The following is a 55,305-nucleotide window of genomic DNA, read 5'->3' as shown; positions in this document are numbered from 1 at the left end:
TTTCAGTCGTAACTGGACAGCGTGAAGCTGGGAAAATCTGGCCACAGGAATTACCACGTGAAATAATTATGAGACCAGCGGTCCGGAGGTCATTAATAATAGGATGGATCACAAATCTGACGGTTACTATCAAGCTTAAACCATAAATGTCCGAAAATCCCCGTGGGTTTTCGATCCGGTTTTTTGCCTGGTTGGGCCCACAGCTGATGGTCGGACGACGGTCACTCCCTGGGCATCATTTTGAAGTATAAGCATTTGGCTTTTTGTGACTTATCGTTCTGTCATTCCGTCGGCAGCGTGCTCGCATGAGAAGTAGATGATGGATCATTATTTTGTGCTTGCTATAGAACGTGTTTTCTGTTTAAAACGATAACGCAAATACCAAGTGCTGAAAAAGGCTTCAAATAAAATGTTTGGAAAATACACTATGAAGGTGGCTGATGACAAAAGACCCCTCTCGAACTCTCAACCGCCTCGTGTTTTTTTAAGCCGATTACATAATTCATTGTATAACTTATTCTAGCGAATACTACTTTCTGGCGTAAATGGAACATTTCAACAGAAGTATCGCCTGTGTTACCGATCGGACATGACTTTGAGTTAAGCGAAATTAGTCCATTCAACAAAGGTTATGACATTGGCTAGTCAGTACCCATTGTTCTTCGAGTTCAAAATCTCACGTTTATAGAGAGGAGTCGGGAGAAATCATTAGCACTGAATGGAAACAACGATAAAGTTAGCACGAAGTCACCATGCAATGAATATTTTAAATCACTGGGTGAGGTAGGACAATGGCGGCCATTTACTGCTCAGATGACCTAAACAATGCCCAGGACTAGGTTACGGTCATGACGTCCCGGCCCTGTGATTATCTGACCCGAGCGGCTGATGAAGCCCTGGGCAAAAACAATCATCCTACAAAGGTACAGGTTTCAGAATCTATTAGTCAATGAGCACTCGTTCTGCTACGATGACTAGCAAATAAAGTGGAGTGTACTAAATTAATCACTAAATGGTTCTTGTGGTACGGGACATTCAATCATTCATATAATAAACGCTTATAACCATCGACACTTAACATTGGTTCCGGTTTGCTGTAGCAAGCCCTTGGGTCCGTGCTTCGCGCTAAACAAGCACTCTATTTTACCCAATCGTCCAGTGTTGTTAACATTTATTCTTTCACCTAGTGATTGCGTGCTATGGGTGATTGCAACTGTCAATATCATATTACCTGAGCGCCCCTATATAAGGTCTCTCTTCCTGGACATTGTACGACACTATATAATATTCATCGAGGTTTTCCGTGTCCTAATCACGTTTATGAAACACAACTTACGTGACATAAAAGCCTTTTGTAGCAGACCTCAAGTAAAAACGAAAGCACGTGAAACGGTCACAGGGCATGAAATTAATATTGGTTTGGTTTCAGTGCACTTAATGGTGATATACTTACAGAAGTCACGTCGGACATTGTCACTGGATGGGGACTATCGAAATGGGTCGCACTCGAAAAGAACCATCATTAACCCACTCAGATATAGTCAATGTTTTAGAAGGAACAAGGGCTAATATAAGGCATTCTAATGACCACGTTTGGTTCGTGTTTGACATTATTTGAGCTAACATTATTAGCTAAAGAGCAAAAATGTTTTTATAGTTGTTATAGAATTTTGTGAATGCTTGTCTTATCTTTTTCACCTTGCACGAATCTTCCGTAGCATGACGCACACGCCTTCCTTCGTAGCAGCAGCACTTCCTCTAAGTTAATTGACTAGCTTTCCATTCCCGACCCCCGCTGCTATCTTCCAATCTCTCAACTAATATTATTTATCCAAAATATTGGTTTAAATATTGGTTTAGGTTCGCGATGGAGAACGTGTCATCATACTCTTGACACTGCCTTTATGAGCTTACCAGGGAAATCATTAAGTTGGACGTTCGGCAGCTCTTCGCCACGCTGCAGATCCGAAGGCCTTCCCGATAGAATAGGCTCTTCCTTCCGAAACTGACAGAATTGAAAAAAGCTGGTCCGTCGTCTGTGATACTGTAGACGTCGGGTTTTCAAACCCTCTTTCGCTGATACGTGATAAATGAATGCAACTACCACAAATTGATATTCATATGTTTATTAAATTAAACAATAGACGTGATTGTGACTGTGACTGTTTCGAAATTATCTATTCCATTGACCACGAAATAAATTAACAAAATAAACGTGGAATGTGTTCTCTTAGTCGCCAACGATAAAGTCTATGGTCGCAACAAAGAATTATGAAAATGAAAAAGTAGGGGAATCTTAAATTGTATTGTTAGATTAACCGTTCCTTTTCCTCCTGTTTCGGAAGCAAATTGCAGCTTGTAACATGAGCAACTTGGTATAATGCAAATTAATTCCCTTTAATTATCTCCAAGTTTTACCCCCATTTTGATCTGTACCCTTCACTGGGGAAAATGTGGTGACGCTCAGTAGACATAAAGTTTATGTCTAATGGACATCACCAAATGATGTCATCTCATTTGACAGCAATCCAACAAAGTCACTTGGTTGATGTTCAACTGACATTCATTTTATGTCTAATGGACATCACCAAATGATGTTCATTAGATATCTTTATGGGTGATCCCTCATGAAACAAATGTACTGGAAGTCAGCTTGACGTATAATACAATGATATGTTTTGCAACTGGAATGATGATAATAAATGCAATATGAGTGCCAATCATGGCAAAGTAAAAATATACATTTCATGTAAAGCGAGTATTTGTAAAAAGCTGTTTAGCATGGAATGATTCCAAATGAGTCAAATCTTGAATAACATGAAGAAAGAAGAAGCCGTGAGGAGGTCGAATTGACAAATGAAATGATCCTGAGTAAGGCGAATTCACATCTCATATAGCAAAACAACCATTGCTTGGTAGGGAAAAAACAATTGTTTTAAGGCGAATTTTCTTTGCGATTGTGGATAGCGTTTTTGATCAATTACGAGTTGTATGACATTTAGATGGCGATAAAACCTCGTGACTTCTTCCCTGCATCAAATAGGCATGTATAATATGATGGTTATACCTCAGTCCAACCCCAGGAGTTCTACATCAAAACCACTTCTGGTTTAGTTTTTTAATCCAGCAATATACAGCTATATCAAAGTCTCCACTAAGAAATTGGACAGTGTATACCAGAAATAATACCATTGAATGCGGTAGCTGTGAAAATACTTCTTTTCGACATTTTTACCGAAATATTTACAAATACCATACATTTACACGTATTTGAATTACGCCCTAGGTTAAAACAATTCCAATCTTTAGCACATTTTTATTTACAATCATTAAGAGTTACCAACAACAATTTTTGTACTGAAATTCTGGCAAAACCTGAACGGTTTTTTTCTTTCTCTATTTTGCTTCAATGCAGCTGTTTGAGGTTCCTGGCTAGTGTTGTTACATGAAGTGTTGATTATGAAATACATGTAGCATACATGTATAGTTTTAATTATGATTTAATGAACGCCGAAGTTTTTGTCGAGTTGATCAAGAAAGTTCTAAAATATCTTTCCACAAAATACCATGGAAAATAATAATCGGAATCATGGGGAGATTTAAAGTGCAAAATTACCTTTAGTTTACTCCAGCTCGAAACCGTGTTCCCTTTTTCGGTGAATTTTTTAGATAACGTTAACTTGTCCAAAAACTTGTTCGATCTCTAAGGTCTGCATATAAGTGTGCCAAGTCATTTCAGTCACGTTGTATTAAATTCAACAACCATTCTAAAACGATTTTTGAAATTAAGTGCTAAATGTAGTTAACTGCGAAAATTTGCCAAAAATACTGAGATAGAGACAGTTTTGCACTTTTCCTCACAATACCCTTCGCACATCACCACCATCTCGTCTGCTGCTGCATAAGAGGATGGTTATAGGAAGGTAATACGTTCATATTGTTCATGTTCATGCCTGCCATGCTCATGTTCATAGAGTTCATACTCATGTGGTTCATGGAGTTGATACCACTCATACTGTAGGCAGTATTCATACCGGAACCTAGCGTTGATGCTATACCGTTCATACCAATCGAGTTCATTCCGTTGAGGCCGCCATTCATGGCCGCTAGATTTGACTGCATGGAAATGTCTTGTTGCTTCAAGCTACTGTTCATGGTGGGCTGGCACGGCTTGCCGTCCCTGACCAACACGGGTACAGCCACCCGCCGCGGAGATGGCAACGGGTTCATCTCCAGCCCTTTCTCCTGTCGCGCCCGCTTCATCTTATACCGATGGTTCTGGAACCATATTTTAACCTGCGTCGGAGAAAGGCGGATGATGCTGGCAAGGTGCTCGCGCTCGGGAGCAGACAGGTACCGCTGCTGGCGAAACCGCCGTTCGAGTTCGTACGTTTGCGCTTTCGAAAACAACACCCGTCTTTTCCGCTTCTTTGGCTGATCGCCCGAACCAGTGTTATCATCGTCTTTCTTTTCTGAATCTGACTTATCGTCATCAGCATCGTCTAAATCGTCATTGTCACTATCCTCGGATTTGATTCGAGTAACTTCAAGGTCATTCACGTTAGGCTTTCTTTCGACGGGACTGCTAGAAAGTTCCCTATTTGCACAACTTGGCGTCGAAGCACCCGATGCAAGCGCACCCATGTTAGCACACGTACTGGAGGTGTCAGAATGAGGCGAGGTAAGATGAGAACGAGGCGAGGTCAGGTGTAACGGATGTGACGTATGATGTTGATGTGGATGATGCTGTTGCTGTTGATGTTGTTGCTGGACTGCCAATCGGTGTTGCAATTCTGAAAATAGAAGATGATCCAGAATTATAGTTCTGCAGAAATTACCAAAAAACATTTCAATCTGTTTGGGTAACCTGAAAATCGAAATAGGATGATAGGCGAACAAATCTAGAGACAACTGAATGTCCGATGTGTGCTGTAGGTCTTTCAACACGACCATCTGGAATACAATGTCTCTGGAATGCACTGCCTCCTGGAATACAAAATGGAAGGGTTCCTCGAATGCGCAGAATATAACATTTGAAGTTGCAGAGATAAAATACCCAAAGCGACCCATATAAGGTTTAATCGAGGTACCGAGTGTACATGTACTTAAAAAAATCACAACACTACATGATATAGAAACACGTTCTTTTTCGTCAGAAAGTTTCCCATATCAATTGACAAAGCAACTGTTAGCTTAGCATAAAGATAAAAGGCCTACACGCGAGTTGTTACAAAAGTTGAGACAGTTTCTCGCGAAGGGAGCGTTCCGTTCCTTTGACGAACAACCACCGTAACAGATTTTAAGTTAATTCCTGGCTGGGGCACGCCCCTTGGTTACAGTATCCCCGAACAATGCAGCTTGTCAATTCACGAGATTTGAGAACAGAAGACCCGATACCCGGAACGAATTCCCTTTTTACGCTGATGGGATAAACTTCAAAATGTGATGGCTAGCGATTGTCAACCTGGGTGTGAAACTGTGTAAACAGGTTTAGCACTGCATGATACCCTCTCATTGAGAGTAAATGCAGCCTGACCGCAGGTGGGCACCCAAACTCCGAGGTGACCGCTACCTGAAAGAGTCGGGCTGTTTCCATGCGGTACCGTATGGACCACATTAAGCCTATGGCCACTCAGATTCGCAGACACAATGCAAAAATATGGAAATCTCCCCGTATCATGAACACTTTGTCCTTTTTGATCACTTAATGCACTCGGCATTTAATGAGAGATATGAGTTTTAATCGGCGTGTCCAATAACGCGAAGCGTCGCGGTTAAGGGTTTAAACTTGATGTATGCGTTTTTGACAAGGTATCACTGATTTCTAAAGACCGGAACATAATTGGTTATTAATGTGTTGTAGTTTTAAACTTCCACCTTAAAGGTCAGATCACATTGGCTTTGTTCACCAATTAGGTGATGGTACGGTTCCATTGTGTGGGGATGCCGAGGAATGCGTTCCTGGTGAGACCTTGGCACGGCATACATCAACAATAATTCAGCAACCCAGGTTTCTGGACCGTGAAATATCTGACTAAATCATGAAATATTCCGCCTACTTGTGATGTTTTAGCTGTTCTAGGTTTTCATGAAAGACTTCCGTTCAGGCAAATGAACAAATTCCCTGTGATGACGCGGTTTATTCGAGAAAGGTGGCCAGGTCAGGAGGATAATCTCCCTGCAAAACGTTACAAGCTGGGTGAAGAACTCCCTGATATACATGTAATATCGTTTAAAGTAACGTGCAAATTTCAGACGGTTTTCGTGGAAAAAGTCTCATCCTTTAAAAGGTGATAATGTAGATTAGGAGTCATTTTGAAATTCTCACAGGTCGTCAAAAAATTATTCATAACCGTAGAAAAAAACGGGATGTATGTTTATTTCACACCTAAAGTTAGACTGACTGCGTTTAATGATCTATGACGGGTAAACTGTGTAATTTTGTCATAAATGATATGTCATTTGCCACCAACAAAGCCACAGTATGGTTTTCCCTTGGCTGGACATTGATATCAAAATGCCTTCTCGCCTCCAACAATGGTCTGAAGATTTACTCCGCGATATCTTAACAAGTTATGAACGGTTTGTCACAATGGGCGCATCCCCATGTCCTGCTTCGGTGATCGCATCACACGCTTGGGACACCTCGTACAATGGCTTGGTGAGAATCGCCGTGCATCGCTATGCACAAGCATAACAATGATAGCCTGGAGACTTTGAACGTGTTTTCATTGCCTGTGACTCCACAACACCTACAGGGCTTTCACTGCTGGGATATGATGAACTTTCTCCTCTCTAAGTGACCTTCAGTCAAATCCAAGCACTGACAGAGATACAAATAGGAAACATGTTTCCACTAGTTTCATTATGACATAATTCATTACATTTGAATAAAGATATCAAATCTATCTCAATTTAGGAAACCCCTGATACGGCAATCAAAAGCCACCTGAAACAACAAAAATATTTATATCAACTCGTTCTTTACACACTTTAGTATAGTAAAGGTACGATTAAATGGTGCCTTAATGGTTAGCATTATAGAAGTAACTTTATGGAACGGAAATGGGCACGGCACTAACATGCGCCGATAGGAAACGCATTCTGTTCACGAATTCTTGAGAGCCGGAGAATGTTCGCCTTTGATGTGTTCCCAACAACCAATGGGTAAGATCAGTACGTTATCCGGTATCCGAGTTTCGGGAAACTTACCACGATTGGGAAGAAAATGGTGACTGCTGCAACACTGGCAGATAACATACCATATACATTCAACACACGCTTTCCAATCAACCAATGAATCAATAGCTGCCACTGAACTGTTACAACTCATCTCAAAAAATTGGTAACCGGCCAAAAAACGATCACATACATGTATCTTATTGATGTCCAATTTCAAACCACTATCCAGCTGTCAAAGATTTGCGTAGTGAATTGTTTTAGACTGGGAACTGGAGTCTCAGCTGATAGTTATTGCAATGAATATGCAATCATGTCGGGATGGGAATATCGCTTTTTCACCGTCATTCTGTTGAATATAATTGTTGAGTACCACCATTGCAGACCGGCTCACGCTATACCAGTCCTGTATTTCCGATCTCTCGGGGCTCCTTTGCGAACTCGCACTCGTGTCTCATCAACCGCCTATGTTGCAAATGATAACCAGGATGCGGGGGCTATAGGATGGTTCTCCTGCTCCCGGTGTGGGCGTCGGCCATCTCACCCCACAGCTTGGCCCATTAAGGACATGACACAAGAAGAAAGCTATTGGCATGATCTATGCACCAATGTGATTGATTCGATACGTGTTACAAGAGACAACGTTCCATTTCTTTCAAGCCATAATTGAAGTCATTGTGGGCTGAGTCTATTTGCAGAAGACAAAGCACATCTTCTGAAGACCAGTTTCTGCCTGGTTGTGAGGGGCATGGAGCACCCTCCAAGTAAGGAAGGTCATGGTAATTCCTTTAAATGCAAATGTAGCAAACTCTTATGTTTCATTTGCCAAGCCTGATTGTGGTGTTTGAAACTAGAAGCCTCCTTTATCCTTCTTTCAAGTGATATTTGCTCCATTCTAACCCATTTGTAACATCTATTTGCCGAGTGATTTTGTGCATTGCGATTTGTGAAGGGGACAAAGCTGTTGGATTGAGAACAAGGACACCTCAAGAATAGCTGTGGATTGTTTTCGCACCTTGTTTCTTAAATGCCAGCAATGCACACTCGGGATGCTTTAAATTCTATAAATTGGTTAACAGTGCCCGTTCTTTCTGCATGGGATTTGAAGAAATGAAGTCCAGATGACCTTGAGTGGATTATGTGATGGCTAACAACTGGGATTCGACATCTTTCCCGACTTCATTTAGATGCAGGCATAATATAGTTGCAGTACAACTTAGACACATCTGGTCTCATAATAGGCTAAGAAATTCCTCATAACTGAAACTCAGCTGCACCTTGTCCTTTTTTTATACATGGCTGTCATAATTCAATTCACAGTATTTCAAATACATGTAGATATGATGTTTTATAAGATCTATTGTGATTATTGTACTGAATAAATTCTCTGTTACCTTTCAATTCTCTTGTTATTCTGTTCATGCTTTTAGGAACAAAATCAAAAAAGTATCTATTTAGAAGAATTATACATTAACAATATAGAAGAAAATGAAATACAGGGTCTGAAGTGCATCCTCAAAACAGTTAAAGGATGTCCTTTAGACACTTTACTTCAGCAGATTATCTTTCTCAAACTTTTAGCTGATAGCCAATTTATTCCACGTCAAGAACCCAGAGAATCACCACAAGACGCCAACCTACGAAATTTCCAGCATTGACTGTCAATGATTTATCCTCACGGCATGCAATCACTAGCTAATCAAGGTACCCACTCAATAAGCAGAGACAACTAACAGCGTAAAGCTATGTATTTCCTCCCTGCGATTATCGCCATCTTAACTCCCTATTTCTCTGGAGTATCTGTAATCGAGTTCGCGCAGGGACGTTGAGAAGCATGTATTACGCTTGTTAACTGGTGATAGGGGCAGCTGTTTTCACGCTGATTTTTCCCATTTGGGCCCATTGAGAAAACCGTGGTGCAAAATTGAATGCCTATTCTTCCTATATCATTGGGATCATGAAGACAGAAGGGGCCAGATAGGTTGATTTCACGACTTGAGCCGTGTTTCGCGAACACGTTCGCCTGGCGTGGGCCCCATCATCAGCCAGGACTGTGCAGTGTAATGATGATATTCCAAGCTCCGTCCCAACCCATGCTGGGCGCCAAAGACCTTCGCCGTATTGCCTTTTTATCCACTCGGTTATCAAGCCCGAATATTTTTGGATTTTTTCTGAAGTCTTAAGACAAGTTACCTGGCATCGTCACACCATGCGGCGACATATAATGGTGTATTTACAAAATAAGGACGAAATTTTGTTTGCGAGTTATCATTGTATCCTTTTTGCAAATTGGATGGCTGCATGTCTGCAATGTCTACATGTATTTGGTGGCTGTTGTTGTTTCTATCTGCAAGCAGATGTATGCACCCTGTAAATGCCCAAACATAACCACACTGGAATGAACTTATACTCGGCAACGAACGACCTATACCCTTCTTGGAATGGTGTACATTTGGCAATGTCGCTCGCAGCAGTTTAGTAGCCAAACATGCTGGCCTTCTGTATTCGAAATGGCCGCCATGACGATCCATGCTTGCTGTGTGTGCATCGTTGTACGCAAATATACCATGACGTACAATGTATTGCTTCAAATTCAACGTTTTCACGGACGTTTTTCTCAACGAATGTTAGCAATTGGAAGGCAAGTTTACGGTGTAACACTCGATTTGCATAGTTGTTTATTTGACGATTCTGGGTTAAAGTGGTGCATCTTTTCTCATTGGGCGAAACTAGCCCATTATTCCTTTCCATGAGTGCTCAGTGTGCTTCAACAAACATGTTATCGCAAACTAAGAGTCATTAATAAGCCCTTTCCAAATGATACTCCTTGGGTAACCGTCATACGACAGTTGGTAACATCACGTAAGTGACGTATCAGCATACATCGCGGCATCATGATGAGCTTTTACTGAGTCTATATCACTAATGCGGTGATCGTTAGCCCACGATAGCAAATGACCACTGTGTCATTAATATGCTCTCTCGCGATGAATGCTGCCATAACTACAAATCAATTACACGGATGACTCAATTAAGCAAAATGATTGATAATACGACGAAGCAATTTGGTTGAAGCTGTTAATCTCTTCTGTATTTACTAGGTGATGTTTAGTGGATAAACAAGGCGAGTCCGCCTTAAATGATTAGCCCCAGAGAGCATTGGTTAGGTCGCCATTGCCGGTTGTGATGTTAGGGAACAAACATGACCTGGGCTTTCGCGTTGAATATTTAATTGCTGGAGTGGTGTACTTATGGCTCGGGTTAAAGGACCCTAGGGATGTCCTCATGATTTTTCATCTTCACCTGATTGATTTGTGGCATGTATTTGTTGAGCACTTTAACCTTTTTGCGCTTCAATCTGGTTTGATTTTGTTTGATTTCCAGTTTCATTGGCGATAACCATGTTACCGTGCTAAAGTTACTGCCGAAAGTGGCTTAGATTTGCGGAGTGTTTTAAACTTTAAGTTCTTGTAACGGATCTGATTTTTGTTGGTTGTGGTTTGAGCTGTTTGAGCGTAAATATCATGATTTTTTTATACAAAATTTGTATAAAAATGAAAAATTGGTATTTTGTTAAGGCTTATTGAACGTTAGAGACTCTAAGGTGAAAATATTCTCGCGATATATGATCGCACTTGGCATAGGTTGATGAAAGTGAACACCAATACCATTAAATCAACTACTTTTCCATACAAGTTCCCGTAATGATAGTTAAGAACTAAAACGATTTGTTAATCTTGCGTCCGGCCTGGTGTGGACTGTGACTACCTCTGGCTGGTTATCTTGCCCGAGCGCTGCTGCTCAGTGTAAATGACAACGATAGAGATATATACCACAATTCTATCCAAAATTTAATAATAATATTTTATTACCGTACTGTTGAATGACAACAGTTACAATACATGTATTTACCACATCTCTATCTAAAAGTTCATTAATTATTCTTTTATTCTTTGTACCAATAAACGAATTGATAAAGCGCCCATTTGTCCTAATTATTAATTTGTTTTGATGGCAATTCATCAATTTGTTCTTTTTTAACGCGTCAAACATAGTATTTCGTAATGTTTTAAAAATAATGCGACAATAAAAATTCATAAATCTTTGTTCCATTCTTTAAAAAATATTGTTCGGCATCCGTCATATTTGGTGCGAATGTTGCAATCCCATTGCCCCGGGCAATCCCTGGAGCTATCACCCTCCCACAACTCGGCACATAAGCCGCCAGCGTAAAGCGAAACGCACATGCACTGCTGGTGGTACAAGTGATTTTAAATGCTGCATTTTTTTGTTTCAAATTGTATCGTACACCAAAAGTAAGTTGGTACGACATGACCATTACCGGATTGGCCCGGTCATCAGTTCACAGCTGGTGGTGAGATAGCGTTTCTTACAACTTGAACTTTCAAGGCAAGTTGGAGAACTTGCATGTCATCAGTCAACAGAAATTCTTTCAAATTTTCTCATAACGATATCTTTAGGCTGGTCGCACATACAAGGGGATTCAGTTTCCTGTAATTTTTTCTTGAAACAAATTAAAAACATGCCACCCAAGTTTTCATAATAAATTCCATTATTAGGTATCCAAATTAAAGTTTTGCCCGGCCGGGGTTTGCAAAAAATATAACTTCTTGTATTCGATTGACAACTGATTTTACACCAATGTTAGTTTCACTATATACATACATGTGAACGGTGATCGAAGAAATCATCATATCATGTTATCACATAAATCATCATTGCATCCCCAGCGGAAATCCATTATATCAGAAGACCAAATAAAAACGTCCGCTCCTTAAATTTGTATGTAATTCAAATCATGGTAGTTAAACTATGCCTGCAATGCTGTTTGGTAATACCGTATAGGTGAAGCGTTGGTGATAGGAATTACATGTAATTCACTTTGTTTATACTGTAATGAAAACAAAATTGCTGTCAAAAATATCAATATCCTCATAGATTTGCCAATCTCTCTTCGATTGTGACTCGATAAAATTCGTGGTAAAATATTCCTGAACCAAAAAATAAACAAACGAAATTGACATTTATTTTATTACTACATGTAGATGACTAGCCACATCTGCTGAATGGTAACCGCATCATGATCATCTTGAGCATGAAAGTCGATTATGATGCCCTCATGGAGCTTCGAATTCTGCTCCGAAAAAAGGTACATGTACATGCTAAAGCCAATACCAAAACCTGCATTCGAAAGTTATTTCCGTCGAAGTTAAATATTATCATAATTCAATGTCTGATGTTCAGTCAACTTGTGCTTCTACATGCAGATATCATGCAAAAACTCTTGGCAGGAACAATCACGGACTTGGCATGGTTGTGAAGTCAAATTAAATGGGAAGCCAAATAAGATGGGAAGCCAAATTAAATGTGATTGTGTTGTGAAGCTTTTGCCGATATGGAGATTCAGAAAGTAACCAAAGAGGCAAGAGAGTAGATTGCGATGTTATCTGTATTACAGGAATGCTTACATTGTATTGTACCACAATTTTCAGCATCATCCCTTGTGTATTGGTGCAACCACATTGACATATGAAAACCAGTAATTCTCGAGTTGGGACAAAATGCTCAGCAGGATAATAATGATATGAAAATAGAGCAGATGGATCAAGATATTTGAGCAGCAATTTCTCAATTAAGAAATTCAATTTGGAATACAGAAGAAACTATCGTTAACAACAAATAAATTTTATTCTGACCTTTGCTCTTACTATTGAAAAAAAACAGAAATCAATACTTCAAAACTGCAATCACGGTTAATTGCATATTCAAAATTATGATAACTTTTGAGAGTTATGTATTTATGAATATAAGATACATGTACGACTGTATGTTGTAAAAATAGATGAACACTTAGACAAGAAAAGATTCTAAATAAAATCTTTAAAAGTGTTTCGGTACACCTTAAAAAAAGCTCTAAGAGCTGTACAAGCAGAAATCACCATATGTCATATTAAGTCTCGAGAAGACAAGTCAAAAGGCAATCGTTGAGGAATCTCGGCACGAGAGGCATCCGTCCAAAAACACTTCACGCCTCCAAGAGTGCCGAGATGAGTCCTTCATGGAACTCAAGAGTCCCAAAGTAAATAGGTCGACCAAAGACTGATAAAGGATATTGGTCTTACCTGCATAACGAAATGCTTCACTGTTGGTCTCCGCTAGCCATTTTGCGTACGGGTTTTCAGTATCGTAGTAAGGACCCGTTGGTGGGACTTCGCCTACTTCGGGTATTGAAGTGTTCGTTGGGTTCTGATCCGCGTTGACCGGGCTGCAAGTATCCTTGGGGTCCTGGAGGTCCAAGATATCCTTCACGCTAAAGCTTCCTTTCGTCCCGCTCATGGCGAGGGCAGTGTCCATCTGCAAGTGGAAATTACGGCATGCGTGACGTGTGAATCCAACGAACGGAATATTGAAAATATGCATGTATGTTGTCAAAGATGAGATTTGTAGCTTTCTTGAGATTGTGACAGAGTCCGTAAGTATCCCCACTCAACTCAACCGAGTGTGTCATCTCCCATTGCTAATCTGTTTTATGTCTGAAAGTGTCTCACCAGGGGGCTGGACACCGTCACCGATCTGTCAATTGTGGGAGGAGCGATGAGCGATAGAGTCCCCAACACATTGGCTAGACTGAACAAAGACAATCATTAGCCACTCCACCGTATTACACCCAATTTGTCATCGCAACCGTGATTTCATACGCTGCGTCAATCCGCGGCCAACGGGAGCGCTCGGTCGATAATTATAAGCTAGTATAAAACCAGATTGTGACAATGCTATCGACAGAGAATATCGCGACTTGGGCTGTGCTGTTGCATCCACACAATTGGATTTCCTTTTCACTCTGCAACAACTGATTCAATTGGCCGAGCCATTTTGGGCCGCAGTCGGGCGGCCTCAACACGCTGCTCGCTACCGTTTGCCGCACAGCACCTTAATTTACGATCTTTAAATACCAAATGGTGTTATTGAAGCTCTTATTATTATACAACTATCAACGGATATGATAATTTCCAATCAGCCGCCGGGTCCTGGATTTATCATCTCAAGAATAGACCAGCTATTGGCAAACTGGCGGACAATACCAGCAGTTGAGCCCACCATCTTTTCACCAATTATATAGGCGATAAAGTTATAGAAATCTTCCCCTGAGCTCTTTATGGTGGTCCTGTTTATCTTCCTCGGTCTCTCAGACTCTATAGTCCGATATGGGCGATTTCAAATACCAGAATGTTGATGTTCTTTTTATCATTTTGCTAAGTGTGGGTTTAGAAGCTCTAGCTGGCGAAGACAAACAGAGGCTTTACATAGAATGCAACACCATTCGCTTTGGCACTTGTAAGAGAGGTTTTTTCAAATGTTTTATGGCGAATATAGGAACGATGTTTCTTATGTGTGTTGAAAGGATTTACTGAGAAACTCGATAAATGATAAATTAAACTAATTAGAAAACAATACATCTTCCGATGTCTTGAACTAATATCATTTGGACAGAAAAAAAACATTAGACCAATTTATGTGACCAAGAAATCTTAAATTGTGATCTATCCTATTTCCCTCTTCGTATATAGCGTGAACCTTGGCATCCTGGTATAACATCACCACTGTTTTGGGAAGAAAGAAGGTTCTCATAAGATTTAGGATGTAAACAAGCTCCTCCAGTTCTTTCAGCTTCTTCTTCATTGTCGGCAACCCAAAATTACATTTCGGATTAGCAGTTCAATTGACCAATTTTACAAGGGACACCCACAGCGTAATTGGCCTTAGAAGAGATAGGAAGAAACTTAAGAGTGGTTTAAGCCTCAGGCGTGGCACAGTTTAATCACGAGTCAGAAGTGATAGAAGACAACTAAGCCAACAATATATGCTCACCCTTTGTTCATGTTATCTTTTGAAGTGCGCGCAGGATTTTTCAGAAATTTTCACCATCATTGCGTAATTCCATTGAAACCCGCAAATATCGCCAGATCAATAAACAATTTCAAGTAGTCAGAAACACACCAGATTCATATATATTTTAAAGCATCTACAGTAACTGGTAACTAAAAGAAATATATCTGAAAAGTTGCACGTTTCTGAACTTCTTTGCCTCATGAGTCGAGTTGTCCAAAGAAAAGATTGTTCATCCGACAATCGAAATGTCTGAAATATTATTTTCATCCGACAACCAAACGGTAGCGTATATAGTTAATCATACACCACTGTATTCTGGCGTGAATCAAAGTGTTCACGAAATAACCCGAGGATGAGGATGCGATACCAACTTCAAAAAATTATTCTTGCAACCTGAGGAATTGCCATTTCGGGCAACGCTTTTTGGCCAGGTGAACCGAGGTAATCGCAACGCAATCTGTATAGCCGGGATCCTAGCAGGTGAAACCCGGTGTGTGCCCAAAGGATAACAAACTTTCCAGTTCTCCTTATGTTTGACCATTAAGTTGACACTGGTGACACGAAGACATCGGAGCCAAGACTCTGTCAATATCACCGGCGACTCGCATGGTGAGGACCAGATGGACAAGCAATCATCCCCGCAGGGGAGTTCATTAGCTGCATCCAGGGACGAATAGCTGCATCTCACTTTTATCTTTTTCATGAGCAACAGTTCGGTTGCTTTTAAAAAGCAAGATCGTTGGCTGTTAGTGAGTGTTTGTGAGTGTTTCGAGTGGGTGATGTTTAAAAGACCCATTGGACTTATTTTGCTTGGCCGTGGTGCCGTTGGATTTCAAATCACTTATCTTTTGGAACTGAATCTCGACTATGTTACCTGTGTTAGGTCTAAATTTAATGCTAATCAACTTTAAAAATGAGATGCTGACTGGTTAGGAGAAGATCTTATGTGAATAATTTCACATGCGTTTTGGACGAATTTTTTTATTGTGTACTCATATTCCTTCCGACCGAGCCACTGACATTGGTCATTGACGCTGCCATACCTGCTTCCTCTTTTCCAACAAATCTCGAGAGACACGAAGTCTGACTGGGGTAACCTAAACCCGCGGAGGCAAATATCAAGAAGCGACCACCATTCAGCGCCATCAACAACAAGATAAAGAGCACCAGCCAAGATCATGTCAGCGCACAAAGACGGGAAATCTATCTAAAGGATGTCTTGTTGACCTCTAACAAGGTCCCATGGACAACTTATTAGGCCATTGCTTGGTTCCTCTACAAAGCGGTTACATGAAAGTTGCTCTGTCAATGCACTGTGCATTAGAACGCGTGCATCGCCTGTGTTTACATGTTTCCTTCTTTGGGTTTATCACGAAATCGGTGTGGACCTAAAAGGTTAGCTTCTCGGTGCAAAGGACCGTGTGTTTGCTTCAGGTCACACAGCATCAATGATATTGGTGACTATCTGGCAGCGGTGTACTTGATTATCAGTTCGCTGGGAAAGTTTCATGCAAACTGTAGCTGAACATTTTATTTACAGAAGATGGCTTTCCGAAATGGAAAATATGTAACGCAAAAGTCTACCATGATAGAAATCACCATGTAGTAATAATTGGTTAAATCATACCTTCATAACTGCGAGCGGTAGCCTTGCATCGCCCATCCTACTAGCCGTTAAGAATTGTAATGGAGTCAGCATCAAGTTCAGTATGACTATTACTTGATAAGATTCGGACGAGCTTTTAAAAGGCCTTACTATTACTTTGTATCCAATCATATTCCCCAGAGAAGAACATGACCTCGTCTGGGTTCCTGGACGTGAATGAGCGTGAGATGGACAGTCTTACGGGACCTGGCCTATCACATCTAAGGTATGCACCTTTGATGTCTATGCAAACATATAGATCATGAGTTTCTGAAAAGTTTGCATGGACAAACTTCCGAGTTGACACTGGTAAAGCAAGAGCCTATCACGACGACTTTATCTAACTCTAATCTTTGAAATGACCTGAATGATGTGGCCGAATTCTAAGAACGAAATAACGTTTGCACCTCATGATTCCATCGACAATCGTGTGACTTTTATAAAGAGGACAGCGATTTTATTTTTGCCTTATTGATTAGTCAATCGACTCGACAAGAAAGGAGAACTACCTCCCCCCCCCCCCCCCCCCCAAACACATGCACGCACATAAGCACGGATGTTTTGCACTCCATCCGTGGTTTAAGTGACTGTCGGCCAATGAGCTCGTGCGACTTACCTCGGAAAGTGAACTGGTGGGACTGACTTATCGGCAAATGAGCGTGTGCAACTAGCCTCAGTAAGAGATGTCAAGATACTGGTATTGCGACAAGGATTCACGTGGATGTCCCCGGCTGCGATATATTTTGTACATGGCACTATACCTCCCTTCTCAATCAGTACATCATACCTACCCCTAAATGGGAGGCAGTCAGAAACAAATGACGATAAACTGAAGAGTTTCTCATCGGGTGTTTAGAGTACGGTAATCAATTTTTGAGTGAGCGCACTGCGTGATTTTGCAAGTGTTTACCAAGCTGTTAGGCCGTCCCTGAGGAGATGTGGACGCCGGGTTTACTCTGCACCAGTGACAGATGGAGAAGAGTTTGCAAAGTAATCAGCTAACATTGGCGAACGTATGGCCCGGTGATGGAGCCTAGATCAACTGGTAACAAAGAAACAAGAGACCGGACAGTCTGCGTTAACAATGCGGTAATTTGGGATACATTTGTGTTATAAATGGAATCAATTAAAGGACGTGTAAGTCAAATAACGTGTCATTTGGAGAACTGATAGCGAGTTGGGCTCGGGGATGAAACGGTTATTGAAAGATTGATACGAACGGAATTTAAACATGTTTTAAATTATACGTTCTGGAGAATATTGATTTAAAAACTGTGTTCTTATCACAAAACAAACCAGCTGAGTTATTCAGTCCTAGAGAATGCTTTGCTTCGAATGGCCTGAATCCCGATGATACAGTGCCCGGACCAGTACCATGTGTACTTCAGATAGCATATTGCCCGTGCATACGTTCCTCACGACGACCAATAGCTTTCACCAACCTGATATCTGCGGGCTATGTAAATATCCACTTTTTACAACCATTTTCAATTTCACGGACTTTCAAAACATTTCGGTCCTCAAAATATCTTTGATAATTGAGCACCTGAGGTGAAAGAATTGAACGCTCCTTAAATCTTGCTGCCTTGCCTCTGACTTACTGCTCGCCCTTCTGCCCGATTAAACCCTTTCATCGGGTTACAATAGGCAAAGCAACACGTGCGTTTTCATATCTCAAAAAGGTGCCTCAGGAGAAATAATAGGCAGGAGCACCCATACGGGGTGCTTCGCCCGGAATTGGCAACCGACCACACTGGATCCGGGAAGCAATTTCATGCCACCATGTAATAGAATGGGAAACAAATGTACATTTTTGAAGTGGGTTCGAGTGTTGCCGCTTGTTAACATTTCTTATAGTCGAGGCCCGAAACTCTCATCCCATCTTCTGAAGACACCCATTTAAGTTCCGCAGGCCCCTTTCTTCAAGCCATTGGCCCCTGAATCAGCATTTTTAGAAAAATGTTTTAAATGAATTGAAAGTGTGCCGTGGGCATTGGGAAAGATAATCTTGATGAACTGATCAGTTATTGGCGTTTGGCCTGTGGGCATAATCCTTTTCAGATGAAACCCTTAAATCTGCCTTCCAATATTTTTCAGAACCGGTAGCCTAAAATAAAAGAAACAGCGAACAAAAATTATGATCGACACTTCAAATGTCTTTTTAACAAATACATGTTAATGAACGACCGAAGTGATTATGATCTTTTTTTCTTAATGACGGAGGTTGAAATACAATATTAAATGTATAGTGAAATCGAATGCTTTTGCATCTGGTAATTGCAACTTATTATTAACAAAAAGGCCGTACCAATCATCCATTCGGCCCTTTCTGAAAACTCCTTATGAAAGAGTTCACGTTATCCCATATTCTTCCAAAGGGATATAACGAAAATGTACTTCCATATCTGAAATCGGATACAGATATCAATTTCATATGTGCCTATTTCATAATCCTTATTAGGATTGAAATTGGGAATCTGTACATCCTTTCCATTTGAATTTAAAGCCGGATTGCTTTAAATCTTGAGACTCTATGGACAAGATTGCTAATGGTAAGCCAGCTTCTTTTTTCTCTCTTAATCCCCTCGTCTGGTGCATTTGAATTGAATATCATTGCTTTGGATTGTTTTGTATCTCTGCTTTAGATATTGTTCGACTTCAGTGGACTTTGACATTTCAAAGAAATTCAAATAGTTCCTAAAGCACTTTGGCTAAATATTTCTTTAAAGAAACGAAACGCGTTTCCGATTGGTACATGTATACATAATCCGTTAACGATAAGAACCCTATACAATAGGCTACATTTTGAAATCAAACGCGTGCGGCAACTCAGGTCCTGATTAAACTTTATAGCACTTACCATCATTTAACAAGTTTTTGTTCGAGCTTTTTTTTAAAGTCAAAAAGTATCAAAGACTTTCGGATATTTTGTATGGAGAAAGAATGTAAAGTGTCTGATTTTACAATTAACGCAAGGGGAATTCTGCCTCCCAATCGTCATTGCCAAGCAGAAGCCCTCTGCTCAATCATGGTATTGATACATGTGCTGAACAAGCACAGGCATGACAGGACACGAGGTGTATCTTAAAGGGTTAATAGGGATGAAGAAGAAAGCCTACATTGCTGCTTGAGGAGAATTGAGATTCTAAAGAGTGGCAGTTAGAACTAAACCGGGCCAACATCAGGAACCCCAGCTGTTGTCAAGAGAGGACGGTCTGATGGCTTTTTTGCTCTTTTTACGGCCGACATCTTAATCGAATTTCACGGCTTTACACCTTTTCAACAAATGCAGTCATCTGCCGTTGTGCTGTTCCGGGCAGGTATAGGAATCGTCGCACTAAACGCTGTGGGCATGACAGGGCAAGTGACACAGGCACAACCCATGACATTGTTCCCCGGGCTTCTTGTAGAAAATGTCAAAATTCCGCCCAAAGGGGTCAAGACCTCTTTAGATTAGCTGCGAAAATATGTAAAATTCAATTATATCGCCAGGATGTCAACTGCTTCTGATATTGCCTCAGGGTATATGCATTTCATTGCACAAGTGGTCTAATTTGTCCCAAAAGGCCCAAACCGTGTCAAATAATATTGCGGGGCTTTGCACACACAAGGGCGACCACACCACATAACTTCACGGTAACAGAAATTGCGTGTTAGCTGCTTGAGTACGTCTTCAATTCCTTCTTTCACTTGGTGAAGGACTCTTACTTTTCAAGATGTTGTTTATTAAAGCGTCTGGCCACTTGCTGAAGGGCGGTTGACCAAGTCGAGTAGGTTGGAAAAATGGTTTTGTTGGGAGATGTTTTGACGGTAACGTTGGGTGCTGTTTGTCAATGGCATCTACACTAAACATGTTTCTTTTATCATAAATTTTCATTTCTAGAGTGGAACAATTGAACGAAAGAAGAGCACTTCCGTCTGTATTGAAAAAGCTGTCATCCTCTCCTTGTTCTCCGGAGGTTTATGCACACAGTTTTTGGGCATCAATTTGGCAAGAGATGACACCTTGTTCTTTCGCGAGGGTGTATTGATTGAAATTCAGCGTATACCTTTCGTTTTCACGGCGTACATGTAGCTTACTACTTGATAACAACACGTGTTTTTGAGTCATCCCCGTGTCAATGATATGAACAAAGACTAGCAAATGGTTTTATTTAAATCTCAATGTACATTTACACGTTAGGCCTTTCTGTACAAAACTGATAGAAGTAAAAGCATTTTTTGTTAGTCTTTATTCATATCACCCAATTCTTCTATCCTATCATAAAATCGTTTCAAGGGCCTTCAACAACCATTATATACTATACCTAAATTACCATTAATAAGTGTTTAATATTGCCGATTTGTTCACAGTCAGGTCAACACTCTGAGGGATAAAATTGTTTGTACATACTTCTTCAAAACAAGATTAAGTCTGTTAACAATTTGACACAACACGCGTATCAATAAACTGATAATATTCATTGTCAGCAAGTGTGTATTTTGGGTATCTAAATAATCAAGTCCAGACTACATGTAAAGTACTACTTGGTAGTAGATTCAAGAAGCCCCTTACGGGCCGAAAATTTGAATCAATATATGTTCTTCAGTTATATAATTAGTTATATATTCAAACAAGATAGTTACCTCTGTATTTCTTTTTTTATTTATATTAAAAATGAAAAAACACACCTTAAAACCAAATAAAAATAACCCCACTTGGCGGAAACATTACAAAAATTAGGTATACGTAGATGATGAATATATGCCTTAAAACACATTTGCTTCGACCTGCCATTGACAATCACGTCTGCTGGAGGAAGATGATAATCAGGGAAATAAAAGGACCAGTGGTGACACCTATAAATTAAGCCATCTACTTACCCTCTGGCCATAGGGAGTATTTAACAAACTGTCCAGGTATGACATTTTATCCATTTTCACCAAAATATCGTGAAAAGAAACGTCCCCACAAAATAAAGGTGGTAACAACAAGGCCAGAACAGCCAAAACCGGGGACACAAATATAGAGAGTTTTATCCTCGATGTCTTATCAGAGAATGTGCCCGTCCCAGATCGCATGGGACTTCTTATGACTGGACGTATCGCGAAATGCAAAGTTCACCTGGGCCAGATTGTTGACTCAAGAAATGATAATGATAAAGCGCTGGGCCGTATGGTTTGATAAGAGGTCCATAAAACCATATGATATTACCTCCATAGATCATTTAATGGTCAAAATATATTTCCATTATTCCATCTTGTCATCTGCTGCAGGTACCCCATACATTTATTGGGGGAAACCCGTGTTTGTATTGGCCGGGGGAATTTCGCAGATTTTGGTGTTTCATTCAAATACAGTGGTGAAGCATCGTTTAGTTCTCAGTCAACTACAATACATTCATCACCTCCCCAGTGATGTCCCACTACCATCCATATTGCCAGACGTCCTTTGCAGAACAGCAACCAACGCTTTGCTCAGTGATTTAATTTTGTGCCATCATTATACTAGTACATGAATATGAAAATGTTCTCCATAGATAATGAATAAGACGAAGACGATAGGTTTTTTAAACGCTCGCTCAAAGAAGCTACTAACATACGAAATGTCATAATACAGTGTAATACGAATACTGTATCAGTCTCGGTTTCCCCTTTGAACATGTGTTTTTCTTCTCTTGTCATCTTATGTCATTTACGGGGAACATTAAAAAAACAATTCAACCCGAATACGCACCGACCAGTCACTCACCTTAAGCCTGTCCCGACAAGGTGATTTCATCGATACCCCGATGACCAACTAACATGATTTATTAGTCCTCAAATATTTGTCATAGTCCGTGTCCTAAATTAGTAAATCATGAGGATATTTATCAAATACACATACCAGTTCAAAGTGTGTAGATTATAATTTAAAATTTGGTAATATTGACTTATTTTATTTCTGTCTTTCAGTCACCAATGTTTAATTCCTTTCTCGCTTGGAAACTCTGGGCAATAAAGGCAGACCTATGAGCCAAAAAAATCGACAGCCCAACTTTATACACACTTTTATACATTGCTTCACCAATGCCATAAAATTCTCACGACCACGTCAGAAAAATTTGCGAACATTTGGCTTTAAACTATCACGGTCGACAGTAAGAATTATCAGCTGGTTAACTCAAATTCGACAATGCGCAATAAAACCCCCGGCCTAACGCTGCCAGATTTCATCAATGTTCTGAAGTGTTTATAGGTATAAGTGAAGTTAAGCACGGGGTAAACACCTCAAGGACGTCATTTGGTGATAGTTGTACTAAGTCTATGGAGAAAATGACACCCAATACCTGTCTTTGGAGAAGGTGACACCATATACTTGTCTGTGATTGTATTCAGTCAACTACCTATTACACCACAAGTACCAATAAGTGATTTAATTGATAGAACATTATTTGCCAACCTCCGTTGCCAAAATTATCAGTTCCTCTTATGTTTCACTTGAGTCTCGGTAAATTTGCTATCTTTAAGTTGCTCATTTAGCTGATTTTTATCTGTTTTCTATTCCCATTCTACTGTTAGAGCGTAGTTTCAACTAGAGCTGCTTTTTACAGGTAGAGTGTAGTTTCAGCTGTTTCATTGCTTTCTATCGACAGATATAAATATTTCACAGATTAACTGTTTTGATTTTGTTCTATTGCTATTTCCTAACACGTAAAGTGTAGGATAACTCTTTTAATTTATTTTTTATGAACGTAAAGAATTCCTGATACACGTCGAGTGCAGATTATCAATTTTGATTAGTTTTCTATGGATATGCATCTAAGATAACAATTTCCTATCACACTCAAAATTTAATAAAATTCTTAGAAAACATTGTGACACAGTGCTATTGCGCCAGATTGGGCAGATGTCTCAATCTTCGAGTTTAGAATGGGCAGTCATCATCATTGAACATTTTAAAATGAAGCAAAATATTATTTGCTCCTTTGCTCTCATTCAAATAAAGCTTTAATTCCAGTAAGAGGCACTTGTAAAATCGACAAACATAGAAATTCATGGACTTAAAAGCACTTGACTAAAGCTATTACACTTTTGACACCTTAGGCTACTAAAAATTGAATATATTTAGACCTCTGAAGTGAAGCTTTGAGTGGTTGAAAAATGGATTGAAGTACTCATATACAGTAAGGTCAAGAGTCGACTTTTAGACACCCAAACTCAACTCAATATCCTTTGTAATTCTCAAAAGGCCAATAAAGTAATTCGCAAAACTAGTAATATCACACGCAGTATTGTCAAGCAAATAAAGGAGTATATTTACTGATGGGTTGTCCAAAAGCCGTTGACGGCAAGTTTGACGCCTTTGAATGAGTTTTCAAATGCTATATCACACTTCAAGCCATATTGTAAAGAAATGTGATGAAAGATGAGCATTTGGTGTCTTTCTTGTATGATTATGGTGTATATATGAATATTGCCGTTATAATATGTTCATTTTGAATTCAATGACTGAGGAACTGAACCATGAAAGGCCTGATGTTGATGGTTGAATTGAAATTCCTTTGCTAATTTCTGATCGCTTGACTTGTGTTGCCCTGTGAGATAAATCATTGGAGAGAGGGCGGTGTAACTGGACTTGATGATTGATGGCTTCGGACAAGTTTTGACTTGGTAAGAATATAACGTTCAATGCAATAACTTTAGCCTCTTCTCTAAAAGCATGGGTATACAAACGTGTTCAAAAATGTACGTCATAAAGCATGAGACACTCTATAAATGCCCTTGACTTACATGCAATTTTTTTAGTTAGAATCTACGAGCTATTTCGCTATGGAAAGTATCATATCCCATCGGTTGATGCCAGAATTTTACGTTATATTGGGAACTGTAAACTTATTTGCCCCTGGCTATAATGCAATGGTACTACGCAAAATGGTTGAAAAAAAATGCCATCAAGACATGATAACAAGTCTTTTTCCGTCGGCCTTCCAGTGGCTTACGAACAAGGTTTTATTTTGCGACCAAGATAACAAAAACAGTTATTTTCTGCTGCATCTCCATATCTGTAGAAACCTTATCCAAAAGTATCGAATCTCAAGACGCAATCTAGACGGTCAAACATTTCACTATCTCGATCTCAATCAGTCATAAACGCGATCAAAAGACCAAACAGTCTTTCTACAGAATTCCAGATAACCTTATTGATATTTCTTCGATCGGCAAACGAAACTTATGAATCACGGTACATACGCTCGGTCCGTGGCCCTAATAACTCCAGGCTGGTCGTGATAACAAGGCCATTTATCATAGGACGGGTAAACATGGTTTCATGATAGCCAGTCTGATTTGACACCGGACAAAAGGTAGATTTCCAACCAGATTGCACGTCATAAAGGGAAATTATAAGACATTTTCACACTCGTTACAATTCTTTTGAAAGTTTCTTATAATCATGCTTCTCGATGGTATTTCATATCATGTCTTCTTTTATAACGACTGTATTCAAAACACTGCTTTCCTGTGATGAAAAAATAATTCGTATGATGCCTACTATTTAACCCAGGAACTAACAAAAACTGGAGTAAAACATTTGTGGTATCTTTCTACATTTTGTACTCATTCTGCCATGTCAGATTATCATTGGTTTCACCCGCGTATCACATCATCTGCCTATTTTATACACTTACGGTCTTTTTTCATCCATTATACATACCAGCTAGCTCGTGGTATTTTCTAAGGGCTCTATAACCAGAATGGAGGACTTTTTCAACTTATGCGACATTGCTACTGTTGCGACGGGCGGGAGGGGAACACAAAGGAGACGACGCGCAGCTTTCTCTGGTAGGCCCTTAGGCATAGTAAGCAAACACTGGTAGATGAACGACTTGCATCTTGTATCCCGCGTAAGAAAAGACTGGTGTTTCGTTGCTCGTTTTCAAAAGTCTATTTCAAGCTCAGATGACGAAATCATCCAAGTACACTAATGTACAGTTTGATGTACACGTATCCAGTTAGATTAAGATATGAATTTTACAAATACCGGGGCATCATCATTCAAATAAATGAATTCTTCAGTGAATTCCTTCTGTCATGAATTTCAGTCTTACTAGAAACTACACTTTGTGCATTTTCCAATATACATGTACTAGATTCATAATAAGGTTAAGGCGTCAAATAGTTTAAAATTGGCATTGTTTTGGTGCAAATAATCCTTAAGGATAAGAAGGCACAACATCATACACTTTATCGGCGTTTTAACAGCAACATGGTCGGATATAAAGCCTATGAAAGGCAAGTAGGCCTGGCACTTTTGCTCTTATGTTTGACTTGTGTCGGCAATTTACCGCAAAGAGTCAGATGTGTTAGGTTAAGTTTGCTTTTATTTTTTGACTCCGTGACTAATATTTTTTTAAAGAACTTGCGTATTGTGTGTGAGTCAATATTCTACCATTTGGGAAACTTGGAACCGCGGAACTGATGTTAAAAACAAAGCATTTGCAAAGTTATGTTTCAAATAAGCGGATATAGCCAACGGCTTCTTGAAGAAGAAAACCAATCTCTTATAGTGATTTCCACCTGATATTTATCTTACCGTTAAACAATGATGGAGGAACGCGATTAGGGTGGTATTTAAAACAAAAACATCGAGCAATATTTATTTAATTACTGGAAGTAGTTTTAAAGAAGTTATAGTCTTAGTTGGCTGGTATTATTATTTTATTGTGATAAGCAAATCGATAGAAAAATGCCGTAGATTGCTGAATTTTTAACTAGTCTAAGACAATATTGCAGCACAATATTGTCAAGCAAAGGTGTATTTGCAAAGTGGAAAATAAGAGTCGGGCAATAATCACCAACGTCAGTGTTCCTCCAACAGATATCTGTACAGAAATATATAAAAAGTGGAGATCCCATAAAAAATTTGACGTACTCAGTCTGCCGCTAAAAATTTGTCAGGTTTACGTTTAGGGACTTAATTGGTGCACGGTACTAGTCTGTTCTGAGATTTTCTCGATTTTCTTAGATATTTGGTGTAAGTGTGGAAAAATGATAAGCATAAAAGATCATAATAGTTAGCAAATCTGATCGTGTTGAGGGGGGAGGGGGCGTACCCTCTCTACGCTCCCTCTAGATCCTCGCCTGCTGCAAGTCTGTCTAACATCATCTAAACATCAGTCTTTTGGACTGGCGATTTCAGAGGAAATAAACGTTACTCTGACAGGACAACCGGTAAACACAATTTGCGCAACAGCAGATGACGGATGGCGTTCACGGAGCCCGGATGTTGCTGGTTTGCAGCCGGACCCTAATAGACCTACTCAAGGGTAGAATAAATATCAATTGCTACCGATATTCCTTATCTTACTTCTTGACTGTTGAACGCTGACTTGAATTAATGGACCAGTAGTAAACGAGCTTATTAGACTGACATCTTGATTGTGACAGTTCACATAAAGGCGATGACGGTGATGGTGACTTTCATGTTCGAAAAAATGTAATATTATTCAAATGATATTAGTTTTTGATTATTCTTAAGTATTTAAAGTGACGTGACAACCAAGATAACCTTAGTCACCCATTAACCTTAAGTCTTCGCCGGGAAAACAAATACCGGTTCGGCATCATGTTGACATCATTCTTTTTCGTTCTCCAAAAATTTGGTAAAATAAGTAATTATGATTTCCCTCTAACTATGTTACAGTTCGTCACAAATGAACCATGAGTCTCCCTTTCGCACCCAAAAAAGATAATGGTGGATTGTCGAGGACATTTTTAGGGAGAATATAAATGAGATAATTTTATATTACATATACATTCAGCAACATTAGCTTCATACACCTGTATCTTTTGATAGAGATGACACATTTACCAAGAACGGGAAACAGCCTCCGGCAGACTTCTTCAATAATTGTGAGGAGCAAATGATATCAAGTGATGAACAAGAAGTTGTTCACGAGAAAAACTATAGAATATACACTCAAGAATTTACAAATCAGTGTAAAAATCAAATCTCAACAAATTCTATAGGGTTACATAATTTAAAAGGAAAAAATGATGAATGTACTCACACAATGCAATTCCAGAGATAAGATGATTTCCAAGACCTACTCTCGGCCATTACTGTCAGCCTCTCAGCATCAACCAAAACACAAGTACGTACTCCTGGGCCAACTATTCTAATACAGACATAATTGTTCGAATCAAGTCTGCCGTTTCCCCCTCAACTAACAATTTGCGGAACACCTTTCACTTTCATCCGGCAAATCATTGGCTGAGAATGCTTAATCCGATATTCAGTCGATGGCGTACTCCGATTGGCGGCCACGCCTTTCGCGATGGACACATTGGAGCATTAGCATCACAATATGTTAGCATTTGGTTAATGGTTTTAAGTCAACATTTCAGAAAAGTTTCTGAGTCTTGAACATATGTTGTCTTTTTGCTCACATGCTCTCCTGGGGCAGTGTACCATCGCTTAACCGTCCATTGGATTTTCAATTTACCACTTGACATTGAAAGGTACACAGTGATAATGGCAAAACTTTCATATGAGAGATCTACTTGGTGTATGAAATGCTATTATTCAAATGCTATATTTTCGGAGAATACTCTGAAAGCCAAGTGAATGTTGACATTTGCGTTGATGCTTTCCCCAGTAACAACACTGAATATCTGGAGAGTCTTTAGATTCATTTTTGTCCTGATATTGCAACGACGATGATTAAAACTTTATCAAAAAGATGCAAACTCGGGTAGCAATAGTATTGAAAAAGTAATGCGAGTATGGTGCTTCGTGTAATGATTTTAGTCGCGTGCATTGCATGTACGTCATGTGGACATGTTGACAAAAATCAAGGTATGGATGCTCGTCGTATGCTCCGAAGTATGCCCGTACAGAAAAAAATAGCAAATAGTTATAGAGCTATTGGAAGACAATATTTTTTCTAAAGTGTAGGTCTACTACTACCTTACCTGTAGTTAGCCTGATACTGTGGTTCGTATTACATCACAGGCCGGAGGGCACTTTTAGCCTTAGTTCCAATGTCAAGCCTTGAAGCTAGGAACTCATTTTCGTTACTCTGAGGAACATATCTCGTTACATCAAAAACCGCCTTATGCACAAGCTTGCCCTTTTCTGAATTGATGAAGGGAGCAGAGTATAAAATATTCATGAAAGGTATGATATGGACAGGTGGAGTGGCACTGATGCAACCCTTTTAATGTGATACCCTAGGGCTGAAAGTTACACTTTCTTTGCTTTCTCACACCATTCATCTGCTCTTCCAAAAATTCAACATTTGAGAAAGGTTGGATGTAAGCATCCCCCTCTATGAAACTAAAAAACTTTGGTATTCAATTAAGCTTTATAAGAAAAGGACATTTCCATCGGAGGTACATTCTTCCTCTGAGTATATTACGTTTTGCACTTCTTATTCCCAACGTCCTATCATATTCCCCGGTAGACCAACATTTTTGCACTGCCACGATGAATTAAAGCATCCTACATGTACCTGTGATTAATTCAAGGCTCCGTTGACTCAGAATTGCTTTTATAACAATATATTTCACACAAACGTTAAATCACAAAAAAAACAGTCCAGTGCAGCTTTTGAAAATCAATACTTTTACATTAGGTCGTGTTCATTGTCGTGAAGTAAGTGTACATTTCGTATAATTTTGTTTGAGTCATAGAGTCCTACCTAGCGCTATTTCTTAGTACTCAATTTAAAAAAGTGCATCTAATGTATCATTTTCAGCTTCGAGCAGAAAATAAGGCTATGCTGTAACGATTCTTCTTTTCACTTAACATGTTTTTATCACAGCCTTTCGTGGAGCTATCCAACACACGAGTTTTAAAAATAACCTCTTGATGCCCCACTTATGCTTCCTGTTATTTACAAGAGAAATGACAGGCCTACGTAAGAAAGCCCAGAAGTCTCATATCGAGATTCGAAATTCGAAATTCAAAACGCGACTACCTTGAGGCATATTTCATTCGGTGACTAACTACATGTAACTGGTTGAAACCATTGAAGAAAAGCACTCCCTTCCTTGCAAACTTTCAAGAAAAATATGGTCTGTTTTACTTCTTTAATTTTCTTGGTTCTTTGCTGTATTTTTATTTATTTCTTTGTAAATACCGAATATTCGTAAGACAATCAACGTAAGAAATATGCATTTCCGTTTTTGTTTACATCTTTAAAACGTTGTCGACATTGTAATATATTTAAGTTATATTTGCTTAGAGAACCAGTCCTTTAAAATGGGAAAAATAGATAAACATAAGACGGTACACTGTGAAGTTATGCCAGGCTATTACTAAGCAAAAATCGGATTGTAAACATATATATATATAGGATCCGCTGACGCCTGAAGTTTATTACAAATTGAAAATGAAGACGAACAAGTCGATTTGCAATAGCTGTGTCGTTAAGCGACTCTTAACTCATGGAAATAAAGACAAGCTTTTGCTTAAACGTTTACGGCTTCTTTAATTATTGGCACTTGCCATCTCTATCAGTATAAGTCGTTCTTTCAAGGGGTTTTGTGGTCATTGTAAGTAAGGAATCAAATCTAAGTGTAAAATGGTAGAATAGTAGCCAAGAAGGTTTTGGATAAGAATACCTCGACATTGAAGAGGTTCTTCGACCATAAGCCCAGCTTCCGACAAGACAGATTTTAGACAACCTCAGCTGCTTATTCAAGTCGGCAAATACACTCCATCAGGATCAATAGGATGTTAGAAAACAAAGCATTCGATACTTGGATCTTCTTTGTCGCTGAATCTCTCTATCTTGATTATCCAAGTTACGGCACGTGTTGAGTTCAATCGATGGAAACTAATGGCGTTCGCAGCCGAAAATCTCGCCTGATGAGACGGAGACAACCATTCCGCCATGGGCCCTGTGCGCGCATCGGACGCGCGCCGAATGCTCGATTTTGCGTGCCAGAGCTTAGGACCATCCTGCATGGACCCTCGGCTAAGTGGGCGCACACTCTTTGCCTGAGGGTGGATCCCAACACGCTTCGACGTCATAATACCTGCCCAGATTAGCAACTCCGAATCGGTCAGGGATCCAGGCGAAATGTGTTCTGATGAGAAAAACCTCAGGGTGTGTTATTAGTGCGCCATTAGATTGTGTTTGGCATGGTATTTAATTTTCGTCGACAGTTCTGAGTGTCCTTTGCTATCTACTTAGACAAAGGCTTGGACAATGGGTTGGTTTGGTTTCTGACAATCGATTTGTGACCAGGCGGTGTTGATTAGCTCAATGGTCCCGATCGATGTCCTTATGATCTAGTTAATTAAAGGGGTTGACAGACTCCGACACAACAACATTTCCAGAATAGTTCGTGTGCTTCCCCGGGATAGAGCAGCAAAGGCGGGCTGATGAAACACAAAAGTATCTAGTCTGCCGTTTTACAACGGGTAAAAAATCCCAATGCAGCATGATCCATGCTACGTGACACAGTACTTTGTGATGGAGCATATACACGCTTGCTTGCAACGGTACTGATGATGGCTTCGAAAAGAAATTTTCGTCAAAAACATTTAGCCCGCGGAGGAGAGTCATCTATTCTTAAGCACATTCGGATCAAAGCAAGTCACGGTACTTTGTCTGTTTTCAAGCGGGGCCCTCATTTTCAACTTTTTTAGTATCCAGGACTTATCGAATCAAGATGGCGTAAAAATTTAAATTGTGTGTGGGTTCGATCTCCTTTTTTATCCCATATCTGTTAGAACTCGTGCGCCTTCCGTCTTAACTAAATCTTTTGATCCGGCGAACGCGAAATACGGACCTTCGTTTATTTATTGGAAACAAAGTAACGGTTCCTGGGCTAAGTTGCTTGAATAAAATCTCATTATCGACGTATTGAGTGAGTTTCAGTAGCGGCACTTAGCGTTTTATTTGGCTTTCATCGCTGATCCTGAATCACGGGCGATGAGAATACCCCACGGGTCCAGTGAAATCTAGCGTGAGAGAACAGCGCTATACTAAACTGATTCTAAACTTCGCCATCGGATTACACTAACTTCCAAATCATTGCTTTGTTCATTAGATTCGGTGTTTGCCTGTTTTCATGTAATCCCATATTGAGTTGTCCATTTGTTGTGCTAGACGCCCCCGTGGTGCTTGTTCCTGTGTGTCCGTCCCAGGTCGCGCGGCCCTGAGGATTACTGGGCAGGAAGAGGACCAGCTAGGATCATCTCAAGCGAGAATCTCCCCGCGCTTGGGAACTAGGATGATGCATCTCCATGGAAACGCCTTTACTTCTAGATTGGGAATTTTGAGGTAGATGACAGGTGATAGGTCTCCAACAGGTTAACCATTTATCCACTTGATGATTAAGTCTGTTTGATACATATAAATGTTGTCGTCTTTAAAACAGCGCCACTACTGAGAGAGCTAAACTCGCACTTTACATTTTATATTTATAAGTACAGCCCAATCAGTATATCATGTACATTATTGTGGTAATCATTTTCCTCCTTTGGCATTAAATACTATTTCTGATATGATTTAAATCTGCCTGGAGACAAATGTTAAGATTCAGATTTCTTAATTATTACATTTTTTGGATTGTTTGTATTCTTGAAATAATGTTAGCAGCAATTTCTCACTGGTAAATATCACTTAATTTCAGTATTCAGCGGCATGCATTCACCATCAGATCCCTCGTGAAAATATTTCTAAATGCCTAAAATCAAGCTTATTCCTTGCTTGCGTTATGATATCATAGACCCGATCATGGACCATTTAGAAAGGATTGTTTAATCATGTAGAAGCGTCCACGCTAATGTACATGTATTGAATAACACAATGAATAATAAACGGCATTTGGCCATATTTGATAAAATGTCATTGATCAGATTTACTTCATTCGAGTGTGTTGACTTAACGCGTTTGTACTGAGTCAAGTACCTTTAAAATTATCACCATCTGTTTGTATATTCCTTACCGTTTGTGAAATCTGAATATTTCAAAATGGATCCTAGGTTCAGCTCATTTAAAAAAAACGAAATGAGTTGGACTGTTCATGTGTTGCCGTTCGTGGACACTATAGGTTCAGCGCGTTTTAAGAAGGGAAATATGTTAGAAGATGTACATGTATGTGTTACCTTTCGTCATACTAGGTACATTTTACACAGAGTACTTTTAAAACTGTTAGAAGATACAGATAATACCGTCCGTTGTGAAGCAATATTATGTTTGGTGCAACAGGTTTAAAAAAAGAAAAGCCAAGTGGATGTTACATATTATGTTTGCCATTTATAGAGTTGAGCCACTGGGTTTCGGCGCGTATCCGGCATCTTGAAAGCAAAGGACAGTTGAAAGGCGGGGATATTTGCGCATAAGTCATATTTTCATTTCAAAAGAATTAAAAATGAGCAATTTGAATACAAAGAGCAACGATTTAGTCTGTTTAAAGCCTCAAAAGAACATTGAATCACTGACACATCTTTCTAGTAAATGAAAAAGTCGAAATTTGAAGGTTGTATTACAAATCAAACATGAAAACGCCACTATAAAGAAACCATGATTTTTTTTCAAACGGATTTTGTTCTCACATTCGCTGTGGAGGGGAAGAATATGCAAATCCTATAAATATTATGGCGACACTTCTATCTAATGAAGAACAAAATAACATTTAGATTCTTATCGTGAAGAGTAAAGACTTACAATATCTTCTTGTGTACAAGTGTTTCTGAGAGGAGCAATCATCACGCAAGTAGAAGTCATAGATTGCCGTCCAATTGCCTCATTGACTGGAAAAACATTTTCCAATTACTCCTCCAGTGGTCATTATTACTTCTTACCGGCACCATTCAGGATTGAGGACTCTTGTCCAAACGAAGAGGGTCCTTCTCCAGCCGTCTTCAGCCAAGCGAGCTCTGAATGAGACCTGGAGAACGCGCGACGAGATGCAATTGTGGCGGAGCCCCATGCTCTTGGAGGCTTAGAGCTAGCCACTCCAAGCAACTTACCTTGCTTTCGTCAAGTTCTTCGGAACGTCAATTGCCTTTAGCCGTGCTCTTCTGGAGACCTCACCGTGCGGGTCGAGTGCGCTGCTTAACTGTTCTGGAGAACTGCACCCATTAGGAAAGACAATAAGCTTATATATCGTCACTCGACTTGGCCATTAACTTGTTTACTTGGCTAAAATGCCTCGGTATCCGCAAATTTATTATCGCATTTCCCCATATTTCACCGCCGTACGTTTTGATCATTTGTTTTGGGTCAAAGCAAAGAAAGCCATATGTCACGGAGTTTTCGAGTGGGATCAGGTTCGAGAGTTCTCTTATTGGTTCCTGAGTAAGTTCTATCCCAGTGACGTCAAAGAGAAGCCAAATGGAAAGCACTTGACCAAGAAGTGCAGATTCGCTCATGTAAATTCTCATGCACTTCCTTTCACCGTTTTGCTCTCAAAGCGCCGCTTGGATTAGCTGATCGATAGCAGGAATATGATGTTAAAAGCATAAATAATTTTATGAGATAAAATCTACTCGCGTCTAGGAACTAACCTTTAGATCAAAGAAACCCCTCAATGATCTCTTCCCGTTACCGATCGACGCAACCCGTGCCCGAGTCGAGCGGATTACCCTCCTTCAGCGACTCCGCCTATGAAATTGTCGCGTATCGGTTGTGTCATCGTGACTCATAAAAAAGTTCAACTGTCACTTTTATATTGCATGACTGAAACAAAATCAACTTACTGGTGTTACCTTTGTATCGTGTTTGCCATAGCTTTCAATTTATTCGTGGTAAACTTCTATTATTTCAAATTATACTAAACCTGCGTCAAAGCTTTTAAACCCTGGTTCGGAATTTGCCTGGTTTTGGCACCATTCAATCCAGGACAGATAAAGTCAGTCGAAGATGGACATATGTTAGTAAGCAATGGTAGCGCAACTGAAACATTTGGTTGGATCAGCATGCATTAATTAAACTGAGGCCAGTGTCCAGTCCAGAGATTTTTAAGCAAGATGTTTTTTCACTTAATACTTTTTTCTCATTGGTTGTAGGTGCAAAGTTTCATCAGTTTTTTCCTAAAAATCCACCATCGATGCCTTTAACAAAGATCTCTCAAATACGAGTGGTCAATACCACGCGTCCACTTAACATAAGTACGATCTAGAAAGACATTTTATATACTTCAACCCATTACTATCAAATCGATGAAATCAAAGTGAGTTGTCTCCCTTAAAGAGATCACCAATCTCCATTATCACTTGAGCGTATATATTCATCGTTTTATTTATCATGGACCCACCAAGCAGAGAAATACTTCGATACGGAGACGAACGCAATTAGGAATACTGAACGCTAATGTCGCCGGAGTCCGCACCGGTGAATAAACCAAATACTCCCGACAACGCATATCATAATGGCCATATTAGCTTAATACCCCCAATCGATGCGTTTTACCAGAAATCTCCATTTGCTGACTACTTCCTCCGATAGCGACATAAATCAGCCAGCGTTTTCCTCCAGTGCCCCTAAGTGTTAGTTAAATATACGTTCCCTTTATTTGCGCTGGTCGCGAGGATATCTATTCATCAGAGCGCACGCGCTCAAAAAGCGCTGACTGATTCGCTGTGTCCTAATGAAAAGTAGCCGTGGGTTGAGTTAAGTTGCCTTTTCCATCGGTTTCTGGTGATTTTCACCCGCGTTTGATCTTATCTCCGTGGTATTGATCGCGCGCGCAACTTTTGTTCCAATTAAACGCATCTCTTGCACGAATCACTGGTTTTCTTCACAATATTATTGCCTCCATCGATTAAGTTAGGTCTCCCATGACAGCTAAAACCCTGTTAATTGTTGCCAGTCCATAAACACCTCTATCTCCCTAATTGTTCTTTTCATCCCGCGCTATAGCACGCTGCGAATCCAGTCCTCGCAAACACGATATCGTGTCATTGAGCGAGCCAAGATGCAATTTACTCATTCCGAGGAGCGCTCTCGCCACGAAATAGGCTGATGAATGGTAACCTGTAGGAATTGATCGCGAACTGATATTAAACGTGCGCTGAGCTAGAAGAGAATAGAGACACGTTACACGCCTGTTTGGAGACGAACTCATCCTAGCGAGGCTGACAAAGCGTTTTAGTAATAAACCAAGATATTACTCAGTACCCATACTGACAACGACACATTAAAGGAACATGCAAGTTGGCGGAATCTGTCATTTTTATTAGAATTTGAAATCCCCAACTTAGGTCCCGTATCCGACCCTTTATGAAAAATTACCATTAAGCATAAACAAAAGGCGGTTATCTGGCAATATGCCGTGTTAGATAAGTTACACAATGATCTTAAGACATACTTTTAAAATGCAAGATGTCATGATCTCATGTTCGTGTTTTTTTGTCTGGTAAAATCTGCCTTTAATTGTATCGAAAACCCGATTATAGTCACCTCAGATCGATTGTAAGTTGTCGAGGTGGAGAATGGTAATAAATAAGATGGGAGCGGTTAGCTCCAGAGAGGCTCGGAGGGGTACTTGGTGTTTCTGGAATGGTGTAGGTGAAAGGATTTAGGAATGAGACGAGATGAGGTTGGTCGACTAATTCCCCAGCCTGAGTGTGTGCATGGTGACAAGCAGAGCAAGATAAATTGATGTGACTTCGTAAGCAGCTGTATTTAATTTTCCCTCTTAGACGACTGCTAATCACAAATTCAAAGTTCTGGCAGAAACGACCGGTATGCATACACGTATGGTCTCAATGAAGAAATAAAAAGGCTGTCCTCATGTATTGCGAAAGTCTCCTTCCCTTTGAAGCTGACATTCATATCTTTTTGCTTGGTAAAACGATCGCTCAGTAGTCACACTAATGCATTTTTTCACCAGCGAGTACACCGTACTTAAGGCAAAATGTCTTCTTAAAGATGTTCTTATTGTTCCACAACCTGGCGACCGTCATTAAGAAGACAACTTGCCCAGTATAGGCTTAATAGTTAATCCAGGCTCAGATCCAACCAACGAGGATTCGACTGGCTTTAAGTAGCCCCCGACCCTCCACCATCAAGCTTTAAACAACATCTAAAGCCTCAAAAGGCTTATAGGCATACGATGAGTCGGGAGATGACTTGTCATCGCGGCTTAAGGATCCAGCTAGACAGTTAGCAGCTGATTAAGTTAAAACCCTGTGGGGTATTTAGCCAGTCGTTGGTAAACCACCTCTTTATGTTTGACAGCAGCTTCAAAGACCTCGGGAGAGCAGATGACACGAGATTAGGTACATGAATGTCATTAAAAACTTTTACTGGTGGTTTGCTGTCCAATTCTGCGCATCGATGTGATTGTTCCGTCAAAGTGGAGTGCAAAATCAGCGTTTTTTGCAATCAAAAATCCCCATATCCGTATGAACTCGGAATCGTAAAGGAGAACTGCAGAACTCGTTTTGTGTGCAGCAAATATCTTACCCATTCTGTGTGTAAACGGCTGACCTCATTTTGTGTGACTGCCGACCTTATTTTGTGTGCAGCAAAGATCTTACCCATCATAGCTATAGTAATCAGAATAGACGACCCCAAACTGAGCGCTTCAGTTCCGGCGTACTCATGGCTGATGCAACTCGGCAGGACGGCCCACGATGTCCTCATCAGCAGTTGGTTTACCCGACTAACGCAAACGAGACAGCAGACCTAATTTTACATGCCTCAACTAAACCGTTCGGGCACCCTATTGCCCCTGCCTATTGCTCCTATCCCCTTCTATCTGAGTGCAGCAATAGGCTTACCCGACCGATGCAACCCTAGCTCCTATCCCCTTCCATCCGAAGAGCTTTATAGAAGCCATCCCACTGATCCCAATCCCGGAACTAAACATAATACCAACAAAGCGCCTTTCCAGGAGATATCAGGTCCATTTCTCTTACCGGAGGATGAGGTTAGAACCAAACTGATAAAGCTAAACCTCATGGCTCTCCAGCTTGAAAGAAACCAATATGGGGGTTATTGGTGGCTCATGAAAGGTGCTTTAGCGGCGGCTTCTTTTTGTAGTGTGTTCCCAAAAAAGGAGTGTTAGGTTAGCTGTCTTTTTCGTTTTGATTAAGCTAAACCTTAATAATGCTATCCCAGCTGAACGAAGTTGATGAGGGTTACAGAGGGCTTAATATAAAGAGTTATTTGGCAACGAGTTTCTTTTTAGACTGAACTTCACTTGTTCATTGTTGTCTATTCTATTCAGTGTCCCTGAAAATATATATGTCAGTTGCAGATGGAACTCAGCAAAATAAGTAACAATTGCTTGAAAGGAATTCCTTGGTATGGTGATTTCGAAATATTAGAAAAACAGCGGGAGCGGCCATCGACACGAACTTCAGTACTAATCATTTTGTTATTTCAAATCTGACTAAAAATTCGAATGTGCATGCAAGCCCTTATATATCTATTTATAAGACCAAGCATAAAATGAAAACCAACTTAAAGTCCCCGAAGACAAGACATTAACCTCAGGCATGTTAAATGTGTCAGCTATAAGGCAGCTTGGACTGCTATCGAGTTTCCTCAGTTAAAAGCATCCTGCCGAGCATCTTGTTCGGTTGGTTGAGCAAACACTTGATACAATGGCAACATATGTCAGAGGCTGGAACAATAGACTGGCCCATAATACCGATCAAATCCAATTAGGAATCTACGAGTCAACATCGGCGTGTCTCACCAGTTAAGATGGCCTTTAATAATGTTAATTTAGGCGTGATGTCGGGAAGACAACTATCGGAGCCAAATACTTTCGATGGACCGTTAGAGTGCCGAGCAAACGAGCGATTTAAATCGCTGCAACCCTTATTATACTTATTTCTATTTTCTTGCATTCTCGTTGTTATACATGTATCTCATTAGAATAGTACATCTCGAAAATTTTGTCTGTACGTTTTCGAAAAAAAAGAAATTTTGTCGCTTTCACAGACTAATGGGCCTCACGAAAATCAAAGCTTCGTCGCCACCGAAAAGAAACGGCAAGTGCTTTGTGAATTATATAAGAAAACAATCGCTCTGCGTTGATGGTCTATCGCATAAAAAGCGATTAAAGGAAAATGGCTTAAACGGATTTCATATTTGATATCCTGAATGACTTCAGGCGTAAAACACATCCATTAGAATAAGGTTTAAACATCAAGTTTGAATCAGGTGGAAATGGTAAAATCCCCTCAAGGGCAAGTGAAATGAATTGTACTAGATGTCTAAATAACCATTACACAGATTTTGTCTGCAAGATTTTTTTTTCGCAAAGTGGGGTAACGAGAAGTGACTCTTATACAAAACTCATTGCATGGGCTAGGTGGGCTAGATAGTCGTTTGTTGAGTCGTTTGATTTCGTCTTCTCCATCTGCAAACTGAAATTGAGAAATTTGCACTTTGCTGTAATTTAGTTAAGTTGAATTCGCCAGGGTTTTTTCATCAAAGTTTGAACAAATATATCTTATCAATTTCACAATGACTTGATTTGGTCTGAGGAATATAGCAGGGTTTTTGTTACCTGCTTTATCTTTCTTTGTTTCGCTGTTATAAAGATATCTGACAACAATCTCAAAACTTTCCAATGTTCAAACTTATCACCGCGAGTGCCGATGAAGAAGTTCCAACAAAGTATCCGAAGGTCCGCTTTGTGTAACCTTGGACAACTTTTCTTACGACTGCAGATCAAAATTCGCATTTGTCCCAGAGAACAAAGGAGTTTTGTCCATCTATATGTTAGACAAGGTTTCGATAATGTTGCGTCAATTCTTTCTCACAGCCTTCAATGATGTTGCATCCGTTATATTCACCTTCTTCCTGATAAGCCGAGTCTTCACATACCGCTGGGGGCGGCCATTAAAAACCAAAGTGACCGCCCTTTAGACGGATGTATTCATTTCATGATGTAGTGTGTTTCTTCTTGACTATGGCTATTCATAAGGCAGGCTCATACCCTGGGGCATCGATGTATAACTCCGTTCGTTCTCGCCTTTATTGCTTATTTCTTCAGTTGCAAACTTAGCGAAGAGATTTCAGACAAAAAACTTTCACACTACTTTAGTGTCGAGGGAACGACATCTGGCATTTTGTTGCTGTCCTTTCCAGTCAACTAGCAGCCTTTAAGTATGAAGACCTCTCTCAATCCCTTAAAATTTCAGCGCTATTGTGAGGGAAGATGGCCATGGCTGCAGTGGTCCAAGAAGAGATTGCGGGCGATCGTCAACCAACCTCAAAAAAGTGATGTCCGATCTGAAACCGTCATCGTCTAAAAAGGACGATTGGTGACCGGTGTATCATGCTATTTAGAAAATGGTAACTCAATCTGGTGGCTTTGTTAGGTGTCGGTGTGGGACTTCTTAAGACAATGCGCCATTTTCCAGAAAGATGCTCCTCTGACGCAATGTTGCCAGTTCTTTTTCGCCCCTCATTTTCGGTCTACTTCAGTTTTCGTTGAAATACAAGGTATGTTTGTATTATTCCTTCTAAAGTACGGAAGAGCAGCAATGAGGTGGGTATTATGTATAAGCCTTCCGTGCAAAGCAGACGTGATTGTTTGGCTAGTGAAAACAACATGAGGCGCATTCGTAACACAACTCATGCCGAATAACGGCCGGACATCCTTCTGTATATGCTAAGGACAATATTGTTGGCAGACTGATCAAGATGAAAATTATGAAAGTGGTTCTGTCCAAAGACAAATGTGTCATCATTTCGAACGATTACCATATTGTCTTTGAACAAATGCATTATAGAACATCTCATGTTCCTCTCTAAAGAATAGGAGCCACCATACTGACAACTTTCGCCAGCAGGCATGCGGCTAAACGGGACTTAAATTGCTACTGCATCCTAAGCGGAACAAAACAAGCGATTAGATGGACATATTACTTTGAGTAAACCTCTAAAGAGGATGTAAGGATCATCCGTAGAAAGCTGATGACACCCTCAAGCTATGAGGCAGATCGTGAAAGTCAGAAAAACCAATATCTGTATAATTCGCTGTATTTGAATGCATGTTCGTCATCCTGTCAACCTATACCATCAGACAATGAAACAACACTTGTTGGTTTTATGGCAAAATATGGTCATTTTTAGCAATGTGTCTCCTTGTTTTGGTTTTTAGGTTCTTGAAAAACAAAAACCAGCGATACCTATGTCCTCAATTCCTTTTTTGGATTATTTACCTTGATGTTAATCTGACCACGAGCACTCCTTTTGAGGTCCTCACGGTCACTGTGTAGCATTGTGGTCGTCTTGTTTTTCGTTTACTGATTTTCATTGACAATAAAAGAATGACACTTTTAGCCCAGGAACATTGGAGTGCGCGACTTTCAGGCAACAGATATACTCGAAAGTGGCTTCTTCTATTTCATTTTTGATTCAACACAAGCCACGTGACATCATCACCACTGATTGAAGGAACCAAAAAATTGGGTGGAGAATTCGCTAGAAGGCATGCGGCTTAACGGGATTTAAATTGCTACTGCATCCTCAGCAACACCAGAACAAGGAATTATCGGATGGACATATCAATGTGGACATAGAACGCGAGTTACTATTTGTCAGACATGTATAATGATGACAACTTCCAATAAGAGAACCTATATATATTAGACCCAGTTCAGTCAATACAACAGCTCCTAATTTTATTTGATACGCCAACTGTAGTACCCATTCAAATCAGAACGGACACAATTAATTCTGTCAGACAGTCTAGATCAAGTCGTTTCTGTACCACTTCATTACGCTTTATAGTGCAATTAAAACTCGTATTCTATTTGATGGAAAGCATTAAACAGGCTTATTAATAACAATTACGTTCCACGTTGATTTCAATGTGTCTCCTCTATCAAATAAAGGAAGGTACTCCAAACATAAAATCTTCCTCGTTTTGTCGAAATGGGTTCCAAGGGGAGGCACTCTGCTGTTAAAAGCCTGTCGCTTTTTTCCGATGAGAGTACCTGGATGTGTTAGAAATGGTGGATCGATTACGCACACTCCGAATGGCTTTCATCCACTCAAATTGCCAGGATTTGTTTTTGATGGACGCGGTTGTTTCTTTGGGCAAATAGGTCGGTGGAAACGAATTGAGCTGGTGGCACGTTGTTTGTTGCTTTCTTCGTAAGTGGACCAGGATCAAGACTACAAATTCGATTGAATAACAAACATCTTTACGAGATATGATATTTCATTTCTTCCCTGAGGGTGCATAGATATCGACACAAATATATAGGAATCCAGCCAAACGTATTGAAATCCACCCAGAAGTACAGAAAACAGCATCTTAGTTACGCTTGTGGCCGTACTGACTAGCATTCAAGAGACGTTTCAGTCATTGCAACGCTCCTGACGCAGCTAATCACCTAACAGTGCCTAAAGTTTGGAGAACCCCTGCCAGCAAAACCGGAGCCCTTCCTCAGCTAGACAGTTCAAAAAGCGTCCCCAGCCTCCCGATCAAACATGTCCAGGTTTCCGGGCAAACATGACTGATTTGGATTACCAAGAGAGAACATCCTTTCTTATAGGTGACTTTCCGGGGTCGCGCTCGGAGCAGGGGGATCGCGTAACACACACAGATGTCGTGAAAGGTTGTAATGTTTGTTTTGTTTTAAGGTAATCCATGTCTCGGTATCGGGTTACAAGAATAATCAACATATTCTGCGTTAACATTCATTCCTTCGGCGATGGAATATTGTGTTTCTCTGTGCCTTCGGGATGGCTCGGTAACGGGAAGGGTCGGGGTATCATGGTTCGAGCTTAAAGTTTATATAGGTCAATTGTCAAGTGTAGTGCGGCTTGCTGCGACAATGCGTTACATAAAAAAGCAATCTTGCAGCAGTATGCGGCAGTTGACGCTGACCTCTATACTGGCACAATGCACCAGGTTGCTTCTTTGAATCACGTGACTTCAATATGGTACTGCAGCTAAACGCAGCGCCACGTCCGACTTTATCAACTTACCAACCAAACATCATGACCTTTTAAAAGTTTCGCCATTAACGTTTTAGAAGCTTGCGGAAAGAATCCTCTATGATTATACAATTAAAAACTGGGTACTTAATCCGAGGGAAGATGCTTTCCTTTGAATGGGGCACATCATATAAAGCCTAAATATTCAAAGAGACGACAATTTCACTAAGCCCTTAAAATGTTCCATCCAGTTTTGATAAAAACTTGGAAACATAACAGCCAATCCTCGAATAGCTTTCACAAAGCTAAAAGCCAAGTTTACATCGGGTTGCCTGGCAACTGATATTGATGATGATTTCTTACCTCTCTCCGCTCCTGTTTACTTGTATAGGGAAAATCTGCTCCGACAGTAAGATCACATTTGATGCATTTTTTCTCAGGCTCTGAGCTTTTGAAGAAAGATCGAGCTGAAAAAGCGTCCTAGTCTTTGATCAGGGCATTTAGCTCCGGCGGCGCACTTGCCATTAAAGGACGTGTACTAAGTCGCTATCGTAGATGGACTTTTTACCTAAACCCCGCGTCCGCCCAGCTCTTATTTGTAAGAAATATTCAATAAGTTAGCAATTAATGCTAGGACTTAAGGGAAATTAAAGTACGTTTGATTTTAGTTTTGGGATTCTTAAAGACGTACCAGTATAAGGCATTTAATCGTCCCACAACTTGGTGATGTTTAAAGCTGTAACCAAGATGATAATTTGAGATCAGCGTCATCCCTATTCAAAGGTTCTCAGTCAAGAATCATACTTCAGAGTACATTGGCTGATTATCAGACCTTGGTAAACTTTCATTTCCTTTGTGCATACGAATTTTCACGTTCTTTGGCATGTCTGACACTGCTTTACACACTCCCAACGTATTGTCATCGTTCAAACTGTCGTGCATTTCTCTAAAAAAGAGTAACATCAAGACATCCTTTCTTTTAACAACTGCGTAGGATTGAACACGGAGTATACGTTACTTTGGAAAGTGCTTATTTGCAAGGGAATGTTTGATTTTGAATCAAGATTTTGACCTAGATGGCGATGTCATTGGTATACAAAACACTGGCAATATCCATTTTTTTAATATTATTTCAGATTTCAATCAAAACGACGTGTTATTTATTTTTAAAATGCAAGCGATACTCTGCTAACCTATCCACCCTGATCTAAACCCCACCTATGGTCATAAACGGCTGCTATTAAGACAACAACATGACCATAAGGCACATCGCCACCCCTGTCATTATCAGCGCTCGGGAGGGATGCTTTTTCTCCATAAAGTGCTATACTTAGGCTTGCTAGAGAAAAACTTTCATGACAGCAGTAGCGCCTTTTTTTTTCATAATGTCAGGGTAAATATAAATAAAAGTTCGCGCTAAGTAAGCTTGAGGAAGCATGATATCCATCAAGAGTTTTTTTAGAGTAATTTACCCCCAACTTGTGCATTAAGGTATTCCCTCATTCTACTTAGGGATAGTTTTTTAAGCAAAGTGATACTGGGAGGATGATGCCAGGGCATGTGATTTGGAATGCTAAAATCTGTCTCTCTGCATCCCGGATTAGGAGTTTCATATCTGACTCAAGGCCTATGACTGTATGGCGCGCCCATGCACCTGTGGGTGGTTTCTGGTGAGGAATAAGAGGTAATAAGGGCATTGTCGGCCAGATCAACTTTTGTTTCAGTTCTGTTCTCGCGGCGATATTTCCTAATCCGCCCGGCCCCTCATCATTGTCGCAGGGAGAAATGTAATAACCATGACATGCCAAACGTTTTGGGAAATCAATATTTCTTTTTTCGGGGAAAATTTTTATTGTGTCGAGATGAATATTTTAAACATATACACGCATTGCCTATGCCAGGAGTAATCGCGACCATGCGTTTTTATCTCTTGAAGAAGCAGGGTCCAAAGAATCCATATTTTGATGAGCTAATAATTACCATTGTGTTTGCCGTACTTCTTTCACACCACATGATGAGCCCCAGGGGCCCTAGAAAGACTAATTGCAAAATCGAAGCGTTCGATGATCAAGAGCCCAGGCTTAATTATGGAAACTTGTTCCCTTCTTGCAACAAATTATGGCGCAAGTTGTTCTATTGTTGGTTTCTCGTGATAGAGTCATAACAGTGGGAATCCCAAGGCAAAACGCGTGTCATCCGGGCTTAATTGGCAACACACGTGATTTGTTAAGGTGGATGGGGAAATGGACAAAGAAAACAGACAACAAACCTATTGGTCTTGTTGATTGAATGTTCTGCATTATCCTGAAACTGTGCAATGAATTAAGTGTTTGGTCCATCAACACGTTGTGTAGCCCAAACGATATTAGAGTAAGAATCTGGTACCAGGAACCTCGGAACATACATCACAAATTCTATCAGTCCGAACTACATATATATATGTACTAACCTTTATAATGAAAAATATTGTGTTCACGAGTTGATTACTCGTGGTCACCATAAAAAAGGTAAGTGCTTCTTCTTTCGTAAACACTGTTCCCCAACAACACTGGCAGACCTGGAGCAGTTTCTGCAAATTTCAATTATGATTTGCACTGAAATGATGCTGGAACGTCAACAATGGTTAAACAGTCGATGACAATATGTTTTTACATCATGGATTATATCATCGGCTCAGAAACAACCACGATGAACGATGAACACAGTGCTAACGGAAGAACTAACACAGCTCCTGCCATTTTAACAGGGTCTTTAGTCTTGACCTCCCCCCCCCCTTACCCCTCCTCCCATGCATAATTGCCTGCATCAAAATCACACCGACCCAATTCATACTTCCTTAGACGAAAAAAAACAACATCTAATACAATACGCAAATTGCCATTAAGAACGAGAAAGTCAAGCGCCGGAAGGCACTTCAACCTCAAAAGAGAATTTATGTCAACTTGAATATACTGAAGTAAATCTTGCTCGTTTGCCACGAACCGTATTTTCATTACTTCATTGTTTATTGGCCACGGAATCGACAGTCGTGTTAATACAGGAAAGATGACTGCGATTGCAGACCCGGGATATCAGGGATTGCGTCAGAGATTTATCCACGGTATTGAGTGTGATTCTACTTAGCGATAAACGAGGCTGCGTTCCTCTGCGATTGAGTCAAATTGTCAGGAAGTGTTATATAAATGATCACTTTTGCAGACAATTAAAACCAATTAGTCGCATCATTTGACCACTGGCCGCAACGATCAATCAACAATACCGCGTCCGCCATTAGCGTCACGTGAGTGGAGACGTGGTGGAGCGGACAACATAAGAGCTTACGTGACGGAAGTGATGGTTATATTTACCATTTCTGACGGATATTCAAGTTGCCGTTTGAACGAACTTGAAAAGCTCTTGGGATGACAAGTGACAAGGCATGGAATGCATGCTGGTACCTGTCCGGGAGATTGATCCAAAATGATGACTCAATACTATTAGTCGGGGAGCTGGGCAACTTTGCTTCAGATAGAAACACAACTTCATTACTATAGGATAACCTTACTAAAGTACCACTTTATGGAACTCATAAGCTGTAAGGGAGTGGGATTGATGTCAAAATATACGAATCACTGATCATCAGCAACATCCGGGTCAAAAAGTGCGTGCCCGATAGCTGACGACGTTTCTCTGATGCTGATGATTATGAGAAGAATTACAAATGAATATGATAAGAAAAGGCAAGGCAGTGCCAATGAAAAACTCTAGCCCCGTAACAAGAAGTTCTAGACGCCTGTCGTTTCCAACAGATATCACAACAAGCTCTGCCCCTGAAGATGGAATTCATAATATGGTAGCCAATGCTTCTAACGTAGCCACGCAAAAATTACTTCTTTCAGGCTGCTGAATTAAAACTTGAATGTTATATTACCATTTATAGCTCCATGTATATCTTGGTTGATGGATGGTTCTAAATTTAAATGTTCCGACGTCAACAAGAAAATAAAAGAATTTGCATTAACGCTATTCACGCACCTACTGGTCAAACTCTAAAACTATTGATGAGAGGAGATTTATTGGTGTCTACTACAAATTTTTTTGTAATATTATTTGTTCTTCATACTCTGTTGTTTGTTAGGTTCGCTGAACATGGCTAGTTTTCATGCCAGACGAACTATACAGGGTCATTCAAATTTGATATAAAGCGGGTTCACCTATAACGTATCACCTTTGGTTAGGAACGATAAGTTTCGAAAATAGACAAAGACTTCTTTCGACACCTTTTAAACAGAAATAAACAAGTGCTGGTCTCCACTTTTTCTTAGTATGAGTAAGGAGTCTTTCTGTTAACCCTCTATTGCCATGCCATGTGTAACAATTCAAGTCAAAGGTTAACGCTGGTCCCTACGAAATCGTATACAAGTAAATAATTCCCTCAGATCGTCCCTGTATCTTTTACCTCCACCTAGACAATAAAGGTAAAAGTTAACAGCATAATTACAACACCATATATCATACACAACTATCAACCAGAACGTATAGCGAAATATATAGCTGGGATTATTTTCAAAATTACGAGCAACACCCGGCATTTCCATCATCATTGAATACAAACGGTAAGGAAGTGACGTCACAATATACGAGACACTGATCATCAACAACATCCGGGTCAGATAATGCGTATCCTTGACCTGTTTACTGATCCCAGATCTCAGCAAACGACGTTTCTCTAATGCCTGCCTGATGCTGATGATGATGAGGACGTTGCAGATGAATATGATAAGAAAAGGCGATAGGGTGCCAATGAAAAACTCGAGTCCTGTGATCAGAAGTTCCAGACGCAAATCGTTTCCTACAGATAGCACAACAACCTCAGTCCCTGGAAAAAAAGAATTAAAACAATTGAGGGTCATGTCTCCCTTCATATGAAGAACGGGACATGGATATTCAAAAGTAACTGTTTTTTTCTTTTTCAGGCGGACTTTTAAGATACTTCTGAAACTATTGTAAGTCAATGCAAATTCACTTCACTTCCCCGTAGGTTTTTAGGAATATAAATCAATTATTGGTTTTGTTCATTAGTTTTCCGGGAACCACAGACCTTTTACTTCGTCGTTCGTACGGACCGCAAAACGCCCATAATGCAGCAGACACGAATGCACATTAAAGGAGGCTGCTAAAACATACATCATCCTACAGTACAGTTTACCTGTCATTGGATCCAGTTCATACCTCCTCGTATAGAATAGGTGGAGATTTACAATTGCAACGGTCAGAAATGCAGTGACGACGATCATCTTAGCTCTGGGCACACTACAGAGTCTCGGTGCGGCCATTGGCCACCTAACGGCGAGTAGACGATCTACAGACATCGCTGCTTGAAAGAACCCAGACTGCATCCCAAATGTTGTCATCATGTAGATCACGCCACTGGAAATGAAAAGTGTGCACCATTAATGCCTGATTGTAAACCATTAATCTGTTGGTCAATCATGATATAAATCAAGCATGCACGAGATTTCAAATCAGCTGGAAATCATCGAGTGCCCCTTCCGCGGACACAACAACTTCCGGAAGTAACTTATGTGACCCTTCTCATTTGTCTACCTACTGGAATACTGAGCCTCTTGTCCCTATCTCTATTCCTGACTGAAAGACTGGATGAAACCAAGCAACTTGTACCAGCAATGCGGTATCGACGACACCCATTGCAATGATATAGATGCAAGGGGATAGGCCGCGGTTTCGTTTCCTCGTCGCTATTAACACCGAAAGAACATTCCCTGGTACACCAAAAATGACAGGAACTATCCACGCGTAACCAAGTATCCTCAACGCTGATATCAGGACTTCAACATCTTCATCGCTTTCCAACAGGAGAGTTGAATTTCTATAATGTGCCATGGTGGCTAATGCTTCTAACACATGTTGTTGTTGCACAGACGCAAGCAAGACTATTTTCAAGCTCGCTGAATTGACAACTTGAATGTAATGTTGCATCGCCATTTATAGCTCCAAAGATATTTGATCATGGTGATAAATTTGAATGTGATCAACACGATGGTACATTTATGTGCATACGATAACGGAATGCGATTTACCTCTTTTCCTATGTTCGAATGATGAGTTTAACGATGGCACCCACGTAATCGTGTACTTTTGAATAATTCCTTTAGATCATCCCGATATCGTTTGCCTCCGCCAAGACAATAAAGGTAAAAGTTAACAGCATAATTACAAGTCCACACGTCATATATGACTATCAACACGAGCGTGAAGCGCAGTCTCCAGTAGGGATTATCGAGATTTGAAGTTATACCCGGTATTTCCATCATAAACACATACAATCGGTAGGGAAGTGACGTCAAAATATAAGACGCGCTGATCATCAGCAACATCCGGGTCAAATATTGCTGGTGTTTGACCTCTTCAGTTGTGCCAGATCTCAGGAGGCGACGTTTCTCAGATGCCTGCCTGATGCTGACAATAATGAGGACGTTGCAGATGAATATGATAAGAAAGGGCATGAGTGTGCCAATGAAAAACTCGAGCCCAGTCACCAAAAGTTCCAGTCGTCTGTCATTTCCTACAGATACCACAAGGATTTCAGACCCTGAAAAAAGGATTTACGTCAATGAAGTGACATGGTGATGTGAAGTAAACATCTGTAACAGAATCCTGACCACCAAGTTTTTTACATGTCAATTTCACTCCACATTTTAAGGGCGTATTAGAACATGAGAGTCAGGATGTTGCCAAGCAAAATAAATTTTTCTCATCAATTGCAACTTACAAGAATCCTCACGTAATAGAACTTAGAAAAAACGCGAACGGAACAAGCAACATTACCGGTCTCTGGATCCAGTACATATTCCCTCGTGTAGAATGCGTGAATATTTAAAGTCGTTACCATCACAAATGTAACGATGACGATCTTCCTAGCCCTGGACACGCTGCAAATTCTTGATGCAGCCATCGGCCACCTGACGGCGAGTAGACGATCTATGGACATTGCTGCTTGGAAGAATCCAGACTGCATCCCAAATGTCGTCATCATATAGATCGCCCCCCTTTGAATGAAAAAGATGTGTTATAATGCAACCTGGTGTCAAGATGTAAAAATATGCTCAGTATGCTCTATTTACTCAAAATGATTAAGTGAATACTTACTTGAATATTACGTCTCTTGGCTGAAAAATCTTCCTTCCTATCTCAGAGCTAAACAACGTATAAAACCAAGCAACTTGAACAAGCAGTGCAGTATCAACAACGGCCATTCCAATGATATAGATGCAAGGAGACAGACCGCGGTTTCGCTTTCGTATTGCGATCAGCACTGAAAGAACGTTCCCTGGTATACCAAGAGCAACAGGAACAATCCAGGCATAGCCAAGTATGTTCATCGCTGATAGTATGATATCAAAATCTGCATCGTCTTCCAAAAGGAGAGTGGAGTTTTTAGCTTGAGCCATGGGGACAATTCCGTCTTCTTTTGCACGTTGCCGTGTACAGGCGCTATCGATACTTTAAATCCCAGATGTGTTGAATTTATATCTTGGTGCTTGCATATCCATATATAGCACCAATGATATCTAATCGGTGGTACAAAATAGAAATCCTCGGGAATCAACACCAAAGTATATTTACCTTCGCGAAAAGAGCCAGGAGACAGATAATCCTACTATCTGTGACATTAGAAAAATTATGCCCTTCATGTCGGGTGGCAGATGGAAATGTCAACCCGAGGAAACATTGTCGACAGACGTATCTTTAGGCCGATATTTTCACTGTTTATTGAGGAGTAGCAATTTTGATGGAAACATCATTCATAGGCAATGTTACCGTTACCGTAATGGTAACTTTGGACTGTGATTGACGTTTTAAAAAACCTCACACACAGGAGAGGTTTTCATTGAAACCCTCGACCAATAACAGACGATATTTTTATAACATTTCAATCACTAGCCAGCTTTTCATGGAAACCTCATTCAAAGTTGAGGTTTTCTTTTTCATTGAAACCTCATTCACTGGCGAGGTTTATGAAAATATTGAGAGGAAGACGAAGACTCGATGATCATGTTTACTTACCAGAATATCAAACCCCTTGGTTGAAATCGTCTTTTGAATATCAGACACAAAAAGTGAGTTAAACCAAGCAATCAGTAAGCTTAGTGCATTATCAACCACAGCCATACCAATGATGTTCCCCCTCCCCCAATAGTGAAAAAGAAAAATACTGTCCCACGGTTACATAGACTGTTGTAAACGTTAAACATGTACACGCGTTCGCCTTTGGCGTATTCTAAACATGGTCACAGAGATCAAGTTAGTGTGCCTTTCCTGAAAATAATTGCTTTAGGTCATCCCTGTAACGCTTGCCACCTCCAAGACAATAAAGGTAAAAGTTGACAGCATAATTACAACACCATATATCATAAACTACGACTAGCTCCAAAGTATAGCGCAGTCTCCAGTAGAGATCATCCAGGTTGTAATTAGAAGCAACACCCGGCATTTCCATCATAAACAGATATAATCGGTAGGGAAGTGACGTCAAAATATAAGACGCGCTGATCATCAGCAACATCCGGGTCAGATAATGTGTATCCTTGAACTCTTCAGTTGCCCCAGATCTAAGCAGACGACGTGATTTTGACGCCTGCCTGATGCTTATAATGATGAGGATGTTGCAGATGAATATGACAAGAAAGGGCATGATAGTCCCGATTGAGAATTCGAGTCCTCGTACTAAAAACTCTAGCTGCGTGTCCTTTCCTACAGACAGCACAAGAAACTCAGCTCCTGAAAATGGAAAAAGGTATGTTCAATTGCTTGCGGACCCTTGTATCAAATATTAAAGATTAACTCTGGACCTAGCACTGCTTCACCAGAAAAACGTTTGACCTGATGTAACCAAAGTCATTGTTACATCACAAGCTTTAGATGAGAGGGGAACTCATCATGGGCGTTTTGGGAGGGGGGGGGGCTTTAAGGGAGACGTAATGAAATACTTTAGGCCAAATATGAGGAGACATCGAAAGTTAAAGAAGCTTTGTGATAAAAAGGACTAAAAAGAACTAAAGACCTACGTTTTACCTGTGTTTGGAACCCTAACATACGTCTGAGTATAGAAGGTGTGCAGATTGACAATTCCTATAACCGTGAATGTAACGAAGACGATCGTCTTAGCTCTGGCTGTACTACACACTCTTCTTGCAGTCATTGGCCACCTTACAGCCAGCAGGCGATCAACTGACATTGCTGCTTGAAAGAAGCCGGACTGCATTCCGAATGTAGTCATCATGTAGATCGCACCCCTATATCAGATCGAAAAGCGGTACTGGAGTAATTTTCTACAAAGGGCAATACAGTCATATCTATAACGATAAAGCACCAAGGTGCCCGTAACATATCGTTCAGAACTCAGCTTTTGGATACACAAAAACGTGTTTCTACCCCTGTGATGTATCACAGCAATTAAGGTCAATATAGCCAATCAGCGTATCCAACAGAATCACTCAAATATGAAGTGGTGCGCATCAGCCAATACTTTCAAATAATTATAGCAAGTATACTAAGTGGCTACGCATTCATACCACATACTTTATTTTAGTTAATGATAAAACCTCTACCAATACCTACTGGAATACGAAGCCTCTTCTCTTTATTTCCATCTCGGATTGAAAGACTGGATGAAACCAAGCAACCTGTACGAGCAAGGCGGTATCAACAACAGCCATACCAATGATGTAAATACATGGGGATAGACCGCGATTTCGCTTCCTTGTTGCAATCAGCACTGTCAGAATATTCCCTGGTATGCCAAAAACGACAGGAACTATCCAGGCGTAACCAAGTATGGTGAGAGCTGACAGAATGACTTCGACATCTTCATCCTGATCGAAAGGGCGAGTTGATGTGATGCCATGTGTCATGGTAACCACTTTTTTGAATGCAACTCTTGTTGTTGACAGAAGTAATCGATATTATTGTATTTCAAGTTTGCTTCAGAAATAACTTGCTTGCATTTCCATTTATAGGTTCCAGAGTATCGTAATGCATTGTCACGTATCGTACAATCTCCTAACGAGAACTAATTTTTTTATTTTGAACATGACTTTAGGTCATTATCATGAGAGAAAGTGATGATGAAAGCTTTATTTCACTTTAGAGTAATCAGAAGATTTCAACAGCTGTTCAAATTAGACCACTAGGAGAAACCCCCTTTTCGTTGTAAGCTTTGGCATTTAAACAATTGCTTCAGATCGTCCCTATATCTTTTGCCTCCGCCCAGACAATAAAGGTAGAAGTTGACAGCATAGTTACAAATCCACATGTCATAAACAGATATCAACTCCACGGTGTAGCGTAGTCTCCAGTATGGTTCGTCGAGGTCGTAAGATGAAACATCCGGCATGTCCATGGTAAATATATACAGTCGGTAAGGAACCGAAGTTAGAATATACGCGGCACTGATCATCAGCAACATCCTGGTCAGATATCGCGTGTCCTTGACCTCTTCACTAGCGCCAGAACTAAGCTGATGACGTTTCTCTGCCGCCTTCCTGATGCTGATAATGATGAACACGTTACAGATGAATATGACGAGAAAGGGCAAGACAGTACCTATAGAAAATTCTAACCCTCTCACCAAAAGTTCTAGACGCCGGTCGTTTCCTACTGATACCATCAGAAACTCGGCTCCTGAAAGGGATATTTAAACATCACAACATCAGAATAACAAGAGCAACGGGCACAAAATGGTTTTCGTCTCTTAAGATACAACAGAACTTGAATACTATACATTTGAAGTCAAACAAGGTGATGAGCAGTTACTCTGAGGACCAACAGAAGAACTTTACCTGTTTTAGGGTCCCTCGTATATTTCTGTATATAGAACGTGTGCAGATTTAGAATGGCGAGAACCAGAAATATTATGGTAACGATCTTCTTAGCTCTGGCTGTACTACAGAGGCGTAGTGAAGCCATCGGCCACCTCACGACCAGCAGGCGATCCATAGACATCGCTGCTTGGAAGAAACCAGATTGCATCCCAAAAGTTGTCATCATGTAGACCACACCTCTGGAAATGAAAAACTATTACGCCAAAAAAAAAAAAACAAGTACTGTGAAAATTAATAGATATAGTCCGAGGCCTAGGCCAACTCTATTCGGCCCTAATTTGTACAGTGAAATTTTCTCAATCAATTAGTTTTCGAGGCAGAAATAATAATATAGAATCTGAGTGGATATCCATTATCCTTTCAAGCTTATGATTTTTTTCACGACAAAAAGCAATATTGCTAAAAGAGCCATTTCTTTTCCGCTGATAACTAACATCTCCCAATACTTACTTGAATATTAGGTCTCTCCTCTTTATTTCTACTATCTCAGACAGAAATATACCATGAAACCAAGCAATTTGTCCCAGCAGTGCAGTATCAACAACAGCCATGCCAATGATATAGATGCAAGGGGATAGGCCGCGATTTCGTTTCCTGGTCGCTATCAGCAACGAAAGAATATTCCCGGGTATGCCAAACGCAACAGGAATTATCCAGCCATAGCGAATTATTTTGAGGGCTGCTAGCATAATTTCAATATTTTTATCGTGGTTCGAAAGGCCAGTTGCATTGCTAGCATGTGCCATGGTAGCCACTACAACTTCTAATGCAACTTCATCGATGCTATTTTCAAGTCTGCTTTATAAATAATTTGGCTCTTGTATAAACTCTATGAATAGTTTCAAGGACATTAATTTGATCAACGGTACAAAAATATATACTTGCAATCAAAACAAAATCATATTTGTGTGCGTTATAGCACGTTTAGGGAGTGTATCTCAGATATCTAAGCATTAAGTGGAACCTACCTGCTCAGTGGATACCTCATTATTAAGGACACCCATCCTATCAAGGACATCACGTTCTATCCCAAATTGGTAGTTACCATTGAATTTGACCTCTCTAATCAGGGCGCCTCTTACTGAAAAACAGCACTTGTGAGTTCCAAGTGTGTCCTTAACAGAGAGGTGCAACACTATTGTAGTTTTGTCTGCTATCAGATGTCTTTTCTTTTTTTCGATTTTTCGATTTTTAAACGTCAAAATGTTAAATCAGCCATTGTATAACAGGTTAACGTAGAATATGATTTCTATGTAATCATCAGAATTTCCCTCAACAGCTGATCCCGGACAGTTTTTCACATTACACTCCTCGTAGAACATTACATTGGATGTTACTGTTTGGTTTGACGTTTAAACAATTGCTTGAGATCCTGCCTGTATCGTTTGCCTCCGCCCAGACAATAAAGGTAAAAGTTAACAGCATAATTACAGGTCCATATGTCGTAAACAGCTATCAACTCCAAAGTATAGCGAAGGTTCCAGTACGGCTCTTCTAGGTTATAATAAGTGGCAACACCCGGCATTTCCATCATAAACAGATACAATCGGTAGGGAAGTGACGTCAAAATATACGCTGTACTGATCATCAGCAACATTCTTGTCATATAATGTGTGTCCTTGACCTCTTCCGTTGTCCCAGATCTACATGTTAGTAGACGACGTGACTTTGATGCCTGCCGGATGCTGATGATGATTTGGACGTTACAGACGAATATGACTAGAAAAGGCATAATCGTTCCAATGGAAAATTCGAGACCTCTCACCAAAAGTTCGAGACGCCTGTCGTTTCTTACAGAAACCACTAAAAACTCTGCTCCTAAAATCAGAAAGGAGTAGACGTCAATTTC

At 40.2% G+C, this 55,305-nt stretch overlaps 1 protein-coding gene across 5 annotated transcripts; it reads right to left on the bottom strand.

The window, feature by feature from the left end:
- Positions 1 to 2,110: 2,110 nt before the first annotated feature.
- LOC135484202 (homeobox protein Nkx-2.2a-like) lies at positions 2,111 to 33,763 on the bottom strand. 5 transcript variants are annotated; one of them, XM_064765438.1, is made up of 3 exons: positions 33,687 to 33,763; positions 13,323 to 13,554; positions 2,111 to 4,793 (listed from the first exon to the last, which is right to left on the bottom strand). In XM_064765438.1, exons 2-3 carry the CDS (start codon positions 13,552 to 13,554, stop codon positions 3,877 to 3,879), a joined length of 1,149 nt encoding a protein of 382 aa, XP_064621508.1. In that variant the 5' UTR covers positions 33,687 to 33,763; the 3' UTR covers positions 2,111 to 3,876. The 5 variants fall into 5 exon arrangements, with proteins under 5 accessions (XP_064621508.1, XP_064621505.1, XP_064621507.1 ...); XM_064765435.1 differs by lacking the exon at positions 33,687 to 33,763 and adding an exon at positions 33,382 to 33,546; XM_064765437.1 differs by lacking the exon at positions 33,687 to 33,763 and adding an exon at positions 27,766 to 27,896.
- Between the last annotated feature and the right edge of the window lie 21,542 nt (positions 33,764 to 55,305).

The sequence above is a fragment of the Lineus longissimus genome, chromosome 3 (assembly GCF_910592395.1).
Source record: "Lineus longissimus chromosome 3, tnLinLong1.2, whole genome shotgun sequence".
Taxonomy (NCBI): domain Eukaryota; kingdom Metazoa; phylum Nemertea; class Pilidiophora; order Heteronemertea; family Lineidae; genus Lineus; species Lineus longissimus.
The sequence above is the reverse complement of the archived record's forward strand: the minus strand, read 5'-3'. Positions and strand labels throughout refer to the sequence as shown.

Bases quoted from the DNA above. Each gene is read 5' to 3' on its own strand.
- LOC135484202 (XM_064765434.1), bottom strand. From the start codon at position 16,789: ATGCTGACTCCATTACAATTCTTAACGGCTAGTAGGATGGGCGATGCA. The intron at 13,555-16,717 runs GTATGATTTAAC...TTCCACTTGCAG, and splicing joins TACCGCTCGCAGTTATGAAG to ATGGACACTGCCCTCGCCAT. The intron at 4,794-13,322 runs GTAAGACCAATA...TTCTATTTTCAG, and splicing joins TGAAGCATTTCGTTATGCAG to AATTGCAACACCGATTGGCA.